We start from the raw sequence: 71,289 nt of genomic DNA on the forward strand, positions 1-71,289 counted from the left end.
CCCAAAACACCCCCATGCTCCATGGGCTCTGCACCCCCACATTTATTCAGCTGTGTTGAAGTTGCCTTGGGGGGGTGTGGAGGGAAGCACCTGTTTTGGGGACAGAAATGCCTATTTGGGCACCAGCACAGTGTTGTCCTTGGGGGGAACTGGAGATGCTCCAGCCCCCTCTGGTGCTCCTGCTCCTCGGGCAACACCGGCCGCACACGGCAAAAGACACGGATGTTGCCCTGCAGAAGGGGAAGAGCCGTGATTTTGGAGGTACGGGGCGGGGGATTCAGATGATTTCCCACCCACCCCCCCCCCAGACCCCCTCCCGGCTTCACCTTGAGCTCCTGGACCAGATTATGGAGACGACGACGCTCCATCTCCTGCCCGTGGAGCTGCTCCCCCTGCTGCTCCACCTTCTGCTTCTGGGCGGCTGCCTCCAGTCGCAGCTCGGCTGCCAGCGCTGCCTCCGCCCGCAGGTGCCCCTCTGTCACCTGCAGCTGGACCTGGGGGGGGAGGAGAACAGCCCTCGGTTAACACAGGAGGGGGAAAGACTGGCTCCGCAGGGGTGGAAAAGCAGCCCTGGTTGGGGGGACGCACACACACAGAAACCAGCCTCGACTGCGGGGTGCTGAGACAGCCCCGCTCCCGGGTGGCGCTTTGGGGCTGAGAGCAATCGGAGCAGAAAACCACCTTTTTTTTTATTTTTCTCCTCATTTTGCTGGAGGAAAGCAGGGAGATCTCCCCCCTCCGTGACCCACCTCCCTTTCCTGCAGCGCGGCCGCCAGCGCCCTGGCCTGCCCTTCGGCCTCGGCCACCGCTCGCCCCCCTTCCTCCACCTCCTCCTCCAGACGCCGCTTGTCCTCTGCCAAGCGCTGCGCCTCCCTCCGCCATTGATCTCTCTCATCCCGGCAGCTCGTCAGCTCCTTCTCCGTGCTCCTGGGGGACACGCACACCTCGTGTTAGGGGGGGGAAGTGACACCCCAATTCCCGGGGTGGGGGGCGGGGGGGGTCTCACTCCAGGCGGAGGGTGAGGAGGGTCCCCTGCTGCTGCTGTTCCTGCAGCTCCTTCTCCTGCTGCTCCAGGCGCTGGCGCAGCTCCTGGACCTGCTGCTCCAGCCCCGCTCTCACCCGGCGGCTGTCCCCCAGCGCAGCCCGCAGGTCTGACACCTGCCCCTTCAGGTCCCAGGGGGGGCGCTTGGGGCGGGGGGCGGCGGCTGGTGCTGCTGGTGGGGCACCTGTGGGGACACTGGGGGGATTAGGGCTCTGGAAGGTTTGGGGAGGCACAGGGGGGCTGTAGGAGGACTGGGGGCGTTCTGAGGTACTGAGGGGGGGTCTCAGTTTGGGTTGAGGGGCTTGGGGAGGGGCTGGGAGTTGGGAGGCTGTTTTTGGATGGGAGGGTTGTGGGTTTTTGGAGAGGCCAGGCCCTCCCCATTTTAACACCCACCCCTCCGCATCCCCCCCCATCCGGATGTTCGCCTCCTTCCACCCCTCAGGCCGGGGGTGCTTTGGGGGTACCCCAAACTCACCACCTCCTGGTCCCCATCCTCCTGCGCTCTGCACCCCAAAACACCCCCATGCTCCATGGGCTCTGCACCCCCACATTTATTCAGCTGTGTTGAAGTTGCCTTGGGGGGGTGTGGAGGGAAGCACCTGTTTTGGGGACAGAAATGCCTATTTGGGCACCAGCACAGTGTTGTCCTTGGGGGGAACTGGAGATGCTCCAGCCCCCTCTGGTGCTCCTGCTCCTCGGGCAACACCGGCCGCACACGGCAAAAGACACGGATGTTGTGTCTTTTTTTTTAATTGTCTCCTCATTTTGCTGGAGGAAAGCAGGGAGATCTCCCCCCTCCGTGACCCACCTCCCTTTCCTGCAGCGCGGCCGCCAGCGCCCTGGCCTGCCCTTCGGCCTCGGCCACCGCTCGCCCCCCTTCCTCCACCTCCTCCTCCAGACGCCGCTTGTCCTCTGCCAAGCGCTGCGCCTCCCTCCGCCGGGTCCCAGCTCCGTCTGCCGCTGCCGCGGGTTCTGGTTCTCCCGCTCCAGCCCCCGCCTTGCCATCACACCCCGCAACGCGAGGAACCCGGCCCTCACCGCCCCCATCTTCCCCCCGCGCTCCTTCAAACCGCCCCGCCCCGCCCCCCAGCGCGGCTCTCCGCCAATCGCGGCTCTCCCGCCGCCCCACCCAGCCAATCGGCTGCCAGAGGAGAGACCGCCCCTCCCGTGCGTCACCTGCCTGAGCCCCCCCCACCTGAGCCCCCTCCCCCGAAAGGTGTCTGCCTGACGGGCCACGGCGGGCCTCGGGCTGTGCTGCGGGGCTCTTGTGCTTCCTCAACATTATTTTCCACTTTCTGTGGAAAAATTGTTCCCAATATCCAATCTGAACCTCCCCTGGTGCAACTTGAGGCCGTCTCCTCTCGTCCCATCGCCTGTTCCTTGGGAGAAGAGACCGACACCCCCCCCCCGGCTACACCCGCCTTTCAGGGAGTTGGAGCGAGCGAGAAGGTCTCCCCTCAGCCTCCTCTTCTCCAGACTGAACACCCACAGCTCCTTCGGCTGTTCCTCAGAAGGTCTCCAGACCCCTCACCAGCTCCGTTGCCCTTCTCTGGACCCGCTCCAGCACCTCAAGGTCTTTTTTTGTGGTGAGGGGCCCAAAACCGGACACAGCCCTTGAGGTGGGACCTCCCCAGTGCCCAGTACAGGGGGACGGTCACCTCCCGAGTCCTACTCACCACGCTGTTCCTGACACAGGCTGCTGGCCTCCTTGGCCACCTGGGCACGCTGCTGGCTCATGTTCAGCCCACAGTCGACCAACACCCTCAGGTCCTCTTCCTTGGGGCAGCTCCAGCCGCTCTGCCCCAGCCTGGAGCATCCATGGGATTGGTGTGACCCAAGGGCAGGACCCGGCACTTGGCCTTGTGGAACCTCATCCCATTGGCCTCGGCCCATCGATCCAGCCTGTCCAGATCCCTCTGCAAAGCCTTCCTGCCCTCCAGCAGATCAACATCCCACCCAGCTTGGTGTCGTCTCTGAAGTGCTTGAGGGAGCACTCAATCCCCTCCTGCAGATCATCGATGAAGATGTTGAAGAGAACCGGCCCCAGCACCCAGCCCCGGGGGACACCACTGGTGTTTCTAGATCTTTCAGGAAGTTCAGAGTGACACTCACAGGGAATGGACCGCAGCAAATCACGGCTCCCAGCTCAGACCCCGGGCAGGAACACCCCGTTGCCAGGTCCTACAGATGAAACCTCGAGAGCTCCCTGTGCTGAATGTGTCTAAAGGCAGCGGCATGATGTACGAAAGGATTCCTGAAAACCAGATTCATCAAAAGCGACTTCTGTAAGTCCCTGGGCAAAACTGCCCACGGTATCACCACATTATGGAATCACAGAATCACACGGGGTTGCAAGGGACCTCTGGAGATCATCTCCTCCAACCCCCTGCCAGAGCAGGTCCACCCAGAGCAGGTCCCAGAGGAAGGTGTCCAGGTGGGGTTTGAATGTCTCCAGAGAAGGAGACTCCACCACCTCCCTGGGCAGCCTGTCCCAGGGCTCTGCCACCCTCCCAGGAAAGAAGTTCCTCCTCGTGTTTAGGTGGAACTTCTTATACTCAAGTTTGTGCCCGTTTCCTCTTGTCCTGTCCCTGGGCACCACTGAAAAAAGACCGGCCCCGTCCTCCCGACACCCACCCTTTAAGTATTTATAGGCGTTGATCAGATCCCCCCTCAGTCTTCTCTTCTCCAGACTAAAAAGACCCAAGTCCCTCAGCCTTTCCTCATCAGAGAGGTGCTCCAGGCCCCTCATCATCTTGCTCCTGCATCCCCTGCTTGCCTTCCTCTGCCCGGGGACTGCCTCAGAGATTCCCCGATCCATGAGGTGCCGAGGTTAAATTTGTTCTTTGCCTTTAAGCTGTGTTTTTGTGGTTGTTCCTGCGTCCTGCCTGCATCGGCTCACACAATTATTATTTTTAGTGCTTGGGTTGTGCATCGTTTCGACCTTGGGAAAGAGGATGGAACTCGGCTTTGTTGTGCTACATCAAGATAAAGGCTGTTAATGAAAATATAATTACTGCAGGAGCGGTAATGTACTAGATTGGAGTTGGGTAGCTATCCTATTTTTTGAGCTTGCTGCTTTTGAAGTAGAAAAACTGCAAAGTTTAAATGTTTAAAGAAGTCCCTCAGCCTTTCCTCATCAGAGAGATGCTCCAGGCCCCTCAGCATCTTTGTAGCCCTCTGCTGTACCCTCTCCAGCAGTTCCCTGTCCTTCTTGAACAGGGGAGCCCAGAACTGGTCCCAGTGCTCCAGACGGGGCCTCCCCAGGGCAGAGGAGAGGGGGAGGATGACCTCTCTCCACCTGCTGGTCACGCTCTTCCTGATGACCCCCAGGATGCCATTGGCCTTCTTGGCCACAAGGGCCCATTGCTGGCTCACGGCCATCCTGTTTTCCACCAGGACCTCCATGATTTCTGAATGATTCAGATGATTGCTGACCCTCCCCCAGGCTTCACCTTGAGCTTCTGCATGACATGGTGGAGGCGGCACCGCTCCATAGAATCATAGAATTTCCAGCTCCAGCTCCAGCCCGTGGAACCACTCCTGCTGATGTCCCAACTGCTGCTGCCCCTGGGAAGCCCCAGACTGGACTCAGTGACAAGTGGGAACCGGATTCCAGCTCTGGGGTCAGGAAGGCACGGATCGGGATCAAAGGCAGATGAACAGACAGGGTCCTCCTCGGACGTCGGCCATTGGAGAAAGAGCTGACCCTTTGATCCCTCAGCTTTTATCCTGAGCGTGGGGCAGATGGGATGGAACACCCCCTTGGTCAGTCTGGGGTCACCTCTCCTGTCCCCCTCCTCCCTGGGAGTGGGACCCTTCCACGCTTTTTCCCGCTTCTGACCCTCCAATGGGGCCAATGACGAAATGGGATGCCCTTGGTTGTGACAGCAATAAGTGGAAGCAGGAGCCTCTCTGCTCCTCGGCCCTTGGCGTGACGCACAGACCTTGCTCCGGGCGCTCCAAGAACCAGCGGTTTTCTCCACAAGACACTGTTAATTTCAGAGAGTCGGAAGAGGCCGAGTTGAGAAGTAAAATTACTGACCAGGAAGTTGGTTCTGTTTTGCCTCAAACCGGGCCATCAGTGCAAAAAACCATCTTTTTTTCCTACTTTTTCTGGAGGAAAGCAGGAAGAACTCCCGCCCCGTGACACACATCCCTCTCCTGCAGCGCAGCCGCCAGCTCCCTCCTTGCGTTCCTCCAGCCGCTTCTCCTTTGCCAAACTTTCAGCCTCCCTCCGCCAGGTCACCAGCTCCAGCTCCAGGCTCCTGGGGGGGGGACACGACACCCCGATTGCTGGGGGGACTCATCTCAGACAGAGGGCCTCCCACTTCCCCCGCTCCAGCCCCACCGTCGCTCCCCGGCTGTCCCTCAGCGCAGCCCACGGGTCTGTCACCTGCCCTTTCAGGTACCAGGGGGCACTTGGGGCGGGGGGCGGCAGCTGGTGCTGCTGGTGGGGCACCTGTGGGGACACTGGGGGGATTAGGGCTCTGGAAGGTTTGGGGAGGCACAGGGGGGCTGTAGGAGGACTGGGGGCGTTCTGAGGTACTGAGGGGGGGTCTCAGTTTGGGTTGAGGGGCTTGGGGAGGGGCTGGGAGTTGGGAGGCTGTTTTTGGATGGGAGGGTTGTGGGTTTTTGGAGAGGCCAGGCCCTCCCCATTTTAACACCCACCCCTCCGCATCCCCCCCCATCCGGATGTTCGCCTCCTTCCACCCCTCAGGCCGGGGGTGCTTTGGGGGTACCCCAAACTCACCACCTCCTGGTCCCCATCCTCCTGCGCTCTGCACCCCAAAACACCCCCATGCTCCATGGGCTCTGCACCCCCACATTTATTCAGCTGTGTTGAAGTTGCCTTGGGGGGGTGTGGAGGGAAGCACCTGTTTTGGGGACAGAAATGCCTATTTGGGCACCAGCACAGTGTTGTCCTTGGGGGGAACTGGAGATGCTCCAGCCCCCTCTGGTGCTCCTGCTCCTCGGGCAACACCGGCCGCACACGGCAAAAGACACGGATGTTGCCCTGCAGAAGGGGAAGAGCCGTGATTTTGGAGGTACGGGGCGGGGGATTCAGATGATTTCCCACCCACCCCCCCCCCAGACCCCCTCCCGGCTTCACCTTGAGCTCCTGGACCAGATTATGGAGACGACGACGCTCCATCTCCTGCCCGTGGAGCTGCTCCCCCTGCTGCTCCACCTTCTGCTTCTGGGCGGCTGCCTCCAGTCGCAGCTCGGCTGCCAGCGCTGCCTCCGCCCGCAGGTGCCCCTCTGTCACCTGCAGCTGGACCTGGGGGGGGAGGAGAACAGCCCTCGGTTAACACAGGAGGGGGAAAGACTGGCTCCGCAGGGGTGGAAAAGCAGCCCTGGTTGGGGGGACGCACACACACAGAAACCAGCCTCGACTGCGGGGTGCTGAGACAGCCCCGCTCCCGGGTGGCGCTTTGGGGCTGAGAGCAATCGGAGCAGAAAACCACCTTTTTTTTTATTTTTCTCCTCATTTTGCTGGAGGAAAGCAGGGAGATCTCCCCCCTCCGTGACCCACCTCCCTTTCCTGCAGCGCGGCCGCCAGCGCCCTGGCCTGCCCTTCGGCCTCGGCCACCGCTCGCCCCCCTTCCTCCACCTCCTCCTCCAGACGCCGCTTGTCCTCTGCCAAGCGCTGCGCCTCCCTCCGCCATTGATCTCTCTCATCCCGGCAGCTCGTCAGCTCCTTCTCCGTGCTCCTGGGGGACACGCACACCTCGTGTTAGGGGGGGGAAGTGACACCCCAATTCCCGGGGTGGGGGGCGGGGGGGGTCTCACTCCAGGCGGAGGGTGAGGAGGGTCCCCTGCTGCTGCTGTTCCTGCAGCTCCTTCTCCTGCTGCTCCAGGCGCTGGCGCAGCTCCTGGACCTGCTGCTCCAGCCCCGCTCTCACCCGGCGGCTGTCCCCCAGCGCAGCCCGCAGGTCTGACACCTGCCCCTTCAGGTCCCAGGGGGGGCGCTTGGGGCGGGGGGCGGCGGCTGGTGCTGCTGGTGGGGCACCTGTGGGGACACTGGGGGGATTAGGGCTCTGGAAGGTTTGGGGAGGCACAGGGGGGCTGTAGGAGGACTGGGGGCGTTCTGAGGTACTGAGGGGGGGTCTCAGTTTGGGTTGAGGGGCTTGGGGAGGGGCTGGGAGTTGGGAGGCTGTTTTTGGATGGGAGGGTTGTGGGTTTTTGGAGAGGCCAGGCCCTCCCCATTTTAACACCCACCCCTCCGCATCCCCCCCCATCCGGATGTTCGCCTCCTTCCACCCCTCAGGCCGGGGGTGCTTTGGGGGTACCCCAAACTCACCACCTCCTGGTCCCCATCCTCCTGCGCTCTGCACCCCAAAACACCCCCATGCTCCATGGGCTCTGCACCCCCACATTTATTCAGCTGTGTTGAAGTTGCCTTGGGGGGGTGTGGAGGGAAGCACCTGTTTTGGGGACAGAAATGCCTATTTGGGCACCAGCACAGTGTTGTCCTTGGGGGGAACTGGAGATGCTCCAGCCCCCTCTGGTGCTCCTGCTCCTCGGGCAACACCGGCCGCACACGGCAAAAGACACGGATGTTGTGTCTTTTTTTTTAATTGTCTCCTCATTTTGCTGGAGGAAAGCAGGGAGATCTCCCCCCTCCGTGACCCACCTCCCTTTCCTGCAGCGCGGCCGCCAGCGCCCTGGCCTGCCCTTCGGCCTCGGCCACCGCTCGCCCCCCTTCCTCCACCTCCTCCTCCAGACGCCGCTTGTCCTCTGCCAAGCGCTGCGCCTCCCTCCGCCGGGTCCCAGCTCCGTCTGCCGCTGCCGCGGGTTCTGGTTCTCCCGCTCCAGCCCCCGCCTTGCCATCACACCCCGCAACGCGAGGAACCCGGCCCTCACCGCCCCCATCTTCCCCCCGCGCTCCTTCAAACCGCCCCGCCCCGCCCCCCAGCGCGGCTCTCCGCCAATCGCGGCTCTCCCGCCGCCCCACCCAGCCAATCGGCTGCCAGAGGAGAGACCGCCCCTCCCGTGCGTCACCTGCCTGAGCCCCCCCCACCTGAGCCCCCTCCCCCGAAAGGTGTCTGCCTGACGGGCCACGGCGGGCCTCGGGCTGTGCTGCGGGGCTCTTGTGCTTCCTCAACATTATTTTCCACTTTCTGTGGAAAAATTGTTCCCAATATCCAATCTGAACCTCCCCTGGTGCAACTTGAGGCCGTCTCCTCTCGTCCCATCGCCTGTTCCTTGGGAGAAGAGACCGACACCCCCCCCCCGGCTACACCCGCCTTTCAGGGAGTTGGAGCGAGCGAGAAGGTCTCCCCTCAGCCTCCTCTTCTCCAGACTGAACACCCACAGCTCCTTCGGCTGTTCCTCAGAAGGTCTCCAGACCCCTCACCAGCTCCGTTGCCCTTCTCTGGACCCGCTCCAGCACCTCAAGGTCTTTTTTTGTGGTGAGGGGCCCAAAACCGGACACAGCCCTTGAGGTGGGACCTCCCCAGTGCCCAGTACAGGGGGACGGTCACCTCCCGAGTCCTACTCACCACGCTGTTCCTGACACAGGCTGCTGGCCTCCTTGGCCACCTGGGCACGCTGCTGGCTCATGTTCAGCCCACAGTCGACCAACACCCTCAGGTCCTCTTCCTTGGGGCAGCTCCAGCCGCTCTGCCCCAGCCTGGAGCATCCATGGGATTGGTGTGACCCAAGGGCAGGACCCGGCACTTGGCCTTGTGGAACCTCATCCCATTGGCCTCGGCCCATCGATCCAGCCTGTCCAGATCCCTCTGCAAAGCCTTCCTGCCCTCCAGCAGATCAACATCCCACCCAGCTTGGTGTCGTCTCTGAAGTGCTTGAGGGAGCACTCAATCCCCTCCTGCAGATCATCGATGAAGATGTTGAAGAGAACCGGCCCCAGCACCCAGCCCCGGGGGACACCACTGGTGTTTCTAGATCTTTCAGGAAGTTCAGAGTGACACTCACAGGGAATGGACCGCAGCAAATCACGGCTCCCAGCTCAGACCCCGGGCAGGAACACCCCGTTGCCAGGTCCTACAGATGAAACCTCGAGAGCTCCCTGTGCTGAATGTGTCTAAAGGCAGCGGCATGATGTACGAAAGGATTCCTGAAAACCAGATTCATCAAAAGCGACTTCTGTAAGTCCCTGGGCAAAACTGCCCACGGTGTCACCACATTATGGAATCACAGAATCACACGGGGTTGCAAGGGACCTCTGGAGATCATCTCCTCCAACCCCCTGCCAGAGCAGGTCCACCCAGAGCAGGTCCCAGAGGAAGGTGTCCAGGTGGGGTTTGAATGTCTCCAGAGAAGGAGACTCCACCACCTCCCTGGGCAGCCTGTCCCAGGGCTCTGCCACCCTCCCAGGAAAGAAGTTCCTCCTCGTGTTTAGGTGGAACTTCTTATATTCAAGTTTGTGCCCGTTTCCTCTTGTCCTGTCCCTGGGCACCACTGAAAAAAGACCGGCCCCGTCCTCCCGACACCCACCCTTTAAGTATTTATAGGCGTTGATCAGATCCCCCCTCAGTCTTCTCTTCTCCAGACTAAAAAGACCCAAGTCCCTCAGCCTTTCCTCATCAGAGAGGTGCTCCAGGCCCCTCATCATCTTGCTCCTGCATCCCCTGCTTGCCTTCCTCTGCCCGGGGACTGCCTCAGAGATTCCCCGATCCATGAGGTGCCGAGGTTAAATTTGTTCTTTGCCTTTAAGCTGTGTTTTTGTGGTTGTTCCTGCGTCCTGCCTGCATCGGCTCACACAATTATTATTTTTAGTGCTTGGGTTGTGCATCGTTTCGACCTTGGGAAAGAGGATGGAACTCGGCTTTGTTGTGCTACATCAAGATAAAGGCTGTTAATGAAAATATAATTACTGCAGGAGCGGTAATGTACTAGATTGGAGTTGGGTAGCTATCCTATTTTTTGAGCTTGCTGCTTTTGAAGTAGAAAAACTGCAAAGTTTAAACGTTTAAAGAAGTCCCTCAGCCTTTCCTCATCAGAGAGATGCTCCAGGCCCCTCAGCATCTTTGTAGCCCTCTGCTGTACCCTCTCCAGCAGTTCCCTGTCCTTCTTGAACAGGGGAGCCCAGAACTGGTCCCAGTGCTCCAGACGGGGCCTCCCCAGGGCAGAGGAGAGGGGGAGGATGACCTCTCTCCACCTGCTGGTCACGCTCTTCCTGATGACCCCCAGGATGCCATTGGCCTTCTTGGCCACAAGGGCCCATTGCTGGCTCACGGCCATCCTGTTTTCCACCAGGACCTCCATGATTTCTGAATGATTCAGATGATTGCTGACCCTCCCCCAGGCTTCACCTTGAGCTTCTGCATGACATGGTGGAGGCGGCACCGCTCCATAGAATCATAGAATTTCCAGCTCCAGCCCGTGGAACCACTCCTGCTGATGTCCCAACTGCTGCTGCCCCTGGGAAGCCCCAGACTGGACTCAGCGACAAGTGGGAACCGGATTCCAGCTCTGGGGTCAGGAAGGCACGGATCGGGATCAAAGGCAGATGAACAGACAGGGTCCTCCTCGGACGTCGGCCATTGGAGAAAGAGCTGACCCTTTGATCCCTCAGCTTTTATCCTGAGCGTGGGGCAGATGGGATGGAACACCCCCTTGGTCAGTCTGGGGTCACCTCTCCTGTCCCCCTCCTCCCTGGGAGTGGGACCCTTCCACGCTTTTTCCCGCTTCTGACCCTCCAATGGGGCCAATGACGAAATGGGATGCCCTTGGTTGTGACAGCAATAAGTGGAAGCAGGAGCCTCTCTGCTCCTCGGCCCTTGGCGTGACGCACAGACCTTGCTCCGGGCGCTCCAAGAACCAGCGGTTTTCTCCACAAGACACTGTTAATTTCAGAGAGTCGGAAGAGGCCGAGTTGAGAAGTAAAATTACTGACCAGGAAGTTGGTTCTGTTTTGCCTCAAACCGGGCCATCAGTGCAAAAAACCATCTTTTTTTCCTACTTTTTCTGGAGGAAAGCAGGAAGAACTCCCGCCCCGTGACACACATCCCTCTCCTGCAGCGCAGCCGCCAGCTCCCTCCTTGCGTTCCTCCAGCCGCTTCTCCTTTGCCAAACTTTCAGCCTCCCTCCACCAGGTCACCAGCTCCAGCTCCAGGCTCCTGGGGGGGGGACACGACACCCCGATTGCTGGGGGGACTCATCTCAGACAGAGGGCCTCCCACTTCCCCCGCTCCAGCCCCACCGTCGCTCCCCGGCTGTCCCTCAGCGCAGCCCACGGGTCTGTCACCTGCCCTTTCAGGTACCAGGGGGCACTTGGGGCGGGGGGCGGCAGCTGGTGCTGCTGGTGGGGCACCTGTGGGGACACTGGGGGGATTAGGGCTCTGGAAGGTTTGGGGAGGCACAGGGGGGCTGTAGGAGGACTGGGGGCGTTCTGAGGTACTGAGGGGGGGTCTCAGTTTGGGTTGAGGGGCTTGGGGAGGGGCTGGGAGTTGGGAGGCTGTTTTTGGATGGGAGGGTTGTGGGTTTTTGGAGAGGCCAGGCCCTCCCCATTTTAACACCCACCCCTCCGCATCCCCCCCCATCCGGATGTTCGCCTCCTTCCACCCCTCAGGCCGGGGGTGCTTTGGGGGTACCCCAAACTCACCACCTCCTGGTCCCCATCCTCCTGCGCTCTGCACCCCAAAACACCCCCATGCTCCATGGGCTCTGCACCCCCACATTTATTCAGCTGTGTTGAAGTTGCCTTGGGGGGGTGTGGAGGGAAGCACCTGTTTTGGGGACAGAAATGCCTATTTGGGCACCAGCACAGTGTTGTCCTTGGGGGGAACTGGAGATGCTCCAGCCCCCTCTGGTGCTCCTGCTCCTCGGGCAACACCGGCCGCACACGGCAAAAGACACGGATGTTGCCCTGCAGAAGGGGAAGAGCCGTGATTTTGGAGGTACGGGGCGGGGGATTCAGATGATTTCCCACCCCCCCCCCCCCCCAGACCCCCTCCCGGCTTCACCTTGAGCTCCTGGACCAGATTATGGAGACGACGACGCTCCATCTCCTGCCCGTGGAGCTGCTCCCCCTGCTGCTCCACCTTCTGCTTCTGGGCGGCTGCCTCCAGTCGCAGCTCGGCTGCCAGCGCTGCCTCCGCCCGCAGGTGCCCCTCTGTCACCTGCAGCTGGACCTGGGGGGGGAGGAGAACAGCCCTCGGTTAACACAGGAGGGGGAAAGACTGGCTCCGCAGGGGTGGAAAAGCAGCCCTGGTTGGGGGGACGCACACACACAGAAACCAGCCTCGACTGCGGGGTGCTGAGACAGCCCCGCTCCCGGGTGGCGCTTTGGGGCTGAGAGCAATCGGAGCAGAAAACCACCTTTTTTTTTATTTTTCTCCTCATTTTGCTGGAGGAAAGCAGGGAGATCTCCCCCCTCCGTGACCCACCTCCCTTTCCTGCAGCGCGGCCGCCAGCGCCCTGGCCTGCCCTTCGGCCTCGGCCACCGCTCGCCCCCCTTCCTCCACCTCCTCCTCCAGACGCCGCTTGTCCTCTGCCAAGCGCTGCGCCTCCCTCCGCCATTGATCTCTCTCATCCCGGCAGCTCGTCAGCTCCTTCTCCGTGCTCCTGGGGGACACGCACACCTCGTGTTAGGGGGGGGAAGTGACACCCCAATTCCCGGGGTGGGGGGCGGGGGGGGTCTCACTCCAGGCGGAGGGTGAGGAGGGTCCCCTGCTGCTGCTGTTCCTGCAGCTCCTTCTCCTGCTGCTCCAGGCGCTGGCGCAGCTCCTGGACCTGCTGCTCCAGCCCCGCTCTCACCCGGCGGCTGTCCCCCAGCGCAGCCCGCAGGTCTGACACCTGCCCCTTCAGGTCCCAGGGGGGGCGCTTGGGGCGGGGGGCGGCGGCTGGTGCTGCTGGTGGGGCACCTGTGGGGACACTGGGGGGATTAGGGCTCTGGAAGGTTTGGGGAGGCACAGGGGGGCTGTAGGAGGACTGGGGGCGTTCTGAGGTACTGAGGGGGGGTCTCAGTTTGGGTTGAGGGGCTTGGGGAGGGGCTGGGAGTTGGGAGGCTGTTTTTGGATGGGAGGGTTGTGGGTTTTTGGAGAGGCCAGGCCCTCCCCATTTTAACACCCACCCCTCCGCATCCCCCCCCATCCGGATGTTCGCCTCCTTCCACCCCTCAGGCCGGGGGTGCTTTGGGGGTACCCCAAACTCACCACCTCCTGGTCCCCATCCTCCTGCGCTCTGCACCCCAAAACACCCCCATGCTCCATGGGCTCTGCACCCCCACATTTATTCAGCTGTGTTGAAGTTGCCTTGGGGGGGTGTGGAGGGAAGCACCTGTTTTGGGGACAGAAATGCCTATTTGGGCACCAGCACAGTGTTGTCCTTGGGGGGAACTGGAGATGCTCCAGCCCCCTCTGGTGCTCCTGCTCCTCGGGCAACACCGGCCGCACACGGCAAAAGACACGGATGTTGTGTCTTTTTTTTTAATTGTCTCCTCATTTTGCTGGAGGAAAGCAGGGAGATCTCCCCCCTCCGTGACCCACCTCCCTTTCCTGCAGCGCGGCCGCCAGCGCCCTGGCCTGCCCTTCGGCCTCGGCCACCGCTCGCCCCCCTTCCTCCACCTCCTCCTTCAGACGCCGCTTGTCCTCTGCCAAGCGCTGCGCCTCCCTCCGCCGGGTCCCAGCTCCGTCTGCCGCTGCCGCGGGTTCTGGTTCTCCCGCTCCAGCCCCCGCCTTGCCATCACACCCCGCAACGCGAGGAACCCGGCCCTCACCGCCCCCATCTTCCCCCCGCGCTCCTTCAAACCGCCCCGCCCCGCCCCCCAGCGCGGCTCTCCGCCAATCGCGGCTCTCCCGCCGCCCCACCCAGCCAATCGGCTGCCAGAGGAGAGACCGCCCCTCCCGTGCGTCACCTGCCTGAGCCCCCCCCACCTGAGCCCCCCCCCCCGAAAGGTGTCTGCCTGACGGGCCACGGCGGGCCTCGGGCTGTGCTGCGGGGCTCTTGTGCTTCCTCAACATTATTTTCCACTTTCTGTGGAAAAATTGTTCCCAATATCCAATCTGAACCTCCCCTGGTGCAACTTGAGGCCGTCTCCTCTCGTCCCATCGCCTGTTCCTTGGGAGAAGAGACCGACACCCCCCCCCCCCGGCTACACCCGCCTTTCAGGGAGTTGGAGCGAGCGAGAAGGTCTCCCCTCAGCCTCCTCTTCTCCAGACTGAACACCCACAGCTCCTTCGGCTGTTCCTCAGAAGGTCTCCAGACCCCTCACCAGCTCCGTTGCCCTTCTCTGGACCCGCTCCAGCACCTCAAGGTCTTTTTTTGTGGTGAGGGGCCCAAAACCGGACACAGCCCTTGAGGTGGGACCTCCCCAGTGCCCAGTACAGGGGGACGGTCACCTCCCGAGTCCTACTCACCACGCTGTTCCTGACACAGGCTGCTGGCCTCCTTGGCCACCTGGGCACGCTGCTGGCTCATGTTCAGCCCACAGTCGACCAACACCCTCAGGTCCTCTTCCTTGGGGCAGCTCCAGCCGCTCTGCCCCAGCCTGGAGCATCCATGGGATTGGTGTGACCCAAGGGCAGGACCCGGCACTTGGCCTTGTGGAACCTCATCCCATTGGCCTCGGCCCATCGATCCAGCCTGTCCAGATCCCTCTGCAAAGCCTTCCTGCCCTCCAGCAGATCAACATCCCACCCAGCTTGGTGTCGTCTCTGAAGTGCTTGAGGGAGCACTCAATCCCCTCCTGCAGATCATCGATGAAGATGTTGAAGAGAACCGGCCCCAGCACCCAGCCCCGGGGGACACCACTGGTGTTTCTAGATCTTTCAGGAAGTTCAGAGTGACACTCACAGGGAATGGACCGCAGCAAATCACGGCTCCCAGCTCAGACCCCGGGCAGGAACACCCCGTTGCCAGGTCCTACAGATGAAACCTCGAGAGCTCCCTGTGCTGAATGTGTCTAAAGGCAGCGGCATGATGTACGAAAGGATTCCTGAAAACCAGATTCATCAAAAGCGACTTCTGTAAGTCCCTGGGCAAAACTGCCCACGGTGTCACCACATTATGGAATCACAGAATCACACGGGGTTGCAAGGGACCTCTGGAGATCATCTCCTCCAACCCCCTGCCAGAGCAGGTCCACCCAGAGCAGGTCCCAGAGGAAGGTGTCCAGGTGGGGTTTGAATGTCTCCAGAGAAGGAGACTCCACCACCTCCCTGGGCAGCCTGTCCCAGGGCTCTGCCACCCTCCCAGGAAAGAAGTTCCTCCTCGTGTTTAGGTGGAACTTCTTATACTCAAGTTTGTGCCCGTTTCCTCTTGTCCTGTCCCTGGGCACCACTGAAAAAAGACCGGCCCCGTCCTCCCGACACCCACCCTTTAAGTATTTATAGGCGTTGATCAGATCCCCCCTCAGTCTTCTCTTCTCCAGACTAAAAAGACCCAAGTCCCTCAGCCTTTCCTCATCAGAGAGGTGCTCCAGGCCCCTCATCATCTTGCTCCTGCATCCCCTGCTTGCCTTCCTCTGCCCGGGGACTGCCTCAGAGATTCCCCGATCCATGAGGTGCCGAGGTTAAATTTGTTCTTTGCCTTTAAGCTGTGTTTTTGTGGTTGTTCCTGCGTCCTGCCTGCATCGGCTCACACAATTATTATTTTTAGTGCTTGGGTTGTGCATCGTTTCGACCTTGGGAAAGAGGATGGAACTCGGCTTTGTTGTGCTACATCAAGATAAAGGCTGTTAATGAAAATATAATTACTGCAGGAGCGGTAATGTACTAGATTGGAGTTGGGTAGCTATCCTATTTTTTGAGCTTGCTGCTTTTGAAGTAGAAAAACTGCAAAGTTTAAATGTTTAAAGAAGTCCCTCAGCCTTTCCTCATCAGAGAGATGCTCCAGGCCCCTCAGCATCTTTGTAGCCCTCTGCTGTACCCTCTCCAGCAGTTCCCTGTCCTTCTTGAACAGGGGAGCCCAGAACTGGTCCCAGTGCTCCAGACGGGGCCTCCCCAGGGCAGAGGAGAGGGGGAGGATGACCTCTCTCCACCTGCTGGTCACGCTCTTCCTGATGACCCCCAGGATGCCATTGGCCTTCTTGGCCACAAGGGCCCATTGCTGGCTCACGGCCATCCTGTTTTCCACCAGGACCTCCATGATTTCTGAATGATTCAGATGATTGCTGACCCTCCCCCAGGCTTCACCTTGAGCTTCTGCATGACATGGTGGAGGCGGCACCGCTCCATAGAATCATAGAATTTCCAGCTCCAGCTCCAGCCCGTGGAACCACTCCTGCTGATGTCCCAACTGCTGCTGCCCCTGGGAAGCCCCAGACTGGACTCAGTGACAAGTGGGAACCGGATTCCAGCTCTGGGGTCAGGAAGGCACGGATCGGGATCAAAGGCAGATGAACAGACAGGGTCCTCCTCGGACGTCGGCCATTGGAGAAAGAGCTGACCCTTTGATCCCTCAGCTTTTATCCTGAGCGTGGGGCAGATGGGATGGAACACCCCCTTGGTCAGTCTGGGGTCACCTCTCCTGTCCCCCTCCTCCCTGGGAGTGGGACCCTTCCACGCTTTTTCCCGCTTCTGACCCTCCAATGGGGCCAATGACGAAATGGGATGCCCTTGGTTGTGACAGCAATAAGTGGAAGCAGGAGCCTCTCTGCTCCTCGGCCCTTGGCGTGACGCACAGACCTTGCTCCGGGCGCTCCAAGAACCAGCGGTTTTCTCCACAAGACACTGTTAATTTCAGAGAGTCGGAAGAGGCCGAGTTGAGAAGTAAAATTACTGACCAGGAAGTTGGTTCTGTTTTGCCTCAAACCGGGCCATCAGTGCAAAAAACCATCTTTTTTTCCTACTTTTTCTGGAGGAAAGCAGGAAGAACTCCCGCCCCGTGACACACATCCCTCTCCTGCAGCGCAGCCGCCAGCTCCCTCCTTGCGTTCCTCCAGCCGCTTCTCCTTTGCCAAACTTTCAGCCTCCCTCCGCCAGGTCACCAGCTCCAGCTCCAGGCTCCTGGGGGGGGGACACGACACCCCGATTGCTGGGGGGACTCATCTCAGACAGAGGGCCTCCCACTTCCCCCGCTCCAGCCCCACCGTCGCTCCCCGGCTGTCCCTCAGCGCAGCCCACGGGTCTGTCACCTGCCCTTTCAGGTACCAGGGGGCACTTGGGGCGGGGGGCGGCAGCTGGTGCTGCTGGTGGGGCACCTGTGGGGACACTGGGGGGATTAGGGCTCTGGAAGGTTTGGGGAGGCACAGGGGGGCTGTAGGAGGACTGGGGGCGTTCTGAGGTACTGAGGGGGGGTCTCAGTTTGGGTTGAGGGGCTTGGGGAGGGGCTGGGAGTTGGGAGGCTGTTTTTGGATGGGAGGGTTGTGGGTTTTTGGAGAGGCCAGGCCCTCTCCATTTTAACACCCACCCCTCCGCATCCCCCCCCATCCGGATGTTTGCCTCCTTCCACCCCTCAGGCCGGGGGTGCTTTGGGGGTACCCCAAACTCACCACCTCCTGGTCCCCATCCTCCTGCGCTCTGCACCCCAAAACACCCCCATGCTCCATGGGCTCTGCACCCCCACATTTATTCAGCTGTGTTGAAGTTGCCTTGGGGGGGTGTGGAGGGAAGCACCTGTTTTGGGGACAGAAATGCCTATTTGGGCACCAGCACAGTGTTGTCCTTGGGGGGAACTGGAGATGCTCCAGCCCCCTCTGGTGCTCCTGCTCCTCGGGCAACACCGGCCGCACACGGCAAAAGACACGGATGTTGCCCTGCAGAAGGGGAAGAGCCGTGATTTTGGAGGTACGGGGCGGGGGATTCAGATGATTTCCCACCCCCCCCCCCCCCCAGACCCCCTCCCGGCTTCACCTTGAGCTCCTGGACCAGATTATGGAGACGACGACGCTCCATCTCCTGCCCGTGGAGCTGCTCCCCCTGCTGCTCCACCTTCTGCTTCTGGGCGGCTGCCTCCAGTCGCAGCTCGGCTGCCAGCGCTGCCTCCGCCCGCAGGTGCCCCTCTGTCACCTGCAGCTGGACCTGGGGGGGGAGGAGAACAGCCCTCGGTTAACACAGGAGGGGGAAAGACTGGCTCCGCAGGGGTGGAAAAGCAGCCCTGGTTGGGGGGACGCACACACACAGAAACCAGCCTCGACTGCGGGGTGCTGAGACAGCCCCGCTCCCGGGTGGCGCTTTGGGGCTGAGAGCAATCGGAGCAGAAAACCACCTTTTTTTTTATTTTTCTCCTCATTTTGCTGGAGGAAAGCAGGGAGATCTCCCCCCTCCGTGACCCACCTCCCTTTCCTGCAGCGCGGCCGCCAGCGCCCTGGCCTGCCCTTCGGCCTCGGCCACCGCTCGCCCCCCTTCCTCCACCTCCTCCTCCAGACGCCGCTTGTCCTCTGCCAAGCGCTGCGCCTCCCTCCGCCATTGATCTCTCTCATCCCGGCAGCTCGTCAGCTCCTTCTCCGTGCTCCTGGGGGACACGCACACCTCGTGTTAGGGGGGGGAAGTGACACCCCAATTCCCGGGGTGGGGGGCGGGGGGGGTCTCACTCCAGGCGGAGGGTGAGGAGGGTCCCCTGCTGCTGCTGTTCCTGCAGCTCCTTCTCCTGCTGCTCCAGGCGCTGGCGCAGCTCCTGGACCTGCTGCTCCAGCCCCGCTCTCACCCGGCGGCTGTCCCCCAGCGCAGCCCGCAGGTCTGACACCTGCCCCTTCAGGTCCCAGGGGGGGCGCTTGGGGCGGGGGGCGGCGGCTGGTGCTGCTGGTGGGGCACCTGTGGGGACACTGGGGGGATTAGGGCTCTGGAAGGTTTGGGGAGGCACAGGGGGGCTGTAGGAGGACTGGGGGCGTTCTGAGGTACTGAGGGGGGGTCTCAGTTTGGGTTGAGGGGCTTGGGGAGGGGCTGGGAGTTGGGAGGCTGTTTTTGGATGGGAGGGTTGTGGGTTTTTGGAGAGGCCAGGCCCTCCCCATTTTAACACCCACCCCTCCGCATCCCCCCCCATCCGGATGTTCGCCTCCTTCCACCCCTCAGGCCGGGGGTGCTTTGGGGGTACCCCAAACTCACCACCTCCTGGTCCCCATCCTCCTGCGCTCTGCACCCCAAAACACCCCCATGCTCCATGGGCTCTGCACCCCCACATTTATTCAGCTGTGTTGAAGTTGCCTTGGGGGGGTGTGGAGGGAAGCACCTGTTTTGGGGACAGAAATGCCTATTTGGGCACCAGCACAGTGTTGTCCTTGGGGGGAACTGGAGATGCTCCAGCCCCCTCTGGTGCTCCTGCTCCTCGGGCAACACCGGCCGCACACGGCAAAAGACACGGATGTTGCCCTGCAGAAGGGGAAGAGCCGTGATTTTGGAGGTACGGGGCGGGGGATTCAGATGATTTCCCACCCCACCCCCCCCCAGACCCCCTCCCGGCTTCACCTTGAGCTCCTGGACCAGATTATGGAGACGACGACGCTCCATCTCCTGCCCGTGGAGCTGCTCCCCCTGCTGCTCCACCTTCTGCTTCTGGGCGGCTGCCTCCAGTCGCAGCTCGGCTGCCAGCGCTGCCTCCGCCCGCAGGTGCCCCTCTGTCACCTGCAGCTGGACCTGGGGGGGGAGGAGAACAGCCCTCGGTTAACACAGGAGGGGGAAAGACTGGCTCCGCAGGGGTGGAAAAGCAGCCCTGGTTGGGGGGACGCACACACACAGAAACCAGCCTCGACTGCGGGGTGCTGAGACAGCCCCGCTCCCGGGTGGCGCTTTGGGGCTGAGAGCAATCGGAGCAGAAAACCACCTTTTTTTTTATTTTTCTCCTCATTTTGCTGGAGGAAAGCAGGGAGATCTCCCCCCTCCGTGACCCACCTCCCTTTCCTGCAGCGCGGCCGCCAGCGCCCTGGCCTGCCCTTCGGCCTCGGCCACCGCTCGCCCCCCTTCCTCCACCTCCTCCTCCAGACGCCGCTTGTCCTCTGCCAAGCGCTGCGCCTCCCTCCGCCATTGATCTCTCTCATCCCGGCAGCTCGTCAGCTCCTTCTCCGTGCTCCTGGGGGACACGCACACCTCGTGTTAGGGGGGGGAAGTGACACCCCAATTCCCGGGGTGGGGGGCGGGGGGGGTCTCACTCCAGGCGGAGGGTGAGGAGGGTCCCCTGCTGCTGCTGTTCCTGCAGCTCCTTCTCCTGCTGCTCCAGGCGCTGGCGCAGCTCCTGGACCTGCTGCTCCAGCCCCGCTCTCACCCGGCGGCTGTCCCCCAGCGCAGCCCGCAGGTCTGACACCTGCCCCTTCAGGTCCCAGGGGGGGCGCTTGGGGCGGGGGGCGGCGGCTGGTGCTGCTGGTGGGGCACCTGTGGGGACACTGGGGGGATTAGGGCTCTGGAAGGTTTGGGGAGGCACAGGGGGGCTGTAGGAGGACTGGGGGCATTCTGAGGTACTGAGGGGGGGTCTCAGTTTGGGTTGAGGGGCTTGGGGAGGGGCTGGGAGTTGGGAGGCTGTTTTTGGATGGGAGGGTTGTGGGTTTTTGGAGAGGCCAGGCCCTCCCCATTTTAACACCCACCCCTCCGCATCCCCCCCCATCCGGATGTTCGCCTCCTTCCACCCCTCAGGCCGGGGGTGCTTTGGGGGTACCCCAAATTCACCACCTCCTGGTCCCCATCCTCCTGCGCTCTGCACCCCAAAACACCCCCATGCTCCATGGGCTCTGCACCCCCACATTTATTCAGCTGTGTTGAAGTTGCCTTGGGGGGGTGTGGAGGGAAGCACCTGTTTTGGGGACAGAAATGCCTATTTGGGCACCAGCACAGTGTTGTCCTTGGGGGGAACTGGAGATGCTCCAGCCCCCTCTGGTGCTCCTGCTCCTCGGGCAACACCGGCCGCACACGGCAAAAGACACGGATGTTGCCCTGCAGAAGGGGAAGAGCCGTGATTTTGGAGGTACGGGGCGGGGGATTCAGATGATTTCCCACCCCCCCCCCCAGACCCCCTCCCGGCTTCACCTTGAGCTCCTGGACCAGATTATGGAGACGACGACGCTCCATCTCCTGCCCGTGGAGCTGCTCCCCCTGCTGCTCCACCTTCTGCTTCTGGGCGGCTGCCTCCAGTCGCAGCTCGGCTGCCAGCGCTGCCTCCGCCCGCAGGTGCCCCTCTGTCACCTGCAGCTGGACCTGGGGGGGGAGGAGAACAGCCCTCGGTTAACACAGGAGGGGGAAAGACTGGCTCCGCAGGGGTGGAAAAGCAGCCCTGGTTGGGGGGACGCACACACACAGAAACCAGCCTCGACTGTGGGGTGCTGAGACAGCCCCGCTCCCGGGTGGCGCTTTGGGGCTGAGAGCAATCGGAGCAGAAAACCACCTTTTTTTTTATTTTTCTCCTCATTTTGCTGGAGGAAAGCAGGGAGATCTCCCCCCTCCGTGACCCACCTCCCTTTCCTGCAGCGCGGCCGCCAGCGCCCTGGCCTGCCCTTCGGCCTCGGCCACCGCTCGCCCCCCTTCCTCCACCTCCTCCTTCAGACGCCGCTTGTCCTCTGCCAAGCGCTGCGCCTCCCTCCGCCATTGATCTCTCTCATCCTGGCAGCTCGTCAGCTCCTTCTCCGTGCTCCTGGGGGACACGCACACCTCGTGTTAGGGGGGGGAAGTGACACCCCAATTCCCGGGGTGGGGGGCGGGGGGGGTCTCACTCCAGGCGGAGGGTGAGGAGGGTCCCCTGCTGCTGCTGTTCCTGCAGCTCCTTCTCCTGCTGCTCCAGGCGCTGGCGCAGCTCCTGGACCTGCTGCTCCAGCCCCGCTCTCACCCGGCGGCTGTCCCCCAGCGCAGCCTGCAGGTCTGACACCTGCCCCTTCAGGTCCCAGGGGGGGCGCTTGGGGCGGGGGGCGGCGGCTGGTGCTGCTGGTGGGGCACCTGTGGGGACACTGGGGGGATTAGGGCTCTGGAAGGTTTGGGGAGGCACAGGGGGGCTGTAGGAGGACTGGGGGCGTTCTGAGGTACTGAGGGGGGGTCTCAGTTTGGGTTGAGGGGCTTGGGGAGGGGCTGGGAGTTGGGAGGCTGTTTTTGGATGGGAGGGTTGTGGGTTTTTGGAGAGGCCAGGCCCTCCCCATTTTAACACCCACCCCTCCGCATCCCCCCCCATCCGGATGTTCGCCTCCTTCCACCCCTCAGGCCGGGGGTGCTTTGGGGGTACCCCAAACTCACCACCTCCTGGTCCCCATCCTCCTGCGCTCTGCACCCCAAAACACCCCCATGCTCCATGGGCTCTGCACCCCCACATTTATTCAGCTGTGTTGAAGTTGCCTTGGGGGGGTGTGGAGGGAAGCACCTGTTTTGGGGACAGAAATGCCTATTTGGGCACCAGCACAGTGTTGTCCTTGGGGGGAACTGGAGATGCTCCAGCCCCCTCTGGTGCTCCTGCTCCTCGGGCAACACCGGCCGCACACGGCAAAAGACACGGATGTTGCCCTGCAGAAGGGGAAGAGCCGTGATTTTGGAGGTACGGGGCGGGGGATTCAGATGATTTCCCACCCCACCCCCCCCCAGACCCCCTCCCGGCTTCACCTTGAGCTCCTGGACCAGATTATGGAGACGACGACGCTCCATCTCCTGCCCGTGGAGCTGCTCCCCCTGCTGCTCCACCTTCTGCTTCTGGGCGGCTGCCTCCAGTCGCAGCTCGGCTGCCAGCGCTGCCTCCGCCCGCAGGTGCCCCTCTGTCACCTGCAGCTGGACCTGGGGGGGGAGGAGAACAGCCCTCGGTTAACACAGGAGGGGGAAAGACTGGCTCCGCAGGGGTGGAAAAGCAGCCCTGGTTGGGGGGACGCACACACACAGAAACCAGCCTCGACTGTGGGGTGCTGAGACAGCCCCGCTCCCGGGTGGCGCTTTGGGGCTGAGAGCAATCGGAGCAGAAAACCACCTTTTTTTTTTTATTTTTCTCCTCATTTTGCTGGAGGAAAGCAGGGAGATCTCCCCCCTCCGTGACCCACCTCCCTTTCCTGCAGCGCGGCCGCCAGCGCCCTGGCCTGCCCTTCGGCCTCGGCCACCGCTCGCCCCCCTTCCTCCACCTCCTCCTCCAGACGCCGCTTGTCCTCTGCCAAGCGCTGCGCCTCCCTCCGCCATTGATCTCTCTCATCCCGGCAGCTCGTCAGCTCCTTCTCCGTGCTCCTGGGGGACACGCACACCTCGTGTTAGGGGGGGGAAGTGACACCCCAATTCCCGGGGTGGGGGGCGGGGGGGGTCTCACTCCAGGCGGAGGGTGAGGAGGGTCCCCTGCTGCTGCTGTTCCTGCAGCTCCTTCTCCTGCTGCTCCAGGCGCTGGCGCAGCTCCTGGACCTGCTGCTCCAGCCCCGCTCTCACCCGGCGGCTGTCCCCCAGCGCAGCCCGCAGGTCTGACACCTGCCCCTTCAGGTCCCAGGGGGGGCGCTTGGGGCGGGGGGCGGCGGCTGGTGCTGCTGGTGGGGCACCTGTGGGGACACTGGGGGGATTAGGGCTCTGGAAGGTTTGGGGAGGCACAGGGGGGCTGTAGGAGGACTGGGGGCGTTCTGAGGTACTGAGGGGGGGTCTCAGTTTGGGTTGAGGGGCTTGGGGAGGGGCTGGGAGTTGGGAGGCTGTTTTTGGATGGGAGGGTTGTGGGTTTTTGGAGAGGCCAGGCCCTCCCCATTTTAACACCCACCCCTCCGCATCCCCCCCCATCCGGATGTTCGCCTCCTTCCACCCCTCAGGCCGGGGGTGCTTTGGGGGTACCCCAAACTCACCACCTCCTGGTCCCCATCCTCCTGCGCTCTGCACCCCAAAACACCCCCATGCTCCATGGGCTCTGCACCCCCACATTTATTCAGCTGTGTTGAAGTTGCCTTGGGGGGGTGTGGAGGGAAGCACCTGTTTTGGGGACAGAAATGCCTATTTGGGCACCAGCACAGTGTTGTCCTTGGGGGGAACTGGAGATGCTCCAGCCCCCTCTGGTGCTCCTGCTCCTCGGGCAACACCGGCCGCACACGGCAAAAGACACGGATGTTGTGTCTTTTTTTTTAATTGTCTCCTCATTTTGCTGGAGGAAAGCAGGGAGATCTCCCCCCTCCGTGACCCACCTCCCTTTCCTGCAGCGCGGCCGCCAGCGCCCTGGCCTGCCCTTCGGCCTCGGCCACCGCTCGCCCCCCTTCCTCCACCTCCTCCTTCAGACGCCGCTTGTCCTCTGCCAAGCGCTGCGCCTCCCTCCGCCGGGTCCCAGCTCCGTCTGCCGCTGCCGCGGGTTCTGGTTCTCCCGCTCCAGCCCCCGCCTTGCCATCACACCCCGCAACGCGAGGAACCCGGCCCTCACCGCCCCCATCTTCCCCCCGCGCTCCTTCAAACCGCCCCGCCCCGCCCCCCAGCGCGGCTCTCCGCCAATCGCGGCTCTCCCGCCGCCCCACCCAGCCAATCGGCTGCCAGAGGAGAGACCGCCCCTCCCGTGCGTCACCTGCCTGAGCCCCCCCCACCTGAGCCCCCCCCCCCGAAAGGTGTCTGCCTGACGGGCCACGGCGGGCCTCGGGCTGTGCTGCGGGGCTCTTGTGCTTCCTCAACATTATTTTCCACTTTCTGTGGAAAAATTGTTCCCAATATCCAATCTGAACCTCCCCTGGTGCAACTTGAGGCCGTCTCCTCTCGTCCCATCGCCTGTTCCTTGGGAGAAGAGACCGACACCCCCCCCCCGGCTACACCCGCCTTTCAGGGAGTTGGAGCGAGCGAGAAGGTCTCCCCTCAGCCTCCTCTTCTCCAGACTGAACACCCACAGCTCCTTCGGCTGTTCCTCAGAAGGTCTCCAGACCCCTCACCAGCTCCGTTGCCCTTCTCTGGACCCGCTCCAGCACCTCAAGGTCTTTTTTTGTGGTGAGGGGCCCAAAACCGGACACAGCCCTTGAGGTGGGACCTCCCCAGTGCCCAGTACAGGGGGACGGTCACCTCCCGAGTCCTACTCACCACGCTGTTCCTGACACAGGCTGCTGGCCTCCTTGGCCACCTGGGCACGCTGCTGGCTCATGTTCAGCCCACAGTCGACCAACACCCTCAGGTCCTCTTCCTTGGGGCAGCTCCAGCCGCTCTGCCCCAGCCTGGAGCATCCATGGGATTGGTGTGACCCAAGGGCAGGACCCGGCACTTGGCCTTGTGGAACCTCATCCCATTGGCCTCGGCCCATCGATCCAGCCTGTCCAGATCCCTCTGCAAAGCCTTCCTGCCCTCCAGCAGATCAACATCCCACCCAGCTTGGTGTCGTCTCTGAAGTGCTTGAGGGAGCACTCAATCCCCTCCTGCAGATCATCGATGAAGATGTTGAAGAGAACCGGCCCCAGCACCCAGCCCCGGGGGACACCACTGGTGTTTCTAGATCTTTCAGGAAGTTCAGAGTGACACTCACAGGGAATGGACCGCAGCAAATCACGGCTCCCAGCTCAGACCCCGGGCAGGAACACCCCGTTGCCAGGTCCTACAGATGAAACCTCGAGAGCTCCCTGTGCTGAATGTGTCTAAAGGCAGCGGCATGATGTACGAAAGGATTCCTGAAAACCAGATTCATCAAAAGCGACTTCTGTAAGTCCCTGGGCAAAACTGCCCACGGTATCACCACATTATGGAATCACAGAATCACACGGGGTTGCAAGGGACCTCTGGAGATCATCTCCTCCAACCCCCTGCCAGAGCAGGTCCACCCAGAGCAGGTCCCAGAGGAAGGTGTCCAGGTGGGGTTTGAATGTCTCCAGAGAAGGAGACTCCACCACCTCCCTGGGCAGCCTGTCCCAGGGCTCTGCCACCCTCCCAGGAAAGAAGTTCCTCCTCGTGTTTAGGTGGAACTTCTTATACTCAAGTTTGTGCCCGTTTCCTCTTGTCCTGTCCCTGGGCACCACTGAAAAAAGACCGGCCCCGTCCTCCCGACACCCACCCTTTAAGTATTTATAGGCGTTGATCAGATCCCCCCTCAGTCTTCTCTTCTCCAGACTAAAAAGACCCAAGTCCCTCAGCCTTTCCTCATCAGAGAGGTGCTCCAGGCCCCTCATCATCTTGCTCCTGCATCCCCTGCTTGCCTTCCTCTGCCCGGGGACTGCCTCAGAGATTCCCCGATCCATGAGGTGCCGAGGTTAAATTTGTTCTTTGCCTTTAAGCTGTGTTTTTGTGGTTGTTCCTGCGTCCTGCCTGCATCGGCTCACACAATTATTATTTTTAGTGCTTGGGTTGTGCATCGTTTCGACCTTGGGAAAGAGGATGGAACTCGGCTTTGTTGTGCTACATCAAGATAAAGGCTGTTAATGAAAATATAATTACTGCAGGAGCGGTAATGTACTAGATTGGAGTTGGGTAGCTATCCTATTTTTTGAGCTTGCTGCTTTTGAAGTAGAAAAACTGCAAAGTTTAAATGTTTAAAGAAGTCCCTCAGCCTTTCCTCATCAGAGAGATGCTCCAGGCCCCTCAGCATCTTTGTAGCCCTCTGCTGTACCCTCTCCAGCAGTTCCCTGTCCTTCTTGAACAGGGGAGCCCAGAACTGGTCCCAGTGCTCCAGACGGGGCCTCCCCAGGGCAGAGGAGAGGGGGAGGATGACCTCTCTCCACCTGCTGGTCACGCTCTTCCTGATGACCCCCAGGATGCCATTGGCCTTCTTGGCCACAAGGGCCCATTGCTGGCTCACGGCCATCCTGTTTTCCACCAGGACCTCCATGATTTCTGAATGATTCAGATGATTGCTGACCCTCCCCCAGGCTTCACCTTGAGCTTCTGCATGACATGGTGGAGGCGGCACCGCTCCATAGAATCATAGAATTTCCAGCTCCAGCTCCAGCCCGTGGAACCACTCCTGCTGATGTCCCAACTGCTGCTGCCCCTGGGAAGCCCCAGACTGGACTCAGTGACAAGTGGGAACCGGATTCCAGCTCTGGGGTCAGGAAGGCACGGATCGGGATCAAAGGCAGATGAACAGACAGGGTCCTCCTCGGACGTCGGCCATTGGAGAAAGAGCTGACCCTTTGATCCCTCAGCTTTTATCCTGAGCGTGGGGCAGATGGGATGGAACACCCCCTTGGTCAGTCTGGGGTCACCTCTCCTGTCCCCCTCCTCCCTGGGAGTGGGACCCTTCCACGCTTTTTCCCGCTTCTGACCCTCCAATGGGGCCAATGACGAAATGGGATGCCCTTGGTTGTGACAGCAATAAGTGGAAGCAGGAGCCTCTCTGCTCCTCGGCCCTTGGCGTGACGCACAGACCTTGCTCCGGGCGCTCCAAGAACCAGCGGTTTTCTCCACAAGACACTGTTAATTTCAGAGAGTCGGAAGAGGCCGAGTTGAGAAGTAAAATTACTGACCAGGAAGTTGGTTCTGTTTTGCCTCAAACCGGGCCATCAGTGCAAAAAACCATCTTTTTTTCCTACTTTTTCTGGAGGAAAGCAGGAAGAACTCCCGCCCCGTGACACACATCCCTCTCCTGCAGCGCAGCCGCCAGCTCCCTCCTTGCGTTCCTCCAGCCGCTTCTCCTTTGCCAAACTTTCAGCCTCCCTCCGCCAGGTCACCAGCTCCAGCTCCAGGCTCCTGGGGGGGGGACACGACACCCCGATTGCTGGGGGGACTCATCTCAGACAGAGGGCCTCCCACTTCCCCCGCTCCAGCCCCACCGTCGCTCCCCGGCTGTCCCTCAGCGCAGCCCACGGGTCTGTCACCTGCCCTTTCAGGTACCAGGGGGCACTTGGGGCGGGGGGCGGCAGCTGGTGCTGCTGGTGGGGCACCTGTGGGGACACTGGGGGGATTAGGGCTCTGGAAGGTTTGGGGAGGCACAGGGGGGCTGTAGGAGGACTGGGGGCGTTCTGAGGTACTGAGGGGGGGTCTCAGTTTGGGTTGAGGGGCTTGGGGAGGGGCTGGGAGTTGGGAGGCTGTTTTTGGATGGGAGGGTTGTGGGTTTTTGGAGAGGCCAGGCCCTCCCCATTTTAACACCCACCCCTCCGCATCCCCCCCCATCCGGATGTTCGCCTCCTTCCACCCCTCAGGCCGGGGGTGCTTTGGGGGTACCCCAAACTCACCACCTCCTGGTCCCCATCCTCCTGCGCTCTGCACCCCAAAACACCCCCATGCTCCATGGGCTCTGCACCCCCACATTTATTCAGCTGTGTTGAAGTTGCCTTGGGGGGGTGTGGAGGGAAGCACCTGTTTTGGGGACAGAAATGCCTATTTGGGCACCAGCACAGTGTTGTCCTTGGGGGGAACTGGAGATGCTCCAGCCCCCTCTGGTGCTCCTGCTCCTCGGGCAACACCGGCCGCACACGGCAAAAGACACGGATGTTGCCCTGCAGAAGGGGAAGAGCCGTGATTTTGGAGGTACGGGGCGGGGGATTCAGATGATTTCCCACCCACCCCCCCCCCAGACCCCCTCCCGGCTTCACCTTGAGCTCCTGGACCAGATTATGGAGACGACGACGCTCCATCTCCTGCCCGTGGAGCTGCTCCCCCTGCTGCTCCACCTTCTGCTTCTGGGCGGCTGCCTCCAGTCGCAGCTCGGCTGCCAGCGCTGCCTCCGCCCGCAGGTGCCCCTCTGTCACCTGCAGCTGGACCTGGGGGGGGAGGAGAACAGCCCTCGGTTAACACAGGAGGGGGAAAGACTGGCTCCACCGGGGAGGGGCGCTGAAGAAGGGCCCCCAAGCCAAGGCGATGCTCAGCATGAAGGCGGTGCTGCCCTACCAGCTGAAGACCCTGGAGTGGGACCCCCCCCACCTCGCCAACCGCCAGCAGTGCTACTGCTACTGCGGGGGGCCCGGCGAGTGAGTACAGACCCCCCCCTAACCCCCCCCCCCCGCTTTGCAATTTCGGGGTGCCCCCCCCCCTTAAATTAATTAATTAATTAATCCCCCCCCCCAGGTGGAACCTGAAGATGCTGCAGTGCCGGGGCTGCGCCCAGTGGTTCCACGAAGCCTGTACCCAGTGTCTGAGCAAACCCCTGCTCTACGGGGACCGGTGGGTCCGGGGGGGGGGCAAGGGGGGGGAAAAGGGGTGACACCACCCCCACCCTCCCCCTCCGGCTTCCTAATGGGGGGGGACACACTGTTAAATCCCCCCCTCCCCCCCGCTTTGAAATTCTTGCCCCCAGGTTTTACGTCTTCGAGTGCTGCGTCTGCACCGGGGGGGTCGAGAGCGTCCGGCGGCTGCCGCTGCGGTGGTGAGGGGGGGGGGGGCGCCCCAACTGCACCCCCCCCAACTGCACCCCCCCCAACTGCTCCCCCCCCCCCCCCAAAATCGCACCCCCCGAACTGCACCCCCCGGCATCCCTCAATCTGCAGCCCCCAAACTCCACCCCACCCCCCCAGCACCCCCCCAATGCACCTCCCCCACCCTGTACCCCCCCCCAAACTGCACCCACCCCCCCGCACCCCCTCATTTTTGGGGTCCCTCCACCCCCTCCACCCCCCCTCATTTTTGGGGGCCCCCCCAGGGTGGACATTGCCCCCCCATCACCCCCCATTTTTGGGGGTTTCCCAGAGAACCGTTCCCGTCATCACTCTGTATTTTTGGGCCCCCCCCCAGGACACCCTTCCCTCCACCCCCCCGGATTTTTTTTGGGGGCCTCCCCCTTATTTTCGGCCCCCCCCCCCAGGGTGGACGTCGCCCACCTCATCCTCTACCACCTGAGCGTCTGCTGCAAGAAGAAATACTTCGACCTGGAGCGGGAGATCCTGCCCTTCGCCAACGCCAACTGGGACGTGCTGCTGCTGGGGCCGGTACGGGGGGGGCCCGCACCCCAAAAACCACGGGGGGGGTCGGGGGAGGTCGGGGAGGGGTGGTCTCACCCCCCCTACGACCCTGCAACCCCCCCCCCCCCCCCCCGCAGCTCGCCGAGACCCCCAAAGGGGAGCGCTACGGGCAGCTGCTGGGGGCTCTCAGCGCCCACAAGGACAGGTGGGTGCCCCCCCCCCCCCCGAACCCCCAAACCCCTCCTGACCCCCCCACCCCCCCAGCACCCCTAAATCCTTCCTGATGCCCCTGAATGCTCCCAGCCCCCCACGAACCCCCCCCAAAGCCCCCCAGACCCCTGCCCCCATGTTCGCTTCTCAGCCCCCCCAGCCCCCCCCTCTCCCCCCAGGTTCATCTCAGAGCCCCCCCCAAAGCCCCCCCTCCACGCCCCCAGCCCCTCCCAGACCCCCTAAAAGACCCCCCCCGACCCCTCCAAACCACCCCAAAGGCCCCCCCCAGCCCCCTCCCCAAACCCTTCCTCCTCCCCAGGTTCATCTCTCAGCCCCCCCAAAAGCCCCCCCCTCCCCCAAACCACCCTAGAGCCCCCTCCAGACCCCCACAAGACCCTCCCCCCAAACCCAAGGCCCCCCCATCAGGCCCCCCCCCCAGCCCTCCCCAGAAGCGCCCCTCCCCCCCAACCCCCCCTCTCCCCCCCCAGGTTCATCTCAAAGCCCCCCCCAAAGCTCCGAAGCCCCCCCTCCAAGCCCCCAGCCCCTCCCAACCCCCTAAAAGACCCCCCTCCGAAACCACCCCACAGCCCCCCCACAGCCCCCCCCCACCCCATCCTCCCCCCCCAGGTTGATCTCTCAGCCCACCCCAGCAGCGCCCCCCCCTCGACCCCCCCTCTCCTCCCAGGTTCATCTCGGGCCGGGAGATGAAGAAGCGCAAGGGGCTCTTTGGGCTGCACATGCGGGCGCCCCCCCCGCTGCCCCCCGCTTTCCTGGGGGGGCCCCCCTGTTATAGTTTAAAATAAAAAAGGCTAAGTCCGAAATAGATTCACTAAATGTTTATTAAGGTAGGAAAGCAAAAACAGCGCTGGGCGGCCGGGGAGTCACAGCTCCACCAAAGGCTCGCAAATTCAAGCAAACTGAACATCTCTTTTTATCCTCACAGAGGTCGGGTTCGACATCTTCAGTACGCCCCTCTGCTTCTTCCGTTATCTTTACTCCCTCTGGTCTGTCTTGCTTCACAGCGGTTTCAAGGCAATGTTGGTTGTAAATTAGTTTACACCCTTCCCCTTCTACACGATTGATTAGTTACAAAGTTAAAACAGGGATAACATTGGGGTTAAGCTTATCTTGTAAAAACAGGACATTCCTATACAGTTTAGTAATATAATATAGTGGACGTCTCTTCTTGTTAGGGAGTTCTCAAGACTGCCACAATAAATTACAATCCAGCTTCAGGGGAGTTTTGCAGGTGGTGGTGGCATAATTAGCTTGTGCCATCTCTTACATACATTTGGTTAATACAAAGATAAACATTCACTTACATGGACACATTTTGATAGCATTGCAGTTTGTGTAAGTCAGGACTTTCTTACACTATGTACAACAGAAATGGATAATCCTAAGATTTGATCAGCAACAAATCTTCCTCAGTTATCCATTACAATTCCCCCCTTTTCTTTTATTCACACATCCTACTTTGCTGATCAAATCTTGACAATACTTCACACGCGGCTCAGTTTCTTCTTTTTAACTCTGTGCTTTTTCTTTACAACTCGATTAGGACCTACAGCCTGCAGCATTTTTGTTTCCTGTTTTTGGATAAATATTAGCCCACCCCTATCAGTTCCAGGCTCCCAAACCCTTATGCCCCAAGTTTTCCCAGTCAACCACCCGGGATCTTGATGCTGCAATATCAATATTTTTAAAGATTTACAGTTTCCATCTCCTAATTCTAGTGTTGCCCCACTACTATCATAGCTTGGCTGGGTGCACCCTTCAGGCCACCAAGTAACATTGAGATATTTGTCTGGAGACGCGACTGGCCATCTGGCGGTGGCTATGGTTTCGCAACCCCAATAGGCACAATAATGATGATTAGGGTGATTACAGTAACCTTTTCCCGGATTTGAGCTGGGACACCAATAGGTAGCCCTTACATTCACCCAGGGTTCACACCCTGTGCCCCCAGGAAATCCCACTGCAGCTCCTATTAGTTCGCAATTGGTTAAATTAAAAGAGGGTGCTCCCGCAGTAATATTCATTGGGAGGATCCTGGCTTCATTCCAACTGGAGATAGTCCAATTAAAGGGCTGATGTGGATACCCTAATATCCTGGATATTAAAAGACTTAGTAAGATAACAGCCTTCATTTCCCCACAGTTCAATACCTCTCTGCCTTCCTCGTCTACTCTTTTGCGGAGAGCAACGGGATTTCAGTATCTTCTCGGCAGCAGCAGGTAGTCTTCAGGGGAACCCAGCTGGTATCCTGTCAACAATTTAAATATTTCCACCTGTTTGGCTGTTGTGCCCGTTTCCAGACAAATTCTATGGCACACAGTCTTAGAACTTTATACCAGTCCGTTTCATATACTTCCCAAAGTTCAGGTATTGACAATTCCCATCCACAAAATAATTTACAGATCTCCACTGGATCATCTGGTTCCCGGATATACCTTAAGTCTTTACGATATTTCATGCAATAATTTTGTCTGTTAAATGAAACACAAGACCATTTTCTGTTACAATTTAAACGCTGGCATACAACCCAACATAAGTGCCCAGAGGTAGGGTGTTTTAGACAGGGTATTCCACGGGGACCTCCTATCCCGGATGACACATGTATTTCTGTTTCTGTTTCACAACAAAAGGGAAAAACCTGGGGAGTTCCAGTGAGTTTATATAGCCCAGACCCCCCCGTTTGGTCAGGGATCCTCTCTTCACTCCAGGGTGCAAAATATACTCTCCGCAGATTATTTCCGGGTGATAGTTGGAACCATTGATATAAACTATTTCTTACTTCTCTCCTAGAATGATTCATTTACCAACTTCACTCCGTCTGATTGTTACCCGGAGATCCCCTGGTTGCGTCGTTACTGTCCACTTTTCTGGAAAGATAGGTCCCTTAATTCGGCTGGCATGAGTCCATCCTTTTTCCGCTGTCCGTACAGCCGTATCTGTAGTAAGTAAAACAACAAAAGGTCCCTCCCAACAGGGTGTTAAGGAGGTTTCTTTCCAGGTCTTAATTAATACCTGGTCTCCAGGCTGGACTCGGTGCAAAGAGATGTCCAAGGGGGGTCTTTGTACTACCAAGCCCTTCCTTCTTAGTTCCTGTCTTCTTTTTGTGAGTTCCAAAATGTATTCTGTTAATATTTTATCTTCAACCTTTGGATGCTCTACTAATAACCCAAAATCATAAGGCATCCCATACAACATTTCAAAGGGGGATATACCAGTATCTGTTCTTGGTTGGGTCCTAATATAAAGCAAAGCCAACGGTAAACATTTAACCCAATTCATTTTTGTTTCCACCATAAGTTTAGTTAAGTGTTTCTTTATTTCCCCATTCATTCTCTCTACTCTTCCAGAACTTTGTGGGTGCCAGGGGGTATGATACTCCCACTTTGTACCGAACAATTCAGTTATTCCTTTAATCACTTTAGATGTAAAGTGTGGGCCTCGGTCTGAGTCTATTACTGCAATAGTTCCATATCTCGGGATAATTTCTTCCAACAGAATTTTAATAACTGTCTTGGCAGTAGCCCTTACCACTGGAAAGGCTTCTACAAAGTGTGTGAGGTGATCAACCAAGACTAATAAATACTGATATCGCCCGACCTTCGGCAATTCGGTAAAATCCACCTGTATTTTCTCAAAGGGTCTCTTAGCCAGTTCCCGACCCCCTTGAACCTTTTCCCTCAGTTGTCGTTTATTCACTCTGCGACACGTTAGACACCCTTCTAAAATTCTCTTGGCCAGATTGTAGATTCCAACACAGGCATAGTTCGTTTCGAATTGATCTACTAATGCCTGAACCCCCCAGTGTGTTTTATCATGCAACTTGTTTAATACTTTTCGAGCTAGTCCTTTTGGGAGAATCTCTCTGCCATCCGGTAGCAGCCACTTATCACCATTTCTTTTTGCTCCAATTTGTTTTAACTTATCCAATTCTTGGAGGGTGAATGTCTTATCTAATTTTAGCCGTTCAGGTTCTTCTCCCAATGTCTGAACTATTAACAATGTGGCCTGTTTCGCCTCTGCATCGGCTAGATTGTTCCCTCTTACTGTATGGGTTAGTCCCTTCTGATGTCCGTTTACATGGACTATAGCTATCCTTAGTGGACCTCGTAAGGCCTTTAAAATCTCCTGGATTAGTTTTTCATGGACTAATCCCTTTCCTTGGGTGTTGATTAAACCTCGCTCTTCCCAAATTTTTCCAAAAGTATGTACCACCCCAAAGGCATACTTTGAATCTGTATAAATAGTTCCAATTTTATTTTCTAAGAGTTTTAATGCTCTTAACATGGCATATAGCTCGCACGCTTGTGCGGACCATGCTTTACTTAATGGTCCTGATTCTTTTACCTCAAAGGTATGCCCATCCACAATAGCATATCCTGATTTCCGTTTTCCTTCGACCACTCGTGAAGAGCCATCCACAAATAATTTTTCTCCTTCATCCAGTTCATATTCTTCTAAGTCTTCCCTTATCTTAGTCTGTAAATTTATTAGTTGGAGGCAGTCGTGGGTCAAATTTTCTTTAGGTTCTCCGTACAAAAATTGGGCGGGATTTTGAATAGCAGTGGTTTCCATTTCTAGCCTAGGGGAGTTGATTAAAATTCCCTCATATTTTAACAATCGACTATCTGTAAGCCACTTATCAGCCCTTTGTTGTAATACTCCCCGAATGTTATGGGGGGTGTATACCTTTAGTTCACCTCCTAAGGTGACTTTTCCAACCTCTTCTACCAGTAATGCAGTGGCCACTATGGCCTGCAGGCAGGTGGGCCACCCGCGGCTTACAGGATCCAGTATTTTAGAATAATATCCTATAGGCTTTCTTTGTCCTGCCCACCCTTGGGTCAGAACCCCATAAGCAGTCCCATTATCTACATTGATAAAAAGTTGAAAGGGTTTTCGGATATCGGGTAAACTGAGGACAGGTGCTTCTATCAGATCTCTTTTTATATTCTCCCAGCGATTGTCATCCTCGATGGACCATTTTACTAATCCGTTTTTAGTTAATTTTTCATACAAGAATTTTACTTTACTACTGTAATTTTCTATCCACTGTCGACAATACCCTAATAATCCCAATAACTGTCTTATCTGTCTTTTATTAGTGGGCGCTGTTAGAGACAAAATTCCTTTTACTCTTTCAGGATCTAATTTCTTATGTCCCTTTGTGAGCCAATGCCCTAAGTATTTTACCTCTTCTTCAGTGAACTGTAATTTGGATTTAGCAACCTTTAATCCTTTGAGGCCTAAAAAGTTCAATAGCTTGATGCTCTCATTTCTGACTTCTTCCTGAGTCTTTCCAGCAATTAGTAAATCATCCACATATTGTATTAGGATTTGTCCCTGACCTAATTCGTAAGATTCTAATAACTGTTCCAGAGCCTGTCCAAACAAATTTGGGGATTCTGTGAATCCCTGGGGCAAAACGGTCCACCGTAACTGTTGTTTCCTATGCGTCTTGGGATTCTCCCACTCGAAAGCAAAATAGTCTCTGCATTTTTCCTCTAATGGACAGGCCCAAAAAGCATCTTTTAAATCTATAACACTATACCATTTATAATCGGGACTTAACCGATTGAGTATAGTGTGAGGATTAGCCACCACAGGGAACCGGGTAACGGTTTGTTCATTTACAGCTCTCAGGTCCTGTACTAAGCGATAAGACCCATCTGATTTCTTTATGGGCAATATGGGAGTATTATGGGGAGACATACAGGGTTCCAGAAGCCCTTGGGCTAAAAGTCTCTCAATTACTGGCTGCAACCCTTCCCTCCCCTCTCTAGAGATGGGATACTGTTTTATCCTAATTGGCCGGTCTGGGTTTTTTATGGAAACCGTAATTGGTTTGATATTTAGCTTTCCCACCGACCCTGGGCTATACCAAATTTCTGGATTTATCTTGGCTTCATCTTCGGCGGTTAATAAACATAATTTTATTTTCAATTTCTCTTGGTCTACTTCTAAATTGATTCCTAATTCTACCATCAGGTCCCATCCCAAGAGGTTATATTCAGCTTCAGGGACCAATAAAAAGGTTCCCACCCCATATTTGTTTGGGGCTTCTATTGTTACATTCCTTATCAGGAGTACTTTGAAAGGTTCCCCCTTTGCACCAATTATTTGGAGTGTATCTTTTGATTTAACACATCCAGATGGTAATCTTTGGACGGTTGATCTCTCGGCGCCTGAGTCCACAAGGAACTCGAACACCTCATGCTGAGGACCCAATTTCAATTTTATCAAGGGCTCTGTGTTTCTCTGGGTCCCCAGCAAATAGAGCCCCTGACCCCCCTAATCCTCCTTAAAAATCCTTTCATCCTGCGCCCTCTTCCGGCAGTTTCTCTGAATGTGTCCCTTCTTATGACAATAAAAACATTCCATGCTTTGTGTATCAACCTTCTGTTTCCTCAGCTCCACTGGACCCCTTTGGGGACCTTCCCTTCCCCTGACTTGATTTTGCCCCTCTCTCACCGCTGCCATCAGAATTCTGGCTTGTTTCTTCTGATTTTCTTCTTCCCTCCTTACGTATACCTTTTGAGCTTCTCGGAGTAGCTCATCTAACCCTCTCCCCTGCCAGTCCTCTATTTTCTCTAACTTCTTTCTGATATCTGTCCACGATTTAGCCACAAATTGAGTTTTTAATAGAGTTCGACCCACTGGGTTATCAGGGTCTAACCCCGGAATACAACTGCAAACTTTTCCTTAATCTTTCTAGCCATTCAGTGGGGGTCTCATCTTTCTTTTGTTGCTCATTAAAGGCCTTATTAATGTTCTGCCCCCGGGGTACAGAGTCTCTAATCCCCTGAATTACCATATCCCGGAGGTCAACCATGTTATTTCTATGTGCAGGATCCTGGTTATCCCAGTTAGGCCGCTGCAGGGGCCATTTAATATCTCCATTGGGACCATTCAGATGCCTCTGATCCCAGTACCTCATGCCCGCCGTTCTAATCATTCCTCGTTCTTCGTTTGTAAACAAGATTTTTAAGATAGACTCCATCTCGTCCCAAGTATAAATGTTAGGCCCGAGGAATTGATCAAAACGCTCTGCTACCCCTAATGGGTCCTCTAACAGGTGTCCCATTTCTTTCTTAAACTCCCTCACATCCCCGGAGCTGAGAGGTACAGATACAAATCCAACTCCGGGTTGTGGTCCCCCCATAGCAGTCTCCCTTAAGGGATACAATTGATTTTCCTCCCTCCTTTCTCTGGTTTGACTTCTAGTTATTCTTCGATTAGAAGGAGGAGTCTCTTCCTCAGGTTCTGAGGGGGCTGTTGGAGGGAGATTTTGCTCAGGACCTTGCGGTGGGGGGGGAGGGGGGACATAGGGTGGGGGGGACGCTGGAGGTTCGTTTACTTCCCACCTTTTCTTTTTATCATTTTTCTTTTCTTTTAATGGAAACAGATTAGCGGCCTGGGATGTGCCCAGGATCCACAAAAAGGCATATTCACTCTCCTCCTTATTAAATGGTCGTTTGTTGTTAACGTATATGTTTAATTGTTGGCATATCCAATCCTCTAAGGATCCATAAATTGGCCAATATAAATCTTTTCTTATCTGTTTTCCTCCCCATTTTTCCATACAATAATGGATCATTTTCTCCTTAGATTTTCCTTTCCGACACGGGGAATTATCCCAATATTGAATCATCAATCCTAGCGGGCTGTCTTGGGGTATATCAGGGAGCCCACCCCCGCCCCGTATCTCCTGCATGGAACCAGAAACCTTACTTTTCTTCTGGCCCATCTTCCGAGAGTGCCTTCTTTCACTCAAATTTCACTCGCTTCCCTCCGTTCGTGGCCCACGTCCTCGCGGACAATGGGAACCGCACTACTAGGAGCACGACACTCACTTCGCCCGGTGGGCTACTAAGCCCAGTGGACGTCTCAGTCACTCACACCCCGGGTACCCAATCCCCGACCGAACGGAACCGCAATATACTCACTCACTCCCGAGTCTTCGTCCGGCTCTTTGTGCACAAAAATTACGGGGAACTGCAGTATCTCCTTTCTCTTTCTTTTTGCTTTCCTACCTCAGTTCGGAAAATCCAGGTGAGCTAGGTCGGAATCTCCTCCGGGACCATCCGAAGATGGGGCGCCCTCCCAGAGTTGAATTCCGAGTCAGCTGTCTGGATCCGAGTCACGGCACCAAATTTGTTATAGTTTAAAATAAAAAAGGCTAAGTCCGAAATAGATTCACTAAATGTTTATTAAGGTAGGAAAGCAAAAACAGCGCTGGGCGGCCGGGGAGTCACAGCTCCACCAAAGGCTCGCAAATTCAAGCAAACTGAACATCTCTTTTTATCCTCACAGAGGTCGGGTTCGACATCTTCAGTACGCCCCTCTGCTTCTTCCGTTATCTTTACTCCCTCTGGTCTGTCTTGCTTCACAGCGGTTTCAAGGCAATGTTGGTTGTAAATTAGTTTACACCCTTCCCCTTCTACACGATTGATTAGTTACAAAGTTAAAACAGGGATAACATTGGGGTTAAGCTTATCTTGTAAAAACAGGACATTCCTATACAGTTTAGTAATATAATATAGTGGACGTCTCTTCTTGTTAGGGAGTTCTCAAGACTGCCACAATAAATTACAATCCAGCTTCAGGGGAGTTTTGCAGGTGGTGGTGGCATAATTAGCTTGTGCCATCTCTTACATACATTTGGTTAATACAAAGATAAACATTCACTTACATGGACACATTTTGATAGCATTGCAGTTTGTGTAAGTCAGGACTTTCTTACACTATGTACAACAGAAATGGATAATCCTAAGATTTGATCAGCAACAAATCTTCCTCAGTTATCCATTACACCTTCTTCCACCAAGATATTCCAAAAAAATCATTCCACCAGTTGACATCCATCATAGATTTCCACCTTTGCACTGGGACGTGTGCTAGTTTTCTGATGTTTGCTGCTATATCTCTTACAGCTTGTCCGTTGTCATCAATATGAAGACAACACTCTGATGTGTTAAATTTGCCACATACCCCCCCCTCTTCTGCTAATAGGTAGTCTAGTGCCAGTCTATTTTGGTATATGGCAGTTCGCATCTGTGTTTGTTGGACTGCTATTAAGTCTAAGGCTGAGGCTGTCTCATTGGTAATTATTTCAAGCACTGCTTGCAACCTAATTATTCTATTGAGCATATAAACAGGTGTTCGATATCCCCAGCTACCATCTTGTGCCCATGTTGCTGGTCCATATGTTTCTATTATGCGTTGGGGGGGCCATTCATCCTGCCCCCAATTCTGAGTTCCTCCCATTTCGATCGTTGTTCGTTTCTTTCTCCTCAATTCATCATATAGCCGGACCCCCAGCCCAGCTGCCTGTGTATTAGACAGCAAGAAAAAGAAAGGCATTACATATCCAACATAACAGACTCCTGACCAGTTTGGAGGTAATCTTCGGTAAGCATGTTTCCCACAAATCCAATAATGGCCCTCTAAGGCCCAAGCCCCGTTGGCAAAGGGACCGTCCCATGTTTCATCACCTTGTGGTGTTTCATAGTATAGCGGATCTTCTGTGCCCCATGGTCCTCCTGAGGCGTTTAAATCCCCATTGGAGTCACAATAGTCACATTCAAAGGCCTCTGCATCCGGATGCCATTTACAGTTACATCCTCCCTCTCTTATCGTTCGGTTTGTAGCTGACCAGAACTTTGTGAAATATGTTCTGGTCCCATTTGAATTTTGCCAAGCCCATTGATAGACTCTTATTACATGGTTTTTGCTGGTAGTATTGTCCCGCTGACAAGCCAGGAACAGAGAATCTTTAAAACCCCCCTTGTTGCCAATCTCTCTTGCCGCTGCCCTGCAACCAGCATGCCAAGGTTCATGGAAGGAACATCTTACCCAGGTGCCATCTCTAAGCTTAATGTGTGTTTGGTTCCATCTTCCTTGGTACCTCCGGCAATTATAAGGAGTACACAGTGAGTCATAGCAATCCATTGCTGGTGATAATGTCCACTCACATTCACTTTTCCCTAAATATTTCCCTCCCGATTTGGTTCTGTTCAGGCAATAATTCCCTTTTCCTGGGTACAATATTTTCCATGCAGCTCCCTCTTCTGCCCAGACCTTTGTTCCATGGCGTACTGTACATAAGCTACTCACCAGCCACTTAGGCTGCACAGGCTGGGCTACCCATGGCCATTCTTCAGATCCCCTCGGGCTTCCACATACCCAACAATTACTCAAATTAAAGCTTTTTGCTATTTCATTCCCTAATGTTACAAATTGGTTATCTTCCATTTGACTGTAACACAGAGGGATGGTCACAAGGTTCATTAGTATGGTAGCATAAAACCTGCCAAGGTCTGGCACAGCCTTCCCTCCCATCTCTCAACGCCTACTGGATTGCAGCCAGCAGCGGAGACCGCTCACAGAAGAGGAGTGAAGAGACTGAGCCAGTCTTGCCCTTGGCTCTAGTTTTTAGAACCTTTGCTGGTAACCTCCCCAGGTATTACACTTTTATTTCATTACTCTCGATTTTACCAATTCTGTCTTTTAAGAGTCAATTTCAGTGGATCACTTCCCTGGGTTACTGTCCACTCTCCAGGAGGTGGGGCTATTGGTCCTTTTACCCGTGTAGCACGTGTCCACCCCTTCTCCTTAGTTCGCACAGCTGCTTCTGTCGTCAGGAGTACCAGGAAAGGTCCTTCCCACGCTGGAGTCAGAGTATCCTCTTGCCAGGACTTCACTAGTACCCAGTCTCCAGGCTGTATCTGGTGTAGTTTGAAATCCAGTGGAGCCGTCTGAGGCAGCAATCCACGCTGTCTCAAATCTGTAAGAGATTGGGCTAACCCCCACAGGTAATTTTTAAGAAAGACATCATTAATTTCAGGAATTGGCACACCTTCTTCCCTTCCCAGATATGGAAGTCCGAATAGCATTTCATAGGGAGATACTCCTAAATCCTTCCTTGGAGCAGTCCTAATTCTCAACAGGGCTAGGGGCAGGCATTTGGTCCAGGGCAACTTAGTCTCTATTACCAGCTGGGTGATATGTGTTTTGTGGTTTGATACTCTATGATATCGAGACCATTATGCCCTGGTACCTCTTCCTCTGTCTTCCCATATAAATATTGGGAAGGGTTGATGCTTTTGTCAGTAGTTAAAACTAAGTCATCTTTTTCCATTAAGATGGTTTCATATTTCAGAATCCTAGAATCAGTCAACCACCGTCCGGATTTTTGGCTTAATATTGTTCTCACTATGTGGGGGGTGGATACTATCAGTGTTCCCCCAAAGGTCAGTTTCCGGCTTTCCTCCACCAGTAAGGCTGTTGCTGCCACCGCTTGCACACAGGTTGGCCACCCTCGTGACACCGGATCCAATACTTTAGATCAATAGGCTACTGGTTGTTTCTGCCCTCCCCAGACCTGGGCTAACACTCCATAGGCCATTCCACTCTCAACATTTACATAAAGGTGGAATGGCTTTCCTAGGGAAGGAAGAGACAATACAGGTGCTTGTATTAGTTTTTGTTTAAGTTCTTCAAACTGCTGCCGCTCCTCTGCTGTCCACTGGGGGTCTTCTGTCTCTTCTTGCAATATTCTCTTTCAAGGCTTTATCAAAATTCTGTCCTTTTGGGACTGCCTCTTTTATTCCCCTTATTATAGTTGAATTTTAAGACAAATCGAGTCCGAAATAGATTTATTAAATATTTATTAAGGTAGGAAAGCAAAAGCAGCGCTGGGCGGCCGGGGAGTCGCAGCTCCACCAGACTCGCAAATTCAGGCAAGCTAAACGACTCCTTTTATCTTCACAGAGGTCGATTGCAACATCTTCGGTACGCCCCTCAGCTTCTTCCGAGGGGCTTCTTGCTTGGGGCAATTTCGATAAGATATCGTCACAGAATCAGCTTATACAATCTATTCTTTTCAGGGTTGATTGGTACAATGGCACACGTTAGCAAGACATGAACGGTTTAACATTCGCTCAAGGTAACACATTCTGATGACATTGTGGTTAAGCCTTTCTTGTCAAACAGGGTGTTCCCATGTTTGGTGTTGCCAGATAACATTGTGGACGTGTATCTTCTGGTTAAATAGGAAGTTCTCAAGACTGCTACAATGGGTTCGTTCCTCTTGCTTAACCTGTTTGATCAGCAAATTACCCTTAGTTACTTATTACAATCCCCCCTTTTTTTTATTTATAAGTGATTTGCTGATCAAACCTAGACAATACCTCACAAGCGGCATCTAATTCAGGATTTTCGTTTGGTATAATTTTCATTTCCAGTTCTGATTGCTTCATCAGCATTAGCTGCACTTTTTCTAACCTGCCTTTAAAAAAGGTTACAAGTTTATTAATGACACAGGGTCCAAAAGTCAGAGCCAATAGTAACATTATGAGGGGTCCCGCCAAAGTAGAAATTAAGGTAGTCAGCCATGGTGACCAAGATTCATACCAGGAGGACTGAGCCTCTCGTTCCCGTTTTCTTTTCTCTAATCCTTCTCTCAGCTTAGCTAACGAATCTCTTACTACCCCTGTATGGTCAGCATAAAAGCAACATTCTTCACCTAGGGCAGCGCATAATCCTCCGTTTTGCATGAACAAAAGGTCCAATTGAAGGGTTGATGTTTATTTTCTAAAGTCGTGGTAATTAATACCATTAATAGGATACCAGCTTTCATTTCCCCCACTGTTCAGTACCTCTCTGCCTTCCTCGTCTACTCTTTTGCGGAGAGCAACGGGATATTAATATCTTCTCGGCAGCAGCAGGTAGTCTTCAGGGGGATTTTGCTGTTATCCTGTCAATAATTTCCAAGGTCTAAAGAGTTAGTTACCTCTCAAATATATTTCCACCTGTTTGGTTGTTGTGCCCGTTTCCAGGCAAATCTTATAACACACTGTCTTAAAACTCTATACCAGTCTGTTTCATATATTTCCCAAAGCTCGGGTATTGACAATTCCCACCCACAAAATAATTTACGAATCTCTGCTTGAGCCCGTTGTTCCCTGGTATGTGTCAAATTATTGCGACATTTCATACAATAAGGTTGTCTCTTAAATGAAACACAGGACCATTCTTTATCGCAATTTAAACATCGGCAAACAACCCAACATAAATGTCCGGAAGTGGGGTGTTTCACGCAGGGTATTCTACGGAGATCTCCTATACTGGGCGATTCAGGTATTTCTGTCTCTGTTTCACAGCAAAAAGGAAAAACCTGAGGAGTTCCTGTCAGTTTGTATAATCCAGCCCCCCCCGTTTGGTCAGGTATTCTCTCCTCACTCCAAGGTGCAAAATATACTTTTCGTAGGGTATTTCCAGGTGGTATTTGGAACCATTGATGTAAACTATTTCTTGCTTCCCTTCTGGAGTGGTTCATTTACCGGTCTCGTTTTTCCTTATCTTCATTCGGAGGTCTCCTGGTTCTGACGTTACGGTCCACCTTTCTGGGAAGATAGGTCCCTTAATTCTGCTGGCATGAGTCCATCCTTTTTCTGCTGTCCGTACAGCCGTATCTGTGGTAAGTAAAACAACAAAGGGTCCTTCCCAACGGGGTGTTAGGGAGGTTTCTTTCCAGGTTTTGATTAATACCTGGTCTCCAGGCTGGATTTGGTGTATGGAAATGTCCAAGGGAGGTCTTTGTACTACCAAACCCTTCTTTCTTAGTTCCTGTCTCCTTCTTGTAAGTTCTAAAATATATTCTGTTAAAATTTTATCCTCGACCTTTGGGTGCTCTACTAATAATCCAAAGTCATAAGGCATCCCATACAACATTTCAAAGGGGGATATACCAGTATCTGTCCTAGGTTGAGTTCTAATGTAAAGCAAGGCCAGCGGTAGACATTTAGTCCAACTCATTTATGTCTCCACCATAAGTTTGGTTAGGTGTTTCTTTATTTCCCCATTCATTCTTTCTACTTTCCCGGAACTTTGTGGGTGCCAGGGAGTATGGTATTCCCATTTTGTACCGAACAATTCAGTTGTTTCTTTAATTATTTTGGATGTAAAATGTGGGCCTCGGTCTGAGTCAATTACCGCAATAGTTCCATACCTCGGAATAATTTCTTCCAAGAGGATTTTAATAACTGTCTTTGCAGTAGCCCTTATCACTGGGAAGGCTTCTACAAAGTGCGTAAGGTGATCAACCAAGACTAATAAATACTGATATCTCCCAACCTTCGGTAATTCAGTAAAATCCACTTGTATTTTCTCAAAGGGCCTTTTAGCCAGTTCACGACCCCCTTGAACCTTCTCCCTAAGTTGTCGTTTATTCACTTTGTGACAGGTTAAACATCCCTCTAAGATCCTTTTGGCTAATCCGTATATTCCGATGCAGGCATATTTTGTTTCAAACTGATCCACTAAAGCCTGAATTCCCCAATGGGTTTTATGGTGTAATTTATTTAGTATTCCTCTGGCTAATCCCTTTGGAAGAATTTCCCTACCATCTGGTAGCAGCCATTTATCGCCATCTCTTTTTGCTCCAATTTGTTTTAGCTTATCCAATTCTTGGAGAGTGAAAGTCTTCTCTATTTTTAGCCTCTCAGGTTCCTCTCCCAAGGTCTGAACCATTAACAGGGCAGCCCGTTTTGCCTCTGCGTCGGCTAGATTGTTTCCTCTTACTGTATGGGTTAGTCCCTTCTGATGTCCTTTTACATGGACTATGGCTATCTTTAGTGGACCTCTTAAGGCCTTTAAAACTTCTTGGATTAGTTTTTCATGGACTAATCCCTTTCCCTGGGTGTTAATTAAGCCCCTCTCTTCCCAAATTTTTCCAAAGGTATGCACCACCCCAAAGGCATACTTTGAATCCGTATAAATGGTTCCAATTTTATTTTCTAAAAGTTTTAATGCTCTCATCATAGCATATAACTCACATGCTTGTGCGGACCAAGCTTTATTTAATGGTCCTGACTCTTTTATCTGAAAGGTATACCCGTCCACAATAGCATATCCCGATTTCCGTTGTCCTTCAACCACTCGTGAGGAACCATCCACAAATAATTTCTCCCCTTCGCCTAATTCATCTTCCTCTAAATCCTCCCTTATCTTAGTTTGCAAATTTATTAGTTGGAGACAGTCATGTGTCAAATCTTCCCTAGGTTCCCCATATAAAAATTGGGCAGGATTCTGAACAGAGGTGGTTTCCATTTCTAACCATGGGGAGTTAATCAAAATTCCCTCATATTTTAGTAATCGACTGTCTGTAAGCCACTTATCAGCTCGTTGTTGCAATACTCCTCGAATGTTATGGGGGGTGTATACCTTTAGTTCACCTCCTAAGGTGACCTTTCCAACTTCTTCTACCAATAATGCAGTGGCCACTATTGCTTGTAAACAAGTGGGCCACCCGCGGCTTACAGGATCTAGTATTTTAGAATAATATCCTACAGGCTTTCTCTGCCCTGCCCACCCTTGGGTCAGAACCCCATAAGCTGTCTCGTTATCCACATTGATAAAAAGTTGAAAGGGTTTACGGATATCAGGTAAACTGAGGACAGGTGCTTCCACCAGGTTTCTTTTCACGTTCTCCCAGCGCTTCTCATCTTCAGGGGTCCATTTTACTAACCCATTTTTAGTTAGCTTTTCGTACAAGAATTTTACTTTACTGCTGTAATTTTCTATCCACTGTCGACAATACCCTAACAATCCCAACAGCTGTCTTATCTGTCTTTTATTAGTGGGCGCTGTTAGGGATAAAATTCCTTTCACTCTTTTGGGATCTAATTTCTTGTGTCCCTTTGTGAGCCAATGTCCCAAATATTTTACCTCTTCTTCAGTGAACTGCAATTTGGACTTAGAAACCTTTAACCCCTTGAGGCCCAAAAAGTTTAATAATTTGATGCTCTCATTTCTGACTTCTTCTTGAGTTTTTCCTGCAATCAATAAATCGTCTACGTATTGAATCAGGATTAATCCCTGACTTAATTCGTAGGATTCCAATAATTGTTCCAGAGCTTGTCCAAACAAATTTGGGGATTCTGTGAATCCCTGGGGCAAAACAGTCCACCGTAATTGTTGTTTTCTATGGGTTCTGGGGTCCTCCCACTCGAAAGCAAAATAGTCTCTACATTCTTCTTCTAAGGGACAGGCCCAAAAAGCATCTTTTAAATCTATAACACTATACCATTTATATTCTGGACTTAACCGATTAAGTATAGTGTGTGGGTTAGCCACCACAGGGAACCGGGTAATGGTTCGTTCGTTTATGGCTCTCAGATCTTGTACTAAGCGATAAGACCCATCCGGCTTCTTTACGGGCAATATGGGAGTCTTGTGAGGAGACACACAGGGTTCTAAAAGTCCTTGGACCAAAAGTCTCTCAATTACTGGCTGCAACCCTTCTCTCCCTTCTCTGGAGATGGGATACTGTTTTATCCTAATTGGCTGGTCTGGGTCTTTTATAGAGACTGTGATCGGTTTGATATTTAATTTTCCCACCGATCCAGGGCTATACCAAGTTTCTGGATTAATCTTGGCTTCATCTTCAGCGGTTAATAAGCATAACTTTACTTTTAACATCTCTTGGTCTACTTCCAAATTAATTCCTAATTCCACCATCAGGTCTCGTCCCAAAAGGTTATATTCAGCTTCTGGGACCAATAAAAATGTTCCCACCCCATCTTTATTTGGGGCTTCTATTGCTACATTCCTTATCAGGGGCACCTTGAAAGGTTCCCCTTTTGCACCAATTACTTGGAGTTTATCCTTTGATTCAACACATCCAGATGGTAACTTTTGGACGGTTGATCTTTCGGCACCCGAGTCCACGAGGAACTCGAACACTTCATGCTGAGGACCCAATTTCAATTTTATCAAGGGCTCGGTAACCTTAGGGGTCCCCAGCAAATAGAGCCCCTGACCCCCCTAATCTTCCTTAAAAATCTCCTCATCCTGCATTCTTTTCCAACAATTTCTCTGCAGATGTCCCTTCCTGCGACAATAAAAACATTCTATGTCCTGCGAACCAAATCTCCTTCTTCTCGGTTCTACTGGGCCCTTCCAGGGACTTTCTCTTCTCTTTCCCTGACTTTGCCCTTCCCTTACAGCAGCCATCGGGATTCTGGCTTGTTTCTTCTGACTTTCTTCTTCCCTTCTCACATACACCTTCTGAGCTTCTCGTAGTAACTCATCTAACCCCCTCTCCTGCCAGTCTTCTACTTTCTCTAACTTTCTTCTTATATCTGTCCAAGATTTAGCTACAAATTGAGTTTTCAGCAGGGCTTGACCCACTTGGCTATCGGGGTCTAACCCAGAATATAGCTGTAAACTCTTTCTCAATCTTTCCAGCCATTCGGTGGGGGTTTCATCTTTCTTCTGTTGTTCATTAAAGGCCTTATTGATATTTTGCCCTCTAGGTACAGAATCCCTAATCCCCTGAATTATCATATCACGGAGATCAACCATGTTATTTCTATGTGCGGGGTCTTGATTGTCCCAATTGGGCCTCTGTAAGGGCCATTTTACATCCCCGGCGGGACCATGCTGATGCCTCTGATCCCAGTGTCTCATGCCTGCCATTCTGATCATTCCTCGTTCTTCATTTGTGAACAAGATCTTTAAAATAGACTCCATCTCGTCCCAAGTATAAATGTTAGGCCCGAGGAATTGATCAAAACGTTCTGCTACCCCTAATGGGTCCTCTAACAAGTGTCCCATTTCTTTCTTAAATTCCCTCACATCCCCGGAGCTGAGGGGTACAGATACAAATCCAACTCCGGGTTGTGGTCCCCCCATAGCAGTCTCCCTTAAGGGATACAATAAATTTTCCTCCCTTCTTTCTCTGATTTGACTTCTAGTTATTCTTCGATTAGAAGGAGGAGTCTCTTCCTCAGGTTCTGTAGGTGCTGTTGGAGGGAGATCTTGCTCAGGACCTTGTGGTGGCGGAGGAGGGGGGACATAGGGTGGGGGACGACACTGGAGGTTCGTCTATGTCCCACCTTTTCTTTTTATCATTTTTCTTTTCCTTTAATGGAAACAAATTAGCGGCCTGAGCCGTGCTCAGGATCCATAAAAAGGCATATTCACTCTCCTCCTTACTAAACAGTCGTTTGTTGTTAACGTATATGTTTAATTGTTGGCATATCCAATCCTCTAAGGATCCATGAATTGGCCAATATAAATCTTTTCTTATCTGTTTTCCTCCCCATATTTCCATACAATAATAGACCAATTTCTCCTTGGATTTCCCTTTTAGGGAAGGGGAACTATCCCAATATCGAATCATTAGGCCTAATGGGCTATCTTGGGGTATATCAGGGAGCCCGGCCCCACCCCGTATCTTCTGTATGGAACCAGAAGCCTTACTTTTCTTCTGTCCCATCTTCCGGGAGTGCCTTCTCTCACTCAAGTTTCACTCGCTTCCCTCCGTTCGTGGCCCACGCCCTCGCGGACAATGGGAACCGCACTATTAGGAAGTCCACACTCACTTCGTCCGGTGGGCTACTAAGCCCAGTGGACGTCTCAGTCACTCGCACCCCAGGTACCCAATCCCCGACCGAACGGAACCGCAATATACTTACTCACTCCCGAGTCTTCGTCCGGCTCTTTGTGCACAAAAATTACGGGGAACTGCAGTTTCTCCTTTCTCTTTCTTTTTGCTTTCCTATCTCAGTTCGGAAAATCCAGGTGAGCTAAGTCGGAATCTCCTCCAGGACCATCCGAAGATGGGGGCGCCCTCCCAGAGTTGAATTCTGAGTTGGCTGTCTGGATCCGAGTCACGGCACCAAATTTGTTATAGTTGAATTTTAAGACAAATCGAGTCCAAAATAGATTTATTAAATATTTATTAAGGTAGGAAAGCAAAAGCAGCGCTGGGCGGCCGGGGAGTCGCAGCTCCACCAGACTCGCAAATTCAGGCAAGCTAAACGACTCCTTTTATCTTCACAGAGGTCGATTGCAACATCTTCGGTACGCCCCTCAGCTTCTTCCGAGGGGCTTCTTGCTTGGGGCAATTTCGATAAGATATCGTCACAGAATCAGCTTATACAATCTATTCTTTTCAGGGTTGATTGGTACAATGGCACACGTTAGCAAGACATGAACGGTTTAACATTCGCTCAAGGTAACACATTCTGATGACATTGTGGTTAAGCCTTTCTTGTCAAACAGGGTGTTCCCATGTTTGGTGTTGCCAGATAACATTGTGGACGTGTATCTTCTGGTTAAATAGGAAGTTCTCAAGACTGCTACAATGGGTTCGTTCCTCTTGCTTAACCTGTTTGATCAGCAAATTACCCTTAGTTACTTATTACACCCTGATTACTAATCTTCTGTAATCAGACATATTATTCCTCCCCTCCGCATTATTCTGATCCCAGGCAGGCCTGATCACAGGGAATTTCTGTTCCCCTAGGACTCCCCCAGGGATATCGGGAGGATTTTCTCGCTCCCAAATTCTAATACCCGCAGCCCGGATCGTTTGTCTTTCTTCCGGTGTGAACAGGGCTCCTAAAATGAACTGCATTTCATCCCAAGTGTAAAGATTAGGGCCCAGAAACTGGTCGAGCTGCTCTGACAACCCTAAAGGGTCCTCTAATAACTTTTTCATCTCTTTCTTAAATTCCCGCACCTCGGTGCTAGTCAGAGGTACATTCACAAAGCCCACCCCCCCCGGGGCTCCCGGCATGGGTACCTCTCTCAAAGGGAACATACCCTCCTTATGTTCCCCTTTACAAGACGGCAAAGGAAAATTCCGAACATCCCTTACTATCTGATCTAATTCAGTGACCCGGGTTCTCCGAGTCTCCCCGAGCAGAGGGGCACCCGGTCTCACAGAGTCCCCCCCCTTCCCGTTCATTATCCTCCTCCTCCCCCCCCCAATCTTCTTCTGTTTCGTCGAATTCAGGGTTGTATGGGGGTGGCAAATGATCCGGAGGTTCCCAACTTTCTTCTCTCTTCTTAATCTTCTTTCCCCCAAGGTCTTTTGTCATGAATAAGGAGTGAGACCTCCTCCAACATGAAGCATATTCAATTTCTTCTTGGTTTACTGGAGTCTTACTACATACGTAGAGATTCAAAGCCTGGCACAACCAATTCTCCATTGACCCGAACTGCGGCCAGCACAGTGGGTCAGATCTAATAGGTTCTTTCACCCACTCAAACATACAGTACTGTATCATTGTTTTTTTCTCTTTTCCCCGGGTGCAACCCTGCCCCCACTTCCCGAGCATCACCCCTAAAGGACTGTCGGGTGGAATGCTCGCACCAGGACTTTCAAGTCCTTGATTCTTTATAGCCTTCTCTCTGCTAGGCCTATTTCCCATTTTACTTTCCCGTGGGACTTTTTCACCTGGAACCGTTTCGCTTCGCCCCTTCACTGGCCGGTCTCCTCGCGGAGAAACGGAACCGCAGTTAGAAGGGCTCCACACTCGCTCTGCAGACAATTCTGCGTCTCACACACACAGTCCCAATCCCGCTATCCCAGCCGCCCGAGTAGTACTTAACAGTCAATTTTCTTACCCGGGTCCCGTGCACAGAAATTATCGGCTGCCACGCGTAACTCAATCCCGTTAACTCAATTCTTCCCTTCCCCTCCTTTGCTCCGGGAGTCCTCTGTCCGGATAGGACCCGCTGCCCCTCACGGGATGAGACGGTGGGTTGGAGACCACTGAAATCAGCGGGGCGCGCCGTCCCCTCTTCGCTGTCTCACCTCGCAGGAACAGGAGTGCTGGCTCCCGGACGAGCCCCCAAATTGTGAGAAACACCGGCTCACACTTACAATTTTAAAGAGGACGAAGTCACTGGAGCAAAGGTTTATTGTACGAAGCAGCGCTGAATCGGGTGCATCTCAAAGTAGAGGCACACACATCTTTAGTTTTTTAGAAATGTTATACCTTTCTTTCCCGGCCGCCTGAATACCTGTCTCTCTTCTCATTGGCTGAGAAGTTGGAGCTCACATTCTTCCCGACCGCCTAAAGACACAAACCTTTAATTAACAATACATTGTTTCACAGTCTCTGCTAATATCTACTGTCTAATGTTAGTAGTTACAAACATCCCGGTGGTCATCTTCTTGACCTAGTGTCCATATCCTTCTTTTCTTCAGTCACCCCCCAGGTGGCCTTTATCCACTTATCACCTTCCACCGTCCTTTGTTCGCTTATCAGTCTACCATCAATTCGGTTCTCTTTACCTAAATGGCTTCTTGTAAACCAGAGTCTCTGGGCCATTCCAGGGTACTTGTAAGGATTAGTTAGATGCTATAACCGAGCACACAAATAGAAATATACCAAGTAGCTGAAGCAAAATTCAGCTCATTTCTCACAATCCACCCCCTTTTTATTTATTACATTTTTGCTGAAGCTTATTATCTTCTTCCCATTTATTCAACAATAACTGTAATCTTTCATTTTGTTCTTCTTTTCGGTGATCTCTTTTTCTTAAGACCATTATCCTCTGCGATGTAGCACCTTGATTCACAGCATCCACATTCGATAGACTGGTCACTTGCATTCCTTCTACCACTCTAGAAATTAATCCCACTGCACGAGGAATAAAACAAGGTATGAACAGCAGTCCAGCAAGAGCACATAATAGAATGAAGCCTACCTTCTTCCACCAAGATATTCCAAAAAAATCATTCCACCAGTTGACATCCATCATAGATTTCCACCTTTGCACTGGGACGTGTGCTAGTTTTCTGATGTTTGCTGCTATATCTCTTACAGCTTGTCCGTTGTCATCAATATGAAGACAACACTCTGATGTGTTAAATTTGCCACATACCCCCCCCTCTTCTGCTAATAGGTAGTCTAGTGCCAGTCTATTTTGGTATATGGCAGTTCGCATCTGTGTTTGTTGGACTGCTATTAAGTCTAAGGCTGAGGCTGTCTCATTGGTAATTATTTCAAGCACTGCTTGCAACCTAATTATTCTATTGAGCATATAAACAGGTGTTCGATATCCCCAGCTACCATCTTGTGCCCATGTTGCTGGTCCATATGTTTCTATTATGCGTTGTGGGGGCCATTCATCCTGCCCCCAATTCTGAGTTCCTCCCATTTCGATCGTTGTTCGTTTCTTTCTCCTCAATTCATCATATAGCCGGACCCCCAGCCCAGCTGCCTGTGTATTAGACAGCAAGAAAAAGAAAGGCATTACATATCCAACATAACAGACTCCTGACCAGTTTGGAGGTAATCTTCGGTAAGCATGTTTCCCACAAATCCAATAATGGCCCTCTAAGGCCCAAGCCCCGTTGGCAAAGGGACCGTCCCATGTTTCATCACCTTGTGGTGTTTCATAGTATAGCGGATCTTCTGTGCCCCATGGTCCTCCTGAGGCGTTTAAATCCCCATTGGAGTCACAATAGTCACATTCAAAGGCCTCTGCATCCGGATGCCATTTACAGTTACATCCTCCCTCTCTTATCGTTCGGTTTGTAGCTGACCAGAACTTTGTGAAATATGTTCTGGTCCCATTTGAATTTTGCCAAGCCCATTGATAGACTCTTATTACATGGTTTTTGCTGGTAGTATTGTCCCGCTGACAAGCCAGGAACAGAGAATCTTTAAAACCCCCCTTGTTGCCAATCTCTCTTGCCGCTGCCCTGCAACCAGCATGCCAAGGTTCATGGAAGGAACATCTTACCCAGGTGCCATCTCTAAGCTTAATGTGTGTTTGGTTCCATCTTCCTTGGTACCTCCGGCAATTATAAGGAGTACACAGTGAGTCATAGCAATCCATTGCTGGTGATAATGTCCACTCACATTCACTTTTCCCTAAATATTTCCCTCCCGATTTGGTTCTGTTCAGGCAATAATTCCCTTTTCCTGGGTACAATATTTTCCATGCAGCTCCCTCTTCTGCCCAGACCTTTGTTCCATGGCGTACTGTACATAAGCTACTCACCAGCCACTTAGGCTGCACAGGCTGGGCTACCCATGGCCATTCTTCAGATCCCCTCGGGCTTCCACATACCCAACAATTACTCAAATTAAAGCTTTTTGCTATTTCATTCCCTAATGTTACAAATTGGTTATCTTCCATTTGACTGTAACACAGAGGGATGGTCACAAGGTTCATTAGTATGGTAGCATAAAACCTGCCAAGGTCTGGCACAGCCTTCCCTCCCATCTCTCAACGCCTACTGGATTGCAGCCAGCAGCGGAGACCGCTCACAGAAGAGGAGTGAAGAGACTGAGCCAGTCTTGCCCTTGGCTCTAGTTTTTAGAACCTTTGCTGGTAACCTCCCCAGGTATTACACTTTTATTTCATTACTCTCGATTTTACCAATTCTGTCTTTTAAGAGTCAATTTCAGTGGATCACTTCCCTGGGTTACTGTCCACTCTCCAGGAGGTGGGGCTATTGGTCCTTTTACCCGTGTAGCACGTGTCCACCCCTTCTCCTTAGTTCGCACAGCTGCTTCTGTTGTCAGGAGTACCAGGAAAGGTCCTTCCCACGCTGGAGTCAGAGTATCCTCTTGCCAGGACTTCACTAGTACCCAGTCTCCAGGCTGTATCTGGTGTAGTTTGAAATCCAGTGGAGCCGTCTGAGGCAGCAATCCACGCTGTCTCAAATCTGTAAGAGATTGGGCTAACCCCCACAGGTAATTTTTAAGAAAGACATCATTAATTTCAGGAATTGGCACACCTTCTTCCCTTCCCAGATATGGAAGTCCGAATAGCATTTCATAGGGAGATACTCCTAAATCCTTCCTTGGAGCAGTCCTAATTCTCAACAGGGCTAGGGGCAGGCATTTGGTCCAGGGCAACTTAGTCTCTATTACCAGCTGGGTGATATGTGTTTTGTGGTTTGATACTCTATGATATCGAGACCGTTATGCCCTGGTACCTCTTCCTCTGTCTTCCCATATAAATATTGGGAAGGGTTGATGCTTTTGTCAGTAGTTAAAACTAAGTCATCTTTTTCCATTAAGATGGTTTTGTATTTCAGAATCCTAGAATCAGTCAACCACCGTCCGGATTTTTGGCTTAATATTGTTCTCACTATGTGGGGGGTGGATACTATCAGTGTTCCCCCAAAGGTCAGTTTCCGGCTTTCCTCCACCAGTAAGGCTGTTGCTGCCACCGCTTGCACACAGGTTGGCCACCCTCGTGACACCGGATCCAATACTTTAGATCAATAGGCTACTGGTTGTTTCTGCCCTCCCCAGACCTGGGCTAACACTCCATAGGCCATTCCACTCTCAACATTTACATAAAGGTGGAATGGCTTTCCTAGGGAAGGAAGAGACAATACAGGTGCTTGTATTAGTTTTTGTTTAAGTTCTTCAAACTGCTGCCGCTCCTCTGCTGTCCACTGGGGGTCTTCTGTCTCTTCTTGCAATTTTTCATACAAAAATTTCACATGTTGGCTAAAATTATCAATCCATAGTCGGCAGTATCCAAGGAGGCCCAAAAACTTTCTTATTTCTTTCTTACTCCTTGGAATTGGAGTTGTTACAATACCAGAAATTCGTTCTGGGTTTATTCTCCTTTTCCCTTCGCTGATCACGTGCCCGAGGTACCTCACCTCCTTTTCTACAAACTGCAACTTAGTTTCTGAGACTCGGAGCCCTTTTTCTCCCAAGTAGTTAAGTAATTTGATGGTTGCAGGTCGAACCTCCATCTCCTCTTCCCCCGATATTAGTAAATCATCTACATACTGAAGCAGCTTGATCCCTGGGGAAAACGAAATTTCCTCAAGTATTTGTTCCAACACTTGCCCAAAAAGGTTGGGTGATTCCGTAAACCCCTGTGGTAACGTGGTCCAGCGGAATTGCTGCCTCCTCCCTGTTACCGGGTCCTCCCATTCAAAGGCAAACATGTCCCGACTTTCCACCGCCAAGGGACAGGTCCAAAAAGCATCTTTAAGGTCTACTACACTGAACCACTTGTGTTCATGAGGTATTTTGCTTAGCAATGTATAAGGATTGGGTACTACCGGGTGACGTGTCTGAACAATTTTATTCAGCTCCCTTAAATCTTGCACTAATCTCCAACTCCCATCCGACTTTCTGACGGGTAAAATAGGTGTATTATAAGGAGACATGCAGGGCTCTAAGAGACCATCTTTCAACAATCCCTCAATTACAGGTTGGAGCCCCTTCCTCCCTTCTAGAGATATAGGATATTGTTTTACACGCACAGGCTGACTTTCTTTCTTCAATTCCACTTTGAGGGGGAGTATGTCCAGTCCTCCCCGGTTTCCCTCCGCCACCCAGACTATTGGATTAATCACTTTTTCATCCTCTGTGGTCAACTTATAAAGCTGCACCATCATCCTATCATCTTTTGGAACTATTCCGATCCCTAACAATATCTGTAAATCCCTCCCCAATAAGTTCGCTCCTACTTCAGGTATCACTACTAAGTCCATTTTTACTTCTCGGTTATTCCCTCGTATAGTTACTTGCTCTACAATAGGGACTGAAAACCCTTCCCCTTTTCTCCCAACCACGTTCGTCGTAAGTTCCCCAATTTCATATCCCTGTGGGATTTTGGTTATACTTGTTCTTTCTGCTCCTGTGTCCACTAGGAATACATATTCCTCCTTCTGGGGTCCTACTTTTAAATTTATCAAGGGCTCAATGTGATGGTTCGACCCCAGAAGGTAGAGCCCCTGACACCCCTATTCTAAAGAATAATCATCCCGCTCCATTACTCGAAACACTCCGTTTTCCTTCTGCCTCATCGGACAATCCCTCTTAAAGTGCCCCTCTCTCCCACAATGAAAACACCTTCTAGGACCTACTTGCCACCCATGAGGGTTCCCCCTCCCAGCCAGTTGTACCTTATATTCTCTGCGCTCACGCTGTGGCCCGCGGCTGGGACCTCTGCCACGTTCATTTCACACCACCTCTCTCTCTCTCTCTCTCTCCCTTTCTCAGGCTGCCGCCCCATTACTTGTTCCACTGCTGCCACCATCAACTTAGCTTTAGCTTTCTGCTTCTCATCATCTCTCCTGACATACACTTTCTGAGCCTCTCGCAACAATTCATTCAAGCTCCGATCATGCCAGTCTTCCAGTTTCTCTAACTCCTTCTTTATATCAGGCCACGCCTTAGTGACAAAATTAACCTTCAACAACTCTCGCCCCACATCATTCTCGGGATCTATTCCTGAGTATTGTTGTATATTTCTCCTTAACCTTTCCAGCCAATCTGTAGGAGATTCATCTTTTTGTTGCGTGCTTTCAAAGGCTTTATCAAAATTCTGTCCTTTTGGGACTGCCTCTTTTATTCCCCTGATTACTAATCTTCTGTAATCAGACATATTATTCCTCCCCTCCGCATTATTCTGATCCCAGGCAGGCCTGGTCACAGGGAATTTCTGTTCCCCTAGGACTCCCCCAGGGATATCGGGAGGATTTTCTCGCTCCCAAATTCTAATACCCGCAGCCCGGATCGTTTGTCTTTCTTCCGGTGTGAACAGGGCTCCTAAAATGAACTGCATTTCATCCCAAGTGTAAAGATTAGGGCCCAGAAACTGGTCGAGCTGCTCTGACAACCCTAAAGGGTCCTCTAATAACTTTTTCATCTCTTTCTTAAATTCCCGCACCTCGGTGCTAGTCAGAGGTACATTCACAAAGCCCACCCCCCGCGGGGCTCCCGGCATGGGTACCTCTCTCAAAGGGAACATACCCTCCTTATGTTCCCCTTTACAAGACGGCAAAGGAAAATTCCGAACATCCCTTACTATCTGATCTAATTCAGTGACCCGGGTTCTCCGAGTCTCCCCGAGCAGAGGGGCACCCGGTCTCACAGAGTCCCCCCCCTTCCCGTTCATTATCCTCCTCCTCCCCCCCCCAATCTTCTTCTGTTTCGTCGAATTCAGGGTTGTATGGGGGTGGCAAATGATCCGGAGGTTCCCAACTTTCTTCTCTCTTCTTAATCTTCTTTCCCCCAAGGTCTTTTGTCATGAATAAGGAGTGAGACCTCCTCCAACATGAAGCATATTCAATTTCTTCTTGGTTTACTGGAGTCTTACTACATACGTAGAGATTCAAAGCCTGGCACAACCAATTCTCCATTGACCCGAACTGCGGCCAGCACAGTGGGTCAGATCTAATAGGTTCTTTCACCCACTCAAACATACAGTACTGTATCATTGTTTTTTTCTCTTTTCCCCGGGTGCAACCCTGCCCCCACTTCCCGAGCATCACCCCTAAAGGACTGTCGGGTGGAATGCTCGCACCAGGACTTTCAAGTCCTTGATTCTTTATAGCCTTCTCTCTGCTAGGCCTATTTCCCATTTTACTTTCCCGTGGGACTTTTTCACCTGGAACCGTTTCGCTTCGCCCCTTCACTGGCCGGTCTCCTCGCGGAGAAACGGAACCGCAGTTAGAAGGGCTCCACACTCGCTCCGCAGACAATTCTGCGTCTCACACACACAGTCCCAATCCCGCTATCCCAGCCGCCCGAGTAGTACTTAACAGTCAATTTTCTTACCCGGGTCCCGTGCACAGAAATTATCGGCTGCCGCGCGTAACTCAATCCCGTTAACTCAATTCTTCCCTTCCCCTCCTTTGCTCCGGGAGTCCTCTGTCCGGATAGGACCCGCTGCCCCTCATGGGATGAGACGGTGGGTTGGAGACCACTGAAATCAGCGGGGCGCGCCGTCCCCTCTTCGCTGTCTCACCTCGCAGGAACAGGAGTGCTGGCTCCCGGACGAGCCCCCAAATTGTGAGAAACACCGGCTCACACTTACAATTTTAAAGAGGACGAAGTCACTGGAGCAAAGGTTTATTGTACGAAGCAGCGCTGAATCGGGTGCATCTCAAAGTAGAGGCACACACATCTTTAGTTTTTTAGAAATGTTATACCTTTCTTTCCCGGCCGCCTGAATACCTGTCTCTCTTCTCATTGGCTGAGAAGTTGGAGCTCACATTCTTCCCGACCGCCTAAAGACACAAACCTTTAATTAACAATACATTGTTTCACAGTCTCTGCTAATATCTACTGTCTAATGTTAGTAGTTACAAACATCCCGGTGGTCATCTTCTTGACCTAGTGTCCATATCCTTCTTTTCTTCAGTCACCCCCCAGGTGGCCTTTATCCACTTATCACCTTCCACCGTCCTTTGTTCGCTTATCAGTCTACCATCAATTCGGTTCTCTTTACCTAAATGGCTTCTTGTAAACCAGAGTCTCTGGGCCATTCCAGGGTACTTGTAAGGATTAGTTAGATGCTATAACCGAGCACACAAATAGAAATATACCAAGTAGCTGAAGCAAAATTCAGCTCATTTCTCACAATCCACCCCCTTTTTATTTATTACATTTTTGCTGAAGCTTATTATCTTCTTCCCATTTATTCAACAATAACTGTAATCTTTCATTTTGTTCTTCTTTTTGGTGATCTCTTTTTCTTAAGACCATTATCCTCTGCGATGTAGCACCTTGATTCACAGCATCCACATTCGATAGACTGGTCACTTGCATTCCTTCTACCACTCTAGAAATTAATCCCACTGCACGAGGAATAAAACAAGGTATGAACAGCAGTCCAGCAAGAGCACGTAATAGAATGAAGCCTACCTTCTTCCACCAAGATATTCCAAAAAAATCATTCCACCAGTTGACATCCATCATAGATTTCCACCTTTGCACTGGGACGTGTGCTAGTTTTCTGATGTTTGCTGCTATATCTCTTACAGCTTGTCCGTTGTCATCAATATGAAGACAACACTCTGATGTGTTAAATTTGCCACATACCCCCCCCCTTCTGCTAATAGGTAGTCTAGTGCCAGTCTATTTTGGTATATGGCAGTTCGCATCTGTGTTTGTTGGACTGCTATTAAGTCTAAGGCTGAGGCTGTCTCATTGGTAATTATTTCAAGCACTGCTTGCAACCTAATTATTCTATTGAGCATATAAACAGGTGTTCGATATCCCCAGCTACCATCTTGTGCCCATGTTGCTGGTCCATATGTTTCTATTATGCGTTGTGGGGGCCATTCATCCTGCCCCCAATTCTGAGTTCCTCCCATTTCGATCGTTGTTCGTTTCTTTCTCCTCAATTCATCATATAGCCGGACCCCCAGCCCAGCTGCCTGTGTATTAGACAGCAAGAAAAAGAAAGGCATTACATATCCAACATAACAGACTCCTGACCAGTTTGGAGGTAATCTTCGGTAAGCATGTTTCCCACAAATCCAATAATGGCCCTCTAAGGCCCAAGCCCCGTTGGCAAAGGGACCGTCCCATGTTTCATCACCTTGTGGTGTTTCATAGTATAGCGGATCTTCTGTGCCCCATGGTCCTCCTGAGGCGTTTAAATCCCCATTGGAGTCACAATAGTCACATTCAAAGGCCTCTGCATCCGGATGCCATTTACAGTTACATCCTCCCTCTCTTATCGTTCGGTTTGTAGCTGACCAGAACTTTGTGAAATATGTTCTGGTCCCATTTGAATTTTGCCAAGCCCATTGATAGACTCTTATTACATGGTTTTTGCTGGTAGTATTGTCCCGCTGACAAGCCAGGAACAGAGAATCTTTAAAACCCCCCTTGTTGCCAATCTCTCTTGCCGCTGCCCTGCAACCAGCATGCCAAGGTTCATGGAAGGAACATCTTACCCAGGTGCCATCTCTAAGCTTAATGTGTGTTTGGTTCCATCTTCCTTGGTACCTCCGGCAATTATAAGGAGTACACAGTGAGTCATAACAATCCATTGCTGGTGATAATGTCCACTCACATTCACTTTTCCCTAAATATTTCCCTCCCGATTTGGTTCTGTTCAGGCAATAATTCCCTTTTCCTGGGTACAATATTTTCCATGCAGCTCCCTCTTCTGCCCAGACCTTTGTTCCATGGCGTACTGTACATAAGCTACTCACCAGCCACTTAGGCTGCACAGGCCGGGCTACCCATGGCCATTCTTCAGATCCCCTCGGGCTTCCACATACCCAACAATTACTCAAATTAAAGCTTTTTGCTATTTCATTCCCTAATGTTACAAATTGGTTATCTTCCATTTGACTGTAACACAGAGGGATGGTCACAAGGTTCATTAGTATGGTAGCATAAAACCTGCCAAGGTCTGGCACAGCCTTCCCTCCCATCTCTCAACGCCTACTGGATTGCAGCCAGCAGCGGAGACCGCTCACAGAAGAGGAGTGAAGAGACTGAGCCAGTCTTGCCCTTGGCTCTAGTTTTTAGAACCTTTGCTGGTAACCTCCCCAGGTATTACACTTTTATTTCATTACTCTCGATTTTACCAATTCTGTCTTTTAAGAGTCAATTTCAGTGGATCACTTCCCTGGGTTACTGTCCACTCTCCAGGAGGTGGGGCTATTGGTCCTTTTACCCGTGTAGCACGTGTCCACCCCTTCTCCTTAGTTCGCACAGCTGCTTCTGTTGTCAGGAGTACCAGGAAAGGTCCTTCCCACGCTGGAGTCAGAGTATCCTCTTGCCAGGACTTCACTAGTACCCAGTCTCCAGGCTGTATCTGGTGTAGTTTGAAATCCAGTGGAGCCGTCTGAGGCAGCAATCCACGCTGTCTCAAATCTGTAAGAGATTGGGCTAACCCCCACAGGTAATTTTTAAGAAAGACATCATTAATTTCAGGAATTGGCACACCTTCTTCCCTTCCCAGATATGGAAGTCCGAATAGCATTTCATAGGGAGATACTCCTAAATCCTTCCTTGGAGCAGTCCTAATTCTCAACAGGGCTAGGGGCAGGCATTTGGTCCAGGGCAACTTAGTCTCTATTACCAGCTGGGTGATATGTGTTTTGTGGTTTGATACTCTATGATATCGAGACCGTTATGCCCTGGTACCTCTTCCTCTGTCTTCCCATATAAATATTGGGAAGGGTTGATGCTTTTGTCAGTAGTTAAAACTAAGTCATCTTTTTCCATTAAGATGGTTTTGTATTTCAGAATCCTAGAATCAGTCAACCACCGTCCGGATTTTTGGCTTAATATTGTTCTCACTATGTGGGGGGTGGATACTATCAGTGTTCCCCCAAAGGTCAGTTTCCGGCTTTCCTCCACCAGTAAGGCTGTTGCTGCCACCGCTTGCACCCAGGTTGGCCACCCTCGTGACACCGGATCCAATACTTTAGATCAATAGGCTACTGGTTGTTTCTGCCCTCCCCAGACCTGGGCTAACACTCCATAGGCCATTCCACTCTCAACATTTACATAAAGGTGGAATGGCTTTCCTGGGGAAGGAAGAGACAATACAGGTGCTTGTATTAGTTTTTGTTTAAGTTCTTCAAACTGCTGCCGCTCCTCTGCTGTCCACTGGGGGTCTTCTGTCTCTTCTTGCAATTTTTCATACAAAAATTTCACATGTTGGCTAAAATTATCAATCCATAGTCGGCAGTATCCAAGGAGGCCCAAAAACTTTCTTATTTCTTTCTTACTCCTTGGAATTGGAGTTGTTACAATACCAGAAATTCGTTCTGGGTTTATTCTCCTTTTCCCTTCGCTGATCACGTGCCTGAGGTACCTCACCTCCTTTTCTACAAACTGCAACTTAGTTTCTGAGACTCGGAGCCCTTTTTCTCCCAAGTAGTTAAGTAATTTGATGGTTGCAGGTCGAACCTCCATCTCCTCTTCCCCCGATATTAGTAAATCATCTACATACTGAAGCAGCTTGATCCCTGGGGAAAACGAAATTTCCTCAAGTATTTGTTCCAACACTTGCCCAAAAAGGTTGGGTGATTCCGTAAACCCCTGTGGTAACGTGGTCCAGCGGAATTGCTGCCTCCTCCCTGTTACCGGGTCCTCCCATTCAAAGGCAAACATGTCCCGACTTTCCACCGCCAAGGGACAGGTCCAAAAAGCATCTTTAAGGTCTACTACACTGAACCACTTGTGTTCATGAGGTATTTTGCTTAGCAATGTATAAGGATTGGGTACTACCGGGTGACATGTCTGAACAATTTTATTCAGCTCCCTTAAATCTTGCACTAATCTCCAACTCCCATCCGACTTTCTGACGGGTAAAATAGGTGTATTATAAGGAGACATGCAGGGCTCTAAGAGACCATCTTTCAACAATCCCTCAATTACAGGTTGGAGCCCCTTCCTCCCTTCTAGAGATATAGGATATTGTTTTACACGCACAGGCTGACTTTCTTTCTTCAATTCCACTTTGAGGGGGAGTATGTCCAGTCCTCCCCGGTTTCCCTCCGCCACCCAGACTATTGGATTAATCACTTTTTCATCCTCTGTGGTCAACTTATAAAGCTGCACCATCATCCTATCATCTTTTGGAACTATTCCGATCCCTAACAATATCTGTAAATCCCTCCCCAATAAGTTCGCTCCTACTTCAGGTATCACTACTAAGTCCATTTTTACTTCTCGGTTATTCCCTCGTATAGTTACTTGCTCTACAATAGGGACTGAAAACCCTTCCCCTTTTCTCCCAACCACGTTCGTCGTAAGTTCCCCAATTTCATATCCCTGTGGGATTTTGGTTATACTTGTTCTTTCTGCTCCTGTGTCCACTAGGAATACATATTCCTCCTTCTGGGGTCCTACTTTTAAATTTATCAAGGGCTCAATGTGATGGTTCGACCCCAGAAGGTAGAGCCCCTGACACCCCTATTCTAAAGAATAATCATCCCGCTCCATTACTCGAAACACTCCGTTTTCCTTCTGCCTCATCGGACAATCCCTCTTAAAGTGCCCCTCTCTCCCACAATGAAAACACCTTCTAGGACCTACTTGCCACCCATGAGGGTTCCCCCTCCCAGCCGGTTGAACCTTATATTCTCTGCGCTCACGCTGTGGCCCGCGGCTGGGACCTCTGCCACGTTCACACCACCTCTCTCTCTCTCTCTCAGGCTGCCGCCCCGTTACTTGTTCCACTGCTGCCACCATCAACTTAGCTTTAGCTTTCTGCTTCTCATCATCTCTCCTGACATACACTTTCTGAGCCTCTCGCAACAATTCATTCAAGCTCCGATCATGCCAGTCTTCCAGTTCCTCTAACTCCTTCTTTATATCAGGCCACGCCTTAGTGACAAAATTAACCTTCAACAACTCTCGCCCCACATCATTCTCGGGATCTATTCCTGAGTATTGTTGTATATTTCTCCTTAACCTTTCCAGCCAATCTGTAGGAGATTCATCTTTTTGTTGCGTGCTTTCAAAGGCTTTATCAAAATTCTGTCCTTTTGGGACTGCCTCTTTTATTCCCCTGATTACTAATCTTCTGTAATCAGACATATTATTCCTCCCCTCCGCATTATTCTGATCCCAGGCAGGCCTGGTCACAGGGAATTTCTGTTCCCCTAGGACTCCCCCAGGGATATCGGGAGGATTTTCTCGCTCCCAAATTCTAATACCCGCAGCCCGGATCGTTTGTCTTTCTTCCGGTGTGAACAGGGCTCCTAAAATGAACTGCATTTCATCCCAAGTGTAAAGATTAGGGCCCAGAAACTGGTCGAGCTGCTCTGACAACCCTAAAGGGTCCTCTAATAACTTTTTCATCTCTTTCTTAAATTCCCGCACCTCGGTGCTAGTCAGAGGTACATTCACAAAGCCCACCCCCCCCGGGGCTCCCGGCATGGGTACCTCTCTCAAAGGGAACATACCCTCCTTATGTTCCCCTTTACAAGACGGCAAAGGAAAATTCCGAACATCCCTTACTATCTGATCTAATTCAGTGACCCGGGTTCTCCGAGTCTCCCCGAGCAGAGGGGCACCCGGTCTCACAGAGTCCCCCCCCTTCCCGTTCATTATCCTCCTCCTCCCCCCCCCAATCTTCTTCTGTTTCGTCGAATTCAGGGTTGTATGGGGGTGGCAAATGATCCGGAGGTTCCCAACTTTCTTCTCTCTTCTTAATCTTCTTTCCCCCAAGGTCTTTTGTCATGAATAAGGAGTGAGACCTCCTCCAACATGAAGCATATTCAATTTCTTCTTGGTTTACTGGAGTCTTACTACATACGTAGAGATTCAAAGCCTGGCACAACCAATTCTCCATTGACCCGAACTGCGGCCAGTACAGTGGGTCAGATCTAATAGGTTCTTTCACCCACTCAAACATACAGTACTGTATCATTGTTTTTTTCTCTTTTCCCCGGGTGCAACCCTGCCCCCACTTCCCGAGCATCACCCCTAAAGGACTGTCGGGTGGAATGCTCGCACCAGGACTTTCAAGTCCTTGATTCTTTATAGCCTTCTCTCTGCTAGGCCTATTTCCCATTTCACTTTCCCGTGGGACTTTTTCACCTGGAACCGTTTCGCTTCGCCCCTTCACTGGCCGGTCTCCTCGCGGAGAAACGGAACCGCAGTTAGAAGGGCTCCACACTCGCTCCGCAGACAATTCTGCGTCTCACACACACAGTCCCAATCCCGCTATCCCAGCCGCCCGAGTAGTACTTAACAGTCAATTTTCTTACCCGGGTCCCGTGCACAGAAATTATCGGCTGCCGCGCGTAACTCAATCCCGTTAACTCAATTCTTCCCTTCCCCTCCTTTGCTCCGGGAGTCCTCTGTCCGGATAGGACCCGCTGCCCCTCATGGGATGAGACAGTGGGTTGGAGACCACTGAAATCAGCGGGGCGCGCCGTCCCCTCTTCGCTGTCTCACCTCGCAGGAACAGGAGTGCTGGCTCCCGGACGAGCCCCCAAATTGTGAGAAACACCGGCTCACACTTACAATTTTAAAGAGGACGAAGTCACTGGAGCAAAGGTTTATTGTACGAAGCAGCGCGGAATCGGGTGCATCTCAAAGTAGAGGCACACACATCTTTAGTTTTTTAGAAATGTTATACCTTTCTTTCCCGGCCGCCTGAATACCTGTCTCTCTTCTCATTGGCTGAGAAGTTGGAGCTCACATTCTTCCCGACCGCCTAAAGACACAAACCTTTAATTAACAATACATTGTTTCACAGTCTCTGCTAATATCTACTGTCTAATGTTAGTAGTTACAAACATCCCGGTGGTCATCTTCTTGACCTAGTGTCCATATCCTTCTTTTCTTCAGTCACCCCCCAGGTGGCCTTTATCCACTTATCACCTTCCACCGTCCTTTGTTCGCTTATCAGTCTACCATCAATTCGGTTCTCTTTACCTAAATGGCTTCTTGTAAACCAGAGTCTCTGGGCCATTCCAGGGTACTTGTAAGGATTAGTTAGATGCTATAACCGAGCACACAAATAGAAATATACCAAGTAGCTGAAGCAAAATTCAGCTCATTTCTCACAATCCACCCCCTTTTTATTTATTACATTTTTGCTGAAGCTTATTATCTTCTTCCCATTTATTCAACAATAACTGTAATCTTTCATTTTGTTCTTCTTTTCGGTGATCTCTTTTTCTTAAGACCATTATCCTCTGCGATGTAGCACCTTGATTCACAGCATCCACATTCGATAGACTGGTCACTTGCATTCCTTCTACCACTCTAGAAATTAATCCCACTGCACGAGGAATAAAACAAGGTATGAACAGCAGTCCAGCAAGAGCACGTAATAGAATGAAGCCTACCTTCTTCCACCAAGATATTCCAAAAAAATCATTCCACCAGTTGACATCCATCATAGATTTCCACCTTTGCACTGGGACGTGTGCTAGTTTTCTGATGTTTGCTGCTATATCTCTTACAGCTTGTCCGTTGTCATCAATATGAAGACAACACTCTGATGTGTTAAATTTGCCACATACCCCCCCCCTTCTGCTAATAGGTAGTCTAGTGCCAGTCTATTTTGGTATATGGCAGTTCGCATCTGTGTTTGTTGGACTGCTATTAAGTCTAAGGCTGAGGCTGTCTCATTGGTAATTATTTCAAGCACTGCTTGCAACCTAATTATTCTATTGAGCATATAAACAGGTGTTCGATATCCCCAGCTACCATCTTGTGCCCATGTTGCTGGTCCATATGTTTCTATTATGCGTTGTGGGGGCCATTCATCCTGCCCCCAATTCTGAGTTCCTCCCATTTCGATCGTTGTTCGTTTCTTTCTCCTCAATTCATCATATAGCCGGACCCCCAGCCCAGCTGCCTGTGTATTAGACAGCAAGAAAAAGAAAGGCATTACATATCCAACATAACAGACTCCTGACCAGTTTGGAGGTAATCTTCGGTAAGCATGTTTCCCACAAATCCAATAATGGCCCTCTAAGGCCCAAGCCCCGTTGGCAAAGGGACCGTCCCATGTTTCATCACCTTGTGGTGTTTCATAGTATAGCGGATCTTCTGTGCCCCATGGTCCTCCTGAGGCGTTTAAATCCCCATTGGAGTCACAATAGTCACATTCAAAGGCCTCTGCATCCGGATGCCATTTACAGTTACATCCTCCCTCTCTTATCGTTCGGTTTGTAGCTGACCAGAACTTTGTGAAATATGTTCTGGTCCCATTTGAATTTTGCCAAGCCCATTGATAGACTCTTATTACATGGTTTTTGCTGGTAGTATTGTCCCGCTGACAAGCCAGGAACAGAGAATCTTTAAAACCCCCCTTGTTGCCAATCTCTCTTGCCGCTGCCCTGCAACCAGCATGCCAAGGTTCATGGAAGGAACATCTTACCCAGGTGCCATCTCTAAGCTTAATGTGTGTTTGGTTCCATCTTCCTTGGTACCTCCGGCAATTATAAGGAGTACACAGTGAGTCATAACAATCCATTGCTGGTGATAATGTCCACTCACATTCACTTTTCCCTAAATATTTCCCTCCCGATTTGGTTCTGTTCAGGCAATAATTCCCTTTTCCTGGGTACAATATTTTCCATGCAGCTCCCTCTTCTGCCCAGACCTTTGTTCCATGGCGTACTGTACATAAGCTACTCACCAGCCACTTAGGCTGCACAGGCCGGGCTACCCATGGCCATTCTTCAGATCCCCTCGGGCTTCCACATACCCAACAATTACTCAAATTAAAGCTTTTTGCTATTTCATTCCCTAATGTTACAAATTGGTTATCTTCCATTTGACTGTAACACAGAGGGATGGTCACAAGGTTCATTAGTATGGTAGCATAAAACCTGCCAAGGTCTGGCACAGCCTTCCCTCCCATCTCTCAACGCCTACTGGATTGCAGCCAGCAGCGGAGACCGCTCACAGAAGAGGAGTGAAGAGACTGAGCCAGTCTTGCCCTTGGCTCTAGTTTTTAGAACCTTTGCTGGTAACCTCCCCAGGTATTACACTTTTATTTCATTACTCTCGATTTTACCAATTCTGTCTTTTAAGAGTCAATTTCAGTGGATCACTTCCCTGGGTTACTGTCCACTCTCCAGGAGGTGGGGCTATTGGTCCTTTTACCCGTGTAGCACGTGTCCACCCCTTCTCCTTAGTTCGCACAGCTGCTTCTGTTGTCAGGAGTACCAGGAAAGGTCCTTCCCACGCTGGAGTCAGAGTATCCTCTTGCCAGGACTTCACTAGTACCCAGTCTCCAGGCTGTATCTGGTGTAGTTTGAAATCCAGTGGAGCCGTCTGAGGCAGCAATCCACGCTGTCTCAAATCTGTAAGAGATTGGGCTAACCCCCACAGGTAATTTTTAAGAAAGACATCATTAATTTCAGGAATTGGCACACCTTCTTCCCTTCCCAGATATGGAAGTCCGAATAGCATTTCATAGGGAGATACTCCTAAATCCTTCCTTGGAGCAGTCCTAATTCTCAACAGGGCTAGGGGCAGGCATTTGGTCCAGGGCAACTTAGTCTCTATTACCAGCTGGGTGATATGTGTTTTGTGGTTTGATACTCTATGATATCGAGACCGTTATGCCCTGGTACCTCTTCCTCTGTCTTCCCATATAAATATTGGGAAGGGTTGATGCTTTTGTCAGTAGTTAGAACTATTTCCATTAAGATGGTTTCATATTTCAGAATCCTAGAATCAGTCAACCACCGTCCGGATTTTTGGCTTAATATTGTTCTCACTATGTGGGGGGTGGATACTATCAGTGTTCCCCCAAAGGTCAGTTTCCGGCTTTCCTCCACCAGTAAGGCTGTTGCTGCCACCGCTTGCACCCAGGTTGGCCACCCTCGTGACACCGGATCCAATACTTTAGATCAATAGGCTACTGGTTGTTTCTGCCCTCCCCAGACCTGGGCTAACACTCCATAGGCCATTCCACTCTCAACATTTACATAAAGGTGGAATGGCTTTCCTGGGGAAGGAAGAGACAATACAGGTGCTTGTATTAGTTTTTGTTTAAGTTCTTCAAACTGCTGCCGCTCCTCTGCTGTCCACTGGGGGTCTTCTGTCTCTTCTTGCAATTTTTCATACAAAAATTTCACATGTTGGCTAAAATTATCAATCCATAGTCGGCAGTATCCAAGGAGGCCCAAAAACTTTCTTATTTCTTTCTTACTCCTTGGAATTGGAGTTGTTACAATACCAGAAATTCGTTCTGGGTTTATTCTCCTTTTCCCTTCGCTGATCACGTGCCTGAGGTACCTCACCTCCTTTTCTACAAACTGCAACTTAGTTTCTGAGACTCGGAGCCCTTTTTCTCCCAAGTAGTTAAGTAATTTGATGGTTGCAGGTCGAACCTCCATCTCCTCTTCCCCCGATATTAGTAAATCATCTACATACTGAAGCAGCTTGATCCCTGGGGAAAACGAAATTTCCTCAAGTATTTGTTCCAACACTTGCCCAAAAAGGTTGGGTGATTCCGTAAACCCCTGTGGTAACGTGGTCCAGCGGAATTGCTGCCTCCTCCCTGTTACCGGGTCCTCCCATTCAAAGGCAAACATGTCCCGACTTTCCACCGCCAAGGGACAGGTCCAAAAAGCATCTTTAAGGTCTACTACACTGAACCACTTGTGTTCATGAGGTATTTTGCTTAGCAATGTATAAGGATTGGGTACTACCGGGTGACGTGTCTGAACAATTTTATTCAGCTCCCTTAAATCTTGCACTAATCTCCAACTCCCATCCGACTTTCTGACGGGTAAAATAGGTGTATTATAAGGAGACATGCAGGGCTCTAAGAGACCATCTTTCAACAATCCCTCAATTACAGGTTGGAGCCCCTTCCTCCCTTCTAGAGATATAGGATATTGTTTTACACGCACAGGCTGACTTTCTTTCTTTAATTCCACTTTGAGGGGGAGTATGTCCAGTCCTCCCCGGTTTCCCTCCGCCACCCAGACTATTGGATTAATCACTTTTTCATCCTCTGTGGTCAACTTATAAAGCTGCACCATCATCCTATCATCTTTTGGAACTATTCCGATCCCTAACAATATCTGTAAATCCCTCCCCAATAAGTTCGCTCCTACTTCAGGTATCACTACTAAGTCCATTTTTACTTCTCGGTTATTCCCTCGTATAGTTACTTGCTCTACAATAGGGACTGAAAACCCTTCCCCTTTTCTCCCAACCACGTTCGTCGTAAGTTCCCCAATTTCATATCCCTGTGGGATTTTGGTTATACTTGTTCTTTCTGCTCCTGTGTCCACTAGGAATACATATTCCTCCTTCTGGGGTCCTACTTTTAAATTTATCAAGGGCTCAATGTGATGGTTCGACCCCAGAAGGTAGAGCCCCTGACACCCCTATTCTAAAGAATAATCATCCCGCTCCATTACTCGAAACACTCCGTTTTCCTTCTGCCTCATCGGACAATCCCTCTTAAAGTGCCCCTCTCTCCCACAATGAAAACACCTTCTAGGACCTACTTGCCACCCATGAGGGTTCCCCCTCCCAGCCGGTTGAACCTTATATTCTCTGCGCTCACGCTGTGGCCCGCGGCTGGGACCTCTGCCACGTTCACACCACCTCTCTCTCTCTCTCTCAGGCTGCCGCCCCGTTACTTGTTCCACTGCTGCCACCATCAACTTAGCTTTAGCTTTCTGCTTCTCATCATCTCTCCTGACATACACTTTCTGAGCCTCTCGCAACAATTCATTCAAGCTCCGATCATGCCAGTCTTCCAGTTCCTCTAACTCCTTCTTTATATCAGGCCACGCCTTAGTGACAAAATTAACCTTCAACAACTCTCGCCCCACATCATTCTCGGGATCTATTCCTGAGTATTGTTGTATATTTCTCCTTAACCTTTCCAGCCAATCTGTAGGAGATTCATCTTTTTGTTGCGTGCTTTCAAAGGCTTTATCAAAATTCTGTCCTTTTGGGACTGCCTCTTTTATTCCCCTGATTACTAATCTTCTGTAATCAGACATATTATTCCTCCCCTCCGCATTATTCTGATCCCAGGCAGGCCTGGTCACAGGGAATTTCTGTTCCCCTAGGACTCCCCCAGGGATATCGGGAGGATTTTCTCGCTCCCAAATTCTAATACCCGCAGCCCGGATCGTTTGTCTTTCTTCCGGTGTGAACAGGGCTCCTAAAATGAACTGCATTTCATCCCAAGTGTAAAGATTAGGGCCCAGAAACTGGTCGAGCTGCTCTGACAACCCTAAAGGGTCCTCTAATAACTTTTTCATCTCTTTCTTAAATTCCCGCACCTCGGTGCTAGTCAGAGGTACATTCACAAAGCCCACCCCCCCCGGGGCTCCCGGCATGGGTACCTCTCTCAAAGGGAACATACCCTCCTTATGTTCCCCTTTACAAGACGGCAAAGGAAAATTCCGAACATCCCTTACTATCTGATCTAATTCAGTGACCCGGGTTCTCCGAGTCTCCCCGAGCAGAGGGGCACCCGGTCTCACAGAGTCCCCCCCCTTCCCGTTCATTATCCTCCTCCTCCCCCCCCCAATCTTCTTCTGTTTCGTCGAATTCAGGGTTGTATGGGGGTGGCAAATGATCCGGAGGTTCCCAACTTTCTTCTCTCTTCTTAATCTTCTTTCCCCCAAGGTCTTTTGTCATGAATAAGGAGTGAGACCTCCTCCAACATGAAGCATATTCAATTTCTTCTTGGTTTACTGGAGTCTTACTACATACGTAGAGATTCAAAGCCTGGCACAACCAATTCTCCATTGACCCGAACTGCGGCCAGCACAGTGGGTCAGATCTAATAGGTTCTTTCACCCACTCAAACATACAGTACTGTATCATTGTTTTTTTCTCTTTTCCCCGGGTGCAACCCTGCCCCCACTTCCCGAGCATCACCCCTAAAGGACTGTCGGGTGGAATGCTCGCACCAGGACTTTCAAGTCCTTGATTCTTTATAGCCTTCTCTCTGCTAGGCCTATTTCCCATTTTACTTTCCCGTGGGACTTTTTCACCTGGAACCGTTTCGCTTCGCCCCTTCACTGGCCGGTCTCCTCGCGGAGAAACGGAACCGCAGTTAGAAGGGCTCCACACTCGCTCCGCAGACAATTCTGCGTCTCACACACACAGTCCCAATCCCGCTATCCCAGCCGCCCGAGTAGTACTTAACAGTCAATTTTCTTACCCGGGTCCCGTGCACAGAAATTATCGGCTGCCGCGCGTAACTCAATCCCGTTAACTCAATTCTTCCCTTCCCCTCCTTTGCTCCGGGAGTCCTCTGTCCGGATAGGACCCGCTGCCCCTCATGGGATGAGACGGTGGGTTGGAGACCACTGAAATCAGCGGGGCGCGCCGTCCCCTCTTCGCTGTCTCACCTCGCAGGAACAGGAGTGCTGGCTCCCGGACGAGCCCCCAAATTGTGAGAAACACCGGCTCACACTTACAATTTTAAAGAGGACGAAGTCACTGGAGCAAAGGTTTATTGTACGAAGCAG

At 52.4% G+C, this 71,289-nt stretch overlaps 1 protein-coding gene across 1 annotated transcript; it reads left to right on the forward strand.

Annotated features, from left to right (window-relative positions):
• Window positions 1-28,512: 28,512 nt before the first annotated feature.
• LOC141476069 (PHD finger protein 1-like) lies at window positions 28,513-30,595 on the forward strand (the record flags this gene model as incomplete). Its single annotated transcript, XM_074164687.1, has 6 exons — window positions 28,513-28,655; window positions 28,753-28,848; window positions 28,982-29,050; window positions 29,486-29,609; window positions 29,720-29,787; window positions 30,478-30,595. Coding segments are annotated over 6 exons (618 nt in total), but the record flags the coding sequence as incomplete, so codon positions are not given.
• Window positions 30,596-71,289: the final 40,694 nt, after the last annotated feature.

This window comes from Numenius arquata, chromosome 28, assembly GCF_964106895.1.
Source record: "Numenius arquata chromosome 28, bNumArq3.hap1.1, whole genome shotgun sequence".
Lineage (NCBI taxonomy): Eukaryota > Metazoa > Chordata > Aves > Charadriiformes > Scolopacidae > Numenius > Numenius arquata.